Source organism: Aotus nancymaae, unplaced genomic scaffold, assembly GCF_030222135.1.
Source record: "Aotus nancymaae isolate 86718 unplaced genomic scaffold, 86718_ANA_hifiasm-v0.15.2.pri h1tg000095l, whole genome shotgun sequence".
NCBI classification, from domain to species: domain Eukaryota; kingdom Metazoa; phylum Chordata; class Mammalia; order Primates; family Aotidae; genus Aotus; species Aotus nancymaae.
In genome coordinates this window covers 2,945,223-3,017,311 of record NW_026988510.1, presented here as the reverse complement: position 1 = coordinate 3,017,311, position 72,089 = coordinate 2,945,223, and the positions used below count along the sequence as shown (strand labels likewise).

General features: G+C 48.4%; 1 protein-coding gene across 1 annotated transcript; it reads left to right on the top strand.

Annotated features, from left to right (window-relative positions):
• Window positions 1–32,720: 32,720 nt before the first annotated feature.
• On the top strand, window positions 32,721–33,225 carry LOC105726573 (eukaryotic translation initiation factor 1-like). The gene has a single exon (XM_064369934.1). The coding sequence runs from the start codon at window positions 32,789–32,791 to the stop codon at window positions 33,125–33,127; it is 339 nt and encodes a 112-aa protein (XP_064226004.1). The 5' UTR covers window positions 32,721–32,788; the 3' UTR covers window positions 33,128–33,225.
• The last annotated feature ends 38,864 nt before the right edge of the window (window positions 33,226–72,089 follow it).

Sequence of the window (72,089 nt, the reverse complement as noted above, 5' to 3'; positions counted from 1 at the left end):
GCCTAACATTGGAGGCTGCGTCCCTAACTCCTCATGAAAGTAGGCAAGCAACAGCCCCCTCTTTTTTATCTTTTTTCTTTTTTATTTTTTTCCAGCACTTTATGCTCAAAAAGCTATGTTGCAGAGAGCTGGAATAGGGCCTTCCAGCGAGCATGCAGCTTCCTGGGCAGAGAAAGCAGACTGGTACCTTGGAGAGGCTGAAACAGGGCATCTGTGATCTTAGCTCAGGCCAGGCTGTTGCCAGGGTGGAATTTCTTTGAAGTCTTCTGTTTTATCCTAAAAACTTACGGAGATTTTACATCTTACTCCAAAGAACATCCATGTTTGTTTGAATATTGGAAATGTTTTGGATTACTTGGCGTCTAGGAAAAATCAAAGTTTAGCGTGTTTATGTTGCGGCTCCCACTTCCCATTCCATGTACCCTTGGGGCTGTGAGCTCCCAATTTAAGATGTGCAGGATTACCTGGTCTCCTTACTTCCTTCCATCTCTGGGTGCCCACGACTTTTTTAAGAAATTAAACCAAATGGTCCATTCTTGTATGTAGGCAATACATGAGCCTATGTGGAGTCTTTTTTGTTTGTTTGTTTCTATGCTTGTTATGGGGCTTTCCCCACCTCTTAACCATTCTAACTTGGGATAACTCACTAGTTGGAAGCCTTAGACAGCAGATCCTCCAATCACTCCCTTTTCACAGCCAGTAACTTCCATTGTGCTGGAAATAACCTATGGCTCTGATTAAAACTTCCCAGAAATACCCCTAAATGTGTCCCTAGAAAATCCTTCCTCCTGGAAAAGGCATGGTTCTTACTGAAACTACTTCTGAAAAACCAATATTTAGACAGACATCCCAAATATGGTTATAATGTCTAATCTTCTTTAGAGACAGGCACTATATTACCACTAATTATGGTGGTAAATTTTATACTTATTCTAAAATGTTTAATATAAATAAATATTTTAATTAATAAATATAAATACGCTTAGATTCATTATAGATTTGTTCTATATAATGATTATATAAAATTAATATATAAAAAATGTTTTACATAAATAAATAAAATATAAAATTATATAGATATATAATATATGATCGCTATGGGAGCTTTATGATAAATTTAATTGTATTTACTTATGATAATTTATAATAAACAAATTTAATTATATTTATATACTGTTTAAAAAATGAACAAATATAAATTATATTTTAAATTATTTTAAAGATTATCAACAACAAGAATGCCACTCAGGATCTTCAGCCTAAAGGGTCCAGGAGGTCTGAGATGTACACAGAGGCTCCCAGGCAGCACGCAGTGGTTTGAGTCCCAGGAGGAGGGTTCTGAAAACTGTAGTGGACCCGAACATCCCCCAGAGACAATGGACACTTCTGAGGCAGGTAGTAGCCTCAGTTGCCGACTGCATTTTCTAAAGAGGGCCACCACAACATATCCCAGGCTGCATGCTCTTTTTAGGATGTGACCTTGATGCTCCCCTAGTCAAGTTCCTTTGAACTTCCAGGTTCAAAGGAAGTTTATGACTGTCTCAACCAGTAAGGTACAGCAGAAATGACTGCCCAGACTAGACCATGGAAATGCCACCAGTGTCCACTCCATATGCTTAGAACTCTGCCTCCATGCTGGGAGGAAGCCCAAACAGCCATGAGGCAGACCATGTGCAGAGGTTCCAGACGAGAAAGCCTAATGAAGGTTCCAGTTAACAAGCAGCCTCCATGCCAGACATGTGAGTAAACACACTTGCAGCAAATTCCAGAACCCCACCATCAAGTCCCCTCTAAGCTTGGAGGCCCCTCAGCTAACACCACACAGGGCAGAGATGAGCTGTGCCCACAGATCCCTGCCCAAAGTACAGCTCACGAGCAGGAAATGAATGAATGTAGTTGTTCCCATCCCCTAAGTCTGAGTGGTTTGTGACTCAGTGGTGGATGACAAAGTCACAGGGTCCCCAGCAGCCCTGGGAGCCCAGAGGGTGTGAGTCCCAGCCAAGCCTGCCAGGCTTGCTGCGTGATCTCAGGCTGCCTGGCCCCATGAGCCCCTAGATCACCATTGGTTAGACAGCCAGGATGCAAACTTCCATGCACCTTACAGAGTTGTCATGAAGGTCGAATAAGGCGCCATGGGGATGTTTCATTTCACTAGCATCACTACTGTCACTAGCTGACTAGATAGCATGTGGGGCAAAACCCATCAAAAGCCAACTAAATCATGCCCCAAACCCAGCCCTGGGACCTTCCCAACAAGCCACATCAGCTAGTTCTGGCTGGTTCCCAACAAGCCAGACCCGTCAGACCCATGTGGGGATAGACCATTCCTTCCTTGCATAAGCACAGGCAATGGCTGGAGAGGGCACAAGAAAAATGTACCTCTCCAGGGGTAAGACCCCAACCTCCTTGAGAAAGACGCTCACTAGGCAGATTGAGCTCACCAGGACCCACTGAGAGAGCAGCAGCTTCTCACATTCACGCCACACATTCACACAACTCACACAACACATTCACATATGCAGCACACACCACATACACAACACAAACACACACGTGCAACACACAACACATACACAAGACATACCCCCCACATGCACAACACACACATACAGGACACACACCACATACACAACACACTCCTGTATATAACATACACACACCACACTCACCACATACACAACACACGCAATGCACTCATGCAACATGCAACACACACACAACACACATCCACATACAACACACATGTCACACACACAACACATACTCATGCAACACACATGTCACACGACACACATGCAGTGCACACACTCATGCAACACATACCACATACATAGTACATACATGCACACCACACACTCACACATGCAGCACACACACATGCAATGCACACACCACACAACTCACACCACACACACATGCACACCATACACCACATGCACACCACACACCACATCACACACACATGCAACACACAACACATATACATACTGAACAAACAATATACCACACATACATACCACACACTGGCACATATGACACAAGACATACCACACACACATTATATACACTTGCACACATGACACAATATACATAACATACTGCATCTACAACACACATTCACACACATAACATACACACAACACACTCCACATAGTCACATACACAACATGCACACCACACTCACACCCCCATGGCACCCACGCAGTGCTGAGCATGTGCAGTTGAATTTGTGGACGCTGAGGTCCCATGCATCTGAGTGGCATCGGTAAGTGCAGCCCGTGATCAGCAAAGCCACCCGTGCTGAGGCAAGGCACCTCATGGCTGTGTGTGCCACGTGGTGCCTGCAAAAACTTTCGTGAGTCTCACTGTCTCGTCTGGCCCAGGATCCCGCAGGGCTGCTAATGACATACAACATAAGCACTGATTTAACGTTCTAAAAGCTAACAGATTCTGAATTCTGAAATGGATCTGGCCCCCAGGGTCTCTGATAAGGTACTCAGACAAGGTGCCTGTGGGACAGAGCGTCCCAGTTTTGGACAACTGAAAACACTAAGGCCAGCTAACATTCATCAGGGCCAAGCTCTGGTTTCACGTGATTATCTCACTGCTCCCCATGCACCCCAAGGCCAGCAAGCCGTGTGGTGTAGTATGGAGAAGCCGAGCAGCCTCCACCTGTGCCCCACTGGCTGCCGGCTTAGGGTCAGCAGGGCAATGGCCTCGAGGGGGCCAAATGCACCTCTAGCCTTGGCACAATCGTGTTCCCCAGGGCCAGTGCACCCTCCCTCCCTGCAGCCGGCATCAGGCTCTGCATTAAACACCAGATTAGAGCTGTTTGTCACAGGATTTACAGGGATTTTCCCCAATGGCGAGAGATCCTGCCTTTCCCCGGGACATTTAATACAGCTGTCAGGGGCTCCCTCCAGTCATATGTGCACAGCTGGGGCTTAGGTGGGCTTCAGAGAAGACGGGAGCAGGGAAGGCTCGAAACCTACTTGGAATAAGCCAACTGCCCCTCTGCCAAGGAGGAGGAGTGGGCCCCCCACCCAGACATATCTCCTGCACTTTGAAACCCTGGGGTCCTCAGCTACTTTGCCGCTGAAGCACCGTGCCCTGTGTAGACACTACCAAGAGCTCAGAGTGCAGGTCTCCATCACATGCATCTGGTTTGAATCCCAGCCTGATTCCCGACTCTGAGACTTGGAACCAGGCAGGAAAACTTTCCGAGCCTCAGTTTTCTCATCTATGAGATGGGATGTTGACCATCGGATGCATGTCCTGGAACTCAGCCACCAAGACACTTTGCATAAGAAAGCTCATAGCTCCTTTATCCAAAGCGACCAGAAATGGAAACAGCCCACATGTGCATCAACCACGGGGTGCACAGTGAGCTGGGACACGTTCATAGAATGGAATTCTGCCCAAGAAAGTAAAAGAGCAAGCCCCTGCCACCTCAGCCACATAGAAGGACCACCCAGACGTCGCAAGTGAAAGAAGCCTACACGAAATGTATCATGCTGTAAGAGTCCATGGATATAAAGCTGAAGATGAAAGTTAGCTGTGGGAGGCCATTGGCTGAGAGGGAGGACCAGGGAGGCCCAAGGGCACTGGGAGTGGGCTGAGTGGCCATGTGGGCATAGTCACACCGGGACACACATGTGGGATAATTCACTGAGCCGCACTTAACATGAGTGCTGAGCTACTCCTCAAGGAAAAAGATAGTGCTGGCAGGTCGTGAGGACTCAGAAGATGGGCGCTTCAAACGTGCCTCTCCTGGCCCTCGTAGGTGGCCCTCTGTGCTGGCCTGTCAGTCTTTAACCAGCAAACAGACAAGCGCCTGTGAAGGCCCTAGTGATTTCATGCCCCTAGGGACTTGTCGCTTTTCTCTTAAGTCTGTTTTTTTTCTGTTTGATTCCGTTGTGCCTCTCTGGTTTCATTATTTTTTTTTCTTTTGGGAGAAAAAGAAAAGTTGGGGGGTAGGAGGGCAGTGCAGAGAGGAGAGCGGGAGAATTGGGCTGGGGCCAAAGTAACCAGCCGCTTTCCAAGACAAGCCTGTCAGCATCACTCCCTGGAATTTCCTCTGCGTGTGCTCGTAAGCTCAATTTTTCCATAAAGTCCCACGTTCCGGCAGAGGACCCAGCAGCCTCCCCAAAGGCTGCTCCGTCGTGGTCAAGGGCTGGCTAAGTGGCTGCCTCCCGTTGCAAGACCCCTGAAAGAACCAAGAAATGGCCCTGAGACACGGTGGACTGTGGCTTTAATTTGTCCTGGGAATGGGTAGATCCCAGTTCAGCTCAGAGTGAGACCTGGAACCTTCCCTCCCTTCAGGCGAAAACACCTCCCCATGGATTCTTTAAACACCACTGTGTTTATCTAGAAGGCCGGCAGGCAGAGGCTCTGCTGAGGCTGACGTTTTGAATGAACTTGCTTCTCACCTCCCAAGCAGGGGGCTCTCTGTCCCTTCTCCGGAGGTGGGCTTGGCCAGGGGAAGGCAAGAGTCTGGGGGGACCCTGGCCTTGCTGCACAGGCGGCCCCAGCCCTAGCTCACTGGCCATCTGGGGAGGGGCACAGCCATCAGGATGCAGCCAGCTGGGGCCGGGCTCGCTAGGATGTGGGTGGAAGTCCTGGGCCTCCTCTGCTCCAGCCTGGCTGCTGCAGCCTAACCTGGAAATGCCCCGTCACAGCACGGTCTGAGCAGGGCATCCAGGCCCTTTCCTGTCACTCCATTACTGCTGAGTGGTGACCGCAGTCAGACCTCCAGACCTCCAGACCACCAGGTCAGGCAGGTCCCCCACCCCATCACACCCGCATCTCCACCACTGGGCAGCCGTGAGGGCTCCACCTGGCCAGCTGAGCATTCACAGCTGAATCCTAGCATTCCCTACAGAAGACCGGGGGCAGCATGCGTTCTTCACCCAAATGGAAGCTCCCCACAGCCCTCCCAGCCTCTGCTTCTCAAGGGCTCCTAGAAACCCCTTCCTTCCTGTTCTGGGGCTGTAGGGCAGGAGGTTGCACGGATCAACTCTTACCGCTCAACTCTGGGTGCACTGCCCTCGTTGGACCATGTAAGACCCTTCCCCAGGGAGGATTCACAAAGGCTCACCTCTCCCTGGCCCTGCTCCCAGCCCTGACGGGCAGCATCTTATGCCTCACAAGTCTCCACAGACATAAAGGTGTTCTGATGCTGTGTTGTGTCTATGGATTTCTTAAAACATCTTATTGAGGATAATATGCACACCAAAAAGTGCTGGACTCAAAAGAGTTGTCACCAACTGAACACAGCCAGAAAATCAGCACCTGGATTGGAAGACTAACTCTTACCCACTTCCGAGAACCCCAGTGGGGCCCCTTCCAGGCCTTGCTTCACCAAAGAGAGAGCTTTTCATCATTTCTTACCCATTTTCCCACTAAGCATCTTGTGGTCCTGCTGGGGGCTCTGTGCATATCAGCCTGTAGTTTCCAATCTAGGTGAAGATGCATCTTGTTCCATAACGTCCTTCCCTGTTCACCCCTCCCCTGGGGGATCACACACACCAGCATACCCATACCACCATCACATCCTTATCCATGCCCCCTTACAAACCTGGTGAGGACGTCTTAAAATGTATACAAGGAAGGTGTGCACCTATAGTCCCAGGTACTTGGGAGACAGAGGCAGGAGAATCACTTGAGCCTGGGAGTTCGAGGCTCTAGGTCGCTATCATCTTGCCTGTGAATAGCCACTGCACACCAGCCTGGGAAACACAGAGGGACCCCGTCTCTTTAAAAATATATATGTAAATATGTACAGGGAAGCAATATTGCTGCTGGGTGTATTAGCTTCCTATTGGTGCTGCAACAAATCACTGACTTAGTGGCTTAAACAACACAAATTTAGCACCACCACATTTATTCTGAAGGTCAGAATTCCAAAATGAGATTTCTCACTGGGCAAAAATCAGGGGGTCAGCAGGTCTGGCTCCTTCCAGAGGCCCCAGGAGAGAAGCTGTTCTCTTGCATTCTCTAGCTCCCGGAGGCCACCTGAGTGTCTTGGCTTGTGGCCCCATCATTCCAACCTCTGTTTCTATTCTCACCTCTCCTCTCATGCAAACTTTCCTGCCCAGTTCTCATAAGGACCCCTCTGATGACACTGGGACCATCCTGATGATCCAGGACACTCTCCCCAACTCAAACTCCTTAACTTAATCACATCTGCAAAATCACATTTGCCACGTGGAATAATGTGTTCATAGGTTCTGGGCATTAGTGGGTGTCTCAGGTAGAGCTGGGAACACTATAGTGCCAATCACATTAGCTGTATATTGGCCTTATCAGAACCAGCTAGAGATTCAAAAGGTTTGCTCCAGTTCATACTCCAGCCAGCGGAGCATCAAAGGTCCTGTTTCCCACATCTCCACCTTCCTTCCGTTCAGTCAAAGTGCCTTCCCTCCATATCTAAGACCTGGGCCTCCTCCTTCCTGACTCCAACTTGGAGGACAGCCCCCTTTGAGACAAGGGGGCCTCCAAAGGCACATCTCTTACTTATTTTTTTCTTTTTTTGGGCAGGGAAGGGAGTCAGGGATTCTGAGTTCAGAATCTTGCGCGTGTTTTTTGTTTGCCTTGTAACCTTGGGTAAGTCACTTGCCCTGCTGAGACTCGGGTTCATCTCTTAATGACTCTCAAAGGCACATCTCTTAAAACATTATAAAGCAGAACACCCAGTGCTGGTGCAGGTGTAATGCAAAGGGCAGCCTCGCACCTAACCCATGGGAACAGAAAGCAAATTGGCAACAAGTTCCCAGAGCCTTGACGCTACTCGGATTTTCAATTCTGTAATTTGTTCTGGCCGACTCTCCTAAACACATCACAGGGGAGGTGCTGGATAAATAGTCCTTCAGCTGAATTGAGCAGGACCTGGAGGCAGCACATGGAGTGGAATAAAGGGAGAGTCAGAGGTGAGCTCTGGGTATGACTCACATGCCCTTAGGGAAAATATCAGCCTGTGAGAGCCCACAGGAAAGCAAGCAAGTCCAGGGCTGAGGAGGGGCATTCCTTCCTGTGTGGTATGTGGCCACCCTGTCCTCCCCATTCATCCCCATCGGAGCCCATGCCCCCCAACTCCCCTCTTCCTGCCTTGTGTAAGGGTCACTGCTGTCACTTTCTAGCAGAGCAAATCATAAACACTGCCAGATTGAGAAGGAAAGGGAGAGAGGAAACAGAGTCAGAGAGTGGGGCAGAGCACAAAGGAAAGAGAACCAGCCCATGGCAATTTAAAAGAAAAAGACCTGTGCTGAAGGCAGGGAGCTGAGGCCTTCCAAGAGCTAGGTGGGCAGTGCCATCCAAGTGGTATGTCTCCAGCCAGGGTGGGACCCATGTGAGCCTCAGTTCTCACTTCTCCCCACCCTTTAACCCTCTGCTTTTTCGAGAGGTTGACCACATGCCCTGAGCAGCTTCAAGACTGGTGGCTTATGCCTGTAATCCCAGCACTTTGGGAGGCCAAGGCGGGCAGATCACATGAGACCAGGAGTTTAAGACTAGCCTGGCCAACATGTTGAAATCTCATCTCTACTAAAAATACAAAAAATAGTCAGGCATGGTGGTGGGCACCTGTAATCCCAGCTACTCAGGAGGCTGAGGCATGAGAATCACTTGAACCCTGGAGGCAGAAGTTGCAGTAAGCTGACATTGTGCCACTGCACTCCAGCCTGGGCAACAGAGTGAGACTACATCTCAAAAGAAAAAAAATGAAAAAGACTTGCACCTATGGATGTCAGGCCTCCAAGTCCAAGCCTGGCCATTTATAGCCTTGGTGACCCTCCGGATGGTCCCCAAAAGCCAGGAAGTCTGAAGTAAACACAAGTAACTGGGTGACCACAGAAAGAAGTAAAACAACTTGTTCCTGCCTCAACTAATTGCTCTCCCCCTGCAACCATTGTTCCTGCTCAGCCTTGCAGAATTTCCCCCCAGACATCGGGTTTCTCAGGACCCCCACCCCCGTACCTATGTAATTTACCACACCCTCCCCTCTGCTTGCAACCGATAACCCCCACCCTTATGATCATGCCTGTTTGTAATAGATGACCCCTACCCTTGTGACCATATATCCCATGACGCCCTTTCCCTCCCAAGATAGATTACTGACCCCTACCCTAGTGACCATGCATCCGTGACCCCCTTCCCTTCCCTAAAATAGATTACCGCCTTTAACTGACCACTTGCCCCAACCTATAAAACCAACTCCTATCCCACCGCCCTCTGCTGATTCTCTTTTTGGACTCAGCCCACCCGCACCCAGGTGAATAAACAGCCATGTTGCTCACACAAAGCCTACCTGATGATCTCTTTACTCACCTAACAACAGAGTCACCCTGTATAGTTCAGTGGCCAGGCCTGGCAACACTGATCAAGGCAGCATACAGATTCTCCTCTATGTACACTGGGGTCACATCCCGACACACTCATCATACATAAAAATATCGTAAGTTGGTCTAGAATATTTTCAATTTCTGATGGGTTCATCCAGACATAATCCTATTGTGAGTCCAGGAGCGTGCTGAGTGCCTGTTGCCCCACACTACATTGTGGGTCGGTGACTGCCTGTGTCTTGAGGTTGCATGACATTGGGCCCCCAGAATCTGCTTTAGAGACATTCAGATTGTTCATAAAGACAGGAGCCTGGCAAAAAATGCCTACCTGGAGCTCCCCCATGCCCTGGGGGCAGCCCATCATCATTATTGTTAAATGCTAATACTTACGACCAGTAACGAATAGTCCGAGTCTACCCTGAACTTCATTGTAGTAAAGCCACTCCTCCTTCAAAAGGTGAGGAAGTTTGGAACCAACTCCCTGTAGCCAAGCAGGGGTGGCCCCATCAACCCCTAAGGGTCCCCTTCTAAGCAGGTGGAGATGCGGGCACTGTCCTCTTGGCCTCCCTCCCCAAATACTTCTCAAAAAGATGAGCAGTTGCTATGAAATCTTTCTCTCTCTCTCTCTCTCTCTCTGTCTCTCATTCTCTCTCTCTGTGTATCTCTCTCTCTCACTCTCTCTCCATCTCTGTTGAAAACACCCACCTGGAGCTTCCAAGCCTGGCCAACACCATAGAAGGTCTATATTAGAAGCACCCGTGGTGAGAGGCTAGCTCGTGGTATACCAGGCTCCAAGGGTGAAAGGTCTACACTGAGAGCATTCATGGTGACAGGCTAGCTTACAGCATCCCAGGCACTGAGGGCTCTACACATTTACCCTGCGAGTTAGGGAGCTGAGTGTACCCAGTTCACAGATGAAGAAATTGAGGCACAAAGGACCCAGGGATGAGACGTGGCAAACGCAAGCTCCATTGGAGGTCAGGCTGCAGAGTCAGCACTGTGCTTGGAGCCAGAGCTCCATGCAGAGAGAGGAGGTGAGAAGACAGTGAAGCAGGAGATGGAGAAGCAGGTGAGCAAACAAATCATACGGAAATTGTGAGAACGTGTGAATTCGGGAGAAAATAGCACAGATCATCCCCTCACACTCACTTGGCATGATCATCTGGGAGGTTATGAAGGGTCGTCTTCAACATGCAGCCCTGCAGGTCCTGCCTGAGTGAGCCAGGTAGGGGTTGGGTAACTCCTGGGGGGAGCCAGCCAAGCAGTCAGGGCTAGGATCTACTGGACTAAACTCCCTCCACATTTCTCCCCTCTCCAGCATTCTAGCTCCTGGGGAGATGGTGCCCTTGCTATCGCTTCAAGGCAATGCAAGCATGGCTTCCTGTGCCCACTTTTATATTCTACACAGGAAGCCGAGACGCAGAGGGAAGAGTCACAAGGCCAAGGTCACATCATGGGTCACCAGTGAAGCCAGGAACAGGTGCAGGCTCCTGCCTTGCTCTCTTTCCTCTGACCTCCAGCTCCAGCCTGACCCACCTGGGTTTTTCCCCCCTGCCATGCATAGACAGCAGCCTCCTTGATGGACACAGCTGTCAAGACAGATGAACAGGTAAGAGGGAAAAGGCTCCATGCTGGGAGCTGCTTGTGTCCCCCTGGGTCAATCCAGCCTGGCAAGGGGCCTTGTCACTAAAGCCGTGTCAGTCTGCAGCAGCCCCAGCAGCTGGCAACCTTTCTTGGACACCTTTCCAGGAAGACTTGCCAGCGGTGCCCATGCAGGGCCCACCTGGGACACGCTGGCCCCATCCGGCAATCTGTTTCTAATTCCCTGACTCGGGGTGGTTTCTCCTCCTCCCTCGCTGCCGCGGGCTTCACATGCCTCAAGGATTACACGCTGAGTGAACTCTGTCCATGAAGCCGAGGCAGCGGGGAGCGAGGACAACGCGTTCCATTGTTCCCCACCCGAATTCCCAACACTCTGATTGGCAAGAAAATGTCTCTGAGAGATGGATGGTAAGAAAACATTCCTGGGCCGAGGCCTCCCATCAGGCTGATCAGCCACCAACACTGGGAGCCACTGGGCAGATTCTGTCTGTTACCAAAGCTCCCTTCTCCCTCCTTGGTCCCAGCTCCCAGGGGAATTAACCTCAAAATTAGGGGTGAGCCTCAGGGGACCGTTTACCCCGACTTCCAGGGCAGGCTACACTGCGAATATTCCCTCCCCCTCATCATGAATCAGTACAATTGCTGCCGTGACCGTTTATGGAGCATGTCCTATGTGACAAGCATGGTGCCAACCTCTCCACACTATAATCACGACAATGGAGAACACACAAGAGTCCCTGGCAATGCACCAGGCCCTGTGGCATGTGCCTTCCATCTCACTTAATCCTAATGACACAACTTTGACGGGGTACTGTGGTTGGTCCCATTCTTTTCAGATGGGAAGACAGAGGCTCACAGGAGGGAAGGGAGCCCGGAGCTCACTGCAGTTAGCTAGTAACAGAGGCAGAATCTGAACCTGCATCTGTCAGACTCCAGAGCCCCCACTCCCAGCCACTTGCAGAAACTAAAAGGTCCTCCCCATTCCACAGTGGAGATGCCCCTGTGTGTCACCTACTCACCTCCATCCCTAGTTTCAGCCAAGAACAGATCGACAGGAAGTGAAGTGCTTGTCCTGGGCTAAAGCGGGGGGGGGGCCTTGGCTACAATGGGCAGGGGGCCAGGGCATCCACTGTGTAATGTGACCCTGGCCACCTGCTCTGACCGCCAGGTGTCCAGGCTGGAGCAAGGTTCACCTAGGGCTGAGTCCTGGGGATGTCAAAACAAAGGACCACAACCAGAGGTCACAATGACAGAAAGTTATTTTCTCATAGTTCCAGGGGCCCAGTCCAAAATCACGGTGTGGGCAGTATCGTGCTGCCTCTAGGGGAGGATTTTTCCTGCCTCTCCTGGCTCCTGGAGGCTGCCCAAATCCTGGGTTTGCTGCTGCACTGCTCCTACCCTCTGCCTCCTCATCATCCAGCTTCCCTGTGTGTGTCTGTGTGCCTGAATTCCCTTTCCCTATAAGGACACAATCATCAGACTCAGGTCCACTCTAATCCGGTAGGACCTCACCACATCTGAAAGGACATAAGGTCTTTCACATAAGACATAAGACCTCTTTCCACATAAGGTCATGGTCTTAGGCTCTGCATGGACATGAGTTTGGGGGGACATGATTTGCCCCAGCACATCCACCAGCCATCTGTCCTTCGACTCAGCCAACCTTCACAGACAGCCCACTCTGTGCTGGGGTGTGTTTCAGATGCTGGTGATACAGCCTGTTGGGAAGGGTTTCAGAAGCCCAAAGAAGGAAGAGAGCACTTGTGTCTGGGGATGGTCGGGGACAGCGCATGGTGAAGGTGACAACTGGACCAGGCCATGGAGAGGGAGCAGGAATGTGCCGCATGGGTGGGTGAGGGCGGGGGGCAGCCGGCCCCTCCAGAGTCAACAGCACAAGGATATGTGTTGGGTTCACGTGTCTTCCCTTCAACAGCTGATTTTTCAAAAAGCCCCTTCTCTTGTCACTGTCTATACCACCTGGCTGGCTAGTGACAAGCTCGGCAGGAAGTTCACAAGTGCACTGGACCTCCTCTCCCCCTGACCACAGGCCCTCAGTGCGTGCCCCTGCCCCACAAGGAGTCATCCCCTCCAGGGGTGGAAGAGGAAAGGAAGCCGGGAAGGAGCCCACGTCAGCTCCAAGTTGCTCCTGAGCTTCTCTACCATTGTCCAAGCCACAAACATTGCTTCCCCGCCTGCCCTGTCCATGCACTGTGCAGACAAGCACTTCCCAACATCCACCAGCAACTCCTAGGCCATGAGTTCCACCCTCTGGCTCCCTGGACCCCAAGGGATGCCATGGAAATCCTTGTGAAACCTCAGCTGGTTGCCCTTCATCTATTCTTATGTGAACAAAACCACTTAGGTTTGAATGTCTCCAGGCACCTATGAGACTTGTCAGGCTCTCAGAGGCAGAGAATAATAGAAGCTTTAATAAACACCAGCCTCCCTCCAAGAAACCACCTTCTCTCTATTCTCTAGGACACAGGCTGTGAATCTTGCCTCCCCAGGACTTGGTTAGAGGGAAAGACAGACTCTTGCGAATTGTTGGAAAGCTATGAGTGAATGGGGAACAGAGAGGAGACCCTTCCTCAGAAACGAGGTCCCCACTACATGCTGGTTCATGATGTCCCCATGAGTTGAGTGCTGGGACAATGGTTGAGTGTCTGCTATGCACTCTCCTAAGCCTTAACATGTATACACACATTATCACAGCACCCCTTTAACAGAGGGATTCTTTTTTTTTTTTCTTTGAGACGGAGTTTCGCTCTTGTTACCCAGGCTGGAGTGAAGAGAGGGATTCTTATTATTCTACTCTACAGAGAAGAACAGTGATGCCCAAAGAAGTTCAGTAAGTTGCCCACAGTTACACAGTCTAGGAAGTCACAGACCTGGGCTTCAAACCCAGAAGGCTGGCCTGATCCCTCACTTCATGTCTGCTGCTTCTCTCTACGTCCACCAACTGCCAGGCTAGAGGCCTGATGGTGGCAGGGGATGGAGAGCAGTTTAAATTCAGGCAACGAGAAGAAAAACAGGGTGTAGGAGGAATCTGGCTTTCTGTGGTTTCTTTTACTTACAGAAGCACAAAAGCTTGTGTCAAGAGCATTCACCCCAGACGTAGGGACCATTCCTCTCCTAGTCCACTGAAAACAATGTCAACCATTATTGCTTTAGTTGAATTCCAGCTGGCTCAAGAACACATAGGACAGGAAGGTGCACGAACCTGACCCAAGAAACCTCCCTGTGAAAGCCCTGCCCTAGGTTCCACTGTAGCCATTCCCAAGGCTCAGCTCCTCCCAGATTCTCTAACAGGCACCCATCTGCTGGTGGCCCATAAGGAAAAGACAGCCCAGTGCAGGAAGAGGGCACTATGGTACCACTCTGGGGGCCAGCCATGTTGTGTTGTTCTAGAACATTCTGGGATACAGACACTGACTCATGGGTGAGCAACTGCTCTGGGTCTCCTGCAGTGGCCAGTACTGTGCTGAATCTGCATGCTTCAAGAATACATTGATGAGCTGGATCAGTGACATCACAGACCATACAGTGTACCTGGGAATGAACGCCGGGTCACACTGGACGCTTCCCTTTCTGCAAAGGGTGAGGATAAGCCATTGGCATGAGGGTGATCCATGGAGGAGTTGGGGGCTGGGGGAGAGTGGAACTGAACTTAGTGAAGGAAATGGGATTTCAAGTCAGGGAAGGGACAAGGGGGAATATGTGTCAGTCTGGGGGAAGAGCAAAGCCAAAAATAAAAATGTTAAAAGGTTAAAAGACCAAAGCTAGGTCAGGTACGGTGGCTCATGCCTGTAATCCCAGCACTTCGGGAGGCCAAGATGCATGGATCACCTGAAGTCAGGAGTTCGAGAGCAGCCTAGCTAACGTGGTAAAACCTTGTCTCTACTAAAAACACAAAAATTGGCCAGGTGTGGTGGCATGCACCTGTAGCTAGCTACTCGGGAGACTGAGGCAGGAGAATCACTTGAACCCTGGAGGCACAGGTTGCAGTGAGTCAACATCGAATCACTGCACATCAGCCTGGGTGACAGAGTGAGACTCCGTCTTAAAAAAAAAAAAAGACCAAAGAGAGAGGTTGGTATCTAAAAATATTCCTTCTTTCATTCTCAGCATTGAAAGCTCTTCTTTCATAAGAGCTCCAGAATAATGTTGTGCACTGCTCACTACGGGAACAGTCACTGATACCAGTGAGAACTCTCCTTTCCAGGATGCCAAGAGCTTGCTGTTCATTCTCCCCACTCTGTGTCCTTGTCAGACCTCACTCGCCAATCCCAGACCTCTAGAAAGTCTCTGCCAGTTGATGAGAGTTTGTGCCTGAAATAAAACCAATTTTCTATACCTGCTTGGCCCAGGAGATTTTTCCCCATCTTTATTTGCTCTTTGGTTATTTATAGTCATAACTTCCCATCCTTTGGGCCACCAAATAGTTCCATAGCCTCTGGAACAGCCTCCAGGCTGCCCTCCAGGCATTGGGGTAACACTTTCCATGGTCAGCTTGTTTTTTCTGAATTATGCAGTTGGAACCTTGGAAGCAAGTTGTCTTTGATGGTTTTCAACCTTGGGATTTTGGACCAAATGCTGCCTTCTCTGTGACCCATTTCTTTCCGTCAAAAGATGTGTGTAAGTCTTGCTGAAAAACTGCATCCAAGACTACTCTGTATTCAATCCAACCCCCAAAAAGTATGTGTTGCAAACTTAATCCCCAATGCAACCGTGTTGGGAGGTGGGGCCTAATGGGAGGTGTTTAGGTCATCAGGGCCCCACCCCCTTGAAAGGATGAATGACAATTACAAAAGGGCCTGAGGCTACGAGTCTGCTGCATCCCTCTCCCTGGCTCTTCTACACTTCTGTGAGATGACACTGCAAGAAGCTCCTCACCAGATCCAACCCCTCGATCTTGGACTTCCCAACCTCCAGAACCATGAGCCTAATAAATTTCTGTTCATTATAAATTTCCCAGCCTGTGGCATTCTGTTATAGCAGCATAAAATAAGACAAAGGCATCGCTGTATTGCCAGAACAGTGCTTCGGGCCAATGGCCATGACCAGCAGGCCCTTGGGCCAGACATGGAGCTGCCACGTCTCCTAAATGAGAAATTCCTGAAGTCTTCTCCATCAGAGTCATTTTGGTGCTATCTATCTCCAAAGCAGCATCCTTAAAATGGAAAAATGCTACCCAGGAAAGGGAACCTCTGAGTCTACTCATACCTGCCTGGTCAAAGCTTCTTTAGTTGGATGCAACATAAAACCCACTTGAGCTAGCTTAAAACAGAACAATTTTTTTTAAATAAACTAAGATTAATAAAGACAGAAAATTATTACAAGAAAAGACGCTGGGGCCTCAGCACACCCCGTGCAGCCACACAGGACACTGCCTCAGAGAGCCTTGGGCTTGGTTTAACACTCAGCCATTGCCATCTTGATAACTGGTTTAACACTCAGCCATTGCCATGCTTAATAACTTGATCTTTGACCAGCTCAACACTGCTGGGAACCTCAGGAGATGGTATAGAACACTTCTCACCATATCCCATCCAATAGGTGAGGAATTGGGGGTATTTATCCCCCAACTCCCATCCATGGCTACTGAGGACCCCCTAGCACCTCTGGTCTGCCCATATGTGGGCTGAGAGGAGCTATCAGGTGGGGATAGGAACTGCCAAGTGGGAGATTTTTGGTACTTACATAAAGTCAACAGCATGCACTGTGTCTTAGTCCATTCCTGCTCCTGTAAGTAACTATCTGAGACCGGGTAGTTTATAAAAAGCAGAACTTACCCTGCTCTGGAGGCTGGGATGTTCAAGATCAAGGCACTGGCAGGCTTCATGTCTGGTGACGGCCTGGACTCTGGTTCCATGGCAGCACCTTGTTGCTGTGCCCTTCAGAGGGGATGAGTACTTTGTCCTCACCTGACAGAGGAGACAGAAAGGCAAATGATCTGGCTACTTCTTCAGAGCTTGACATGAGGTACTGATCCCATTAATAAGGGAGAAGCCCTCAAAGCCTAATCACCTTCTAACGTCCCCACCTCCAAATACTATCAAATGGGGTCTTAGGTTTCAACACAGGAATCTGGGGAGATATAAACATTCAGTCCATCACACACTGAGCATGAGAGTGTCCAGGGCACAGGCAGGCAGTGGCAACCTCAGGCACAGTAAATCGCAGAAAGTAGGGAGTGGATAACTAGGTGACCCTTACCTAGAATCCTACAAGTGAGAATGCCACACCCTGCTGCCACCTTCCAGTTCTAGGCAGGGTTTGATGCTGATGCAGTTAAGAATCTTAGAAACTCAGGGTTGCACCCTCCCACTCCACAGATGTGTAAACACACAGAATATAGCATCTCAGTTATGCCACACTCGGTCTCAAAATTCAGAATGAAATGCAAACTCACCCCCATGTCCAAGCACAAGGCCAGGTGCTCTGTGATCTGGGCCCCTGACCCCTGACTTCTGACTGTGACTCCTGTCCATCTCCTCCAGGTCCCCTGTGCCCTGCACTCCAGCTGCAGGAGCCTCTTCTCACTCCAAGCCCATTCCGACCTTTGGGTCCATCTAGCACCTTTGCCCTCTGCCTGCAGCATCTCCTTGTCCCCTTTACATCTGGACCCTTGTCATCTTCAGAGGGCAGCTCAGATGTCACCTGCTCTAAGAACCCTTCACAGACCACACTAGCTCCCCTCACACTAATTTCCAGTGAGGCACCGTTTCCACGAAAGCACATGTCACAATCGATCATTCAGTTTTTATTTCCTTTCTAATCCCCTGTCTCTACACTAATTTCAAATCCCATGAGGGCAGGGGACTGTGTTTTGCTCACCACTGCATCCCCAGAGCCTAGCTCGGCTCCCTGAGGCTCAATGTTTGGCAAATGAATGAATGCATATCACTTGCTGAAGTTCTTTGTGTTCAAAGGGAACCTGCAGGAGGCACCACTAAAACAGAAGACATTTCAGGCATAATGGCTGTAACATGTGGCAGCTAGGCCCCAAAGACATCCACAAGTTTGGGGGTTTAATGACTCCCCAGGAATGGCCCCACCCGAATGCCTGGAACCTGTAAATATGTAACATTCTGTGGCAGAGGGAAATTCAGGCAGCAGATGGAATGGAGGCTGCTAATCAGCTGACCTTAAAATAGGGATAGTACCCTGGGTTATCCAGGTGCCTCAGATACAATCACAGTGTCCTTAACTATGGAAGAAGGAGGTGGAACAGAGAATCAGAGAATAAAGGAGGCAGAGGTCAGAAAGATACAATGTTGCTGGCTTTAAGATGAAGGAGGGGCCATAAGCCAAACAATGCAGGCAGGTTCTAGAAGCTGGAAAAGGCAAGGAAGGGATTCTCTCTTGGAGCCTCCAGAGGAGCCAGCCCTGCCCACACCTTGATTCTAGCCCAGTGAGATGTATGTCAGACTTCTAACTTCCAAAACTTGCATTGTTTTCAGCCAATAAATTTTCAGGACTTTGTTACAACAGCCATGGGAAGCGTACACTGTTAACAGGCTTTCTCTAAGCAGATACTCACTCACTTGATTCTTGCAGCAGCCCTGTGCAGGGGTACCAGTGCTATTCTTATTTTATGCATGAGGAAATTGAGGCACTGAAAGGGTAAGTTGCTGCCCAGTTTCCACCGCTAATAAGGGCAGAGCTGAGGCCATAGACCAGGCGGTGGGCTCTGGAGTCCATGCTGGTGCCAACCGTATGACGATGGCTGCCAGGGGTGTCTTCAGGGATTGAATGAGGTCATGGGGGGAACACTTAGCACAGCATGTGGCACGTGGCAAACCATGTGACCTGGAGGCTCGACTTTATCCTGCTTAAAGAGCCAAAGGCCTTCCTGTTCTGGAGTGATGCCGCATGGCTTCCCATTGCTGTCCTTGGCTCTGGGGACATTGGTAAGCAGATGACTTACTGGGTATTGCAGAAACGACATGGACTTGGGGCCGGTGACAGAGGCCTGGGTCAGAACTTCCACATTCCCCAGGACTGCAGGACCTTGCCAAGCCATGTGTGTGGGTGCCCTGCAGATCACCTGGAAAGCATTCCCTGTCTCTCATCACTCGGAATTGCCTGCAGCTGCACCATCTTGTTCCTCCTGCGGCCCTGATCCACCACCCCGTGAACTTCCAGAACCAACGTGGTTCCTGCTTGCCCCTGTCCAGCAAAGAAGGGGGAGTTGCCTTCTGAAAAGGAGGGAGCTTTGGTCTTCCTTGCCCTGCCCGGAGTTCAAGTGATACACAACATGTGTATGTTGAGATGGATTTTCCCCTCAAATGATCCCTCCAGGAGGGCAGGCTGAGCACTGTGAAAAGCAGCTGTGTACTCATCTAAGGGGAGGGCTGTTGGCCATGGAAAACAGCCCTGCCCGGCTCCCTGCGAGACACAGACAGCTCCACAGCCTCACTTCCTGCTGCCTCTCTCCCCGGGACCCTGGCGCCGGTTGCATTCGGCTCTGAAAAACGAGAAAGGATTTGGGTGAGAAGCAGGAGGCAGTTGAGCTCTGCAAAGGGGCTCTGGGTTGTTTTTTTTTTTAATTAAAAATTAAAAATAAATCATCAGTGACTACAGGCAAAAAAAGCATTTCTCTCAATCCAGGCGCTGTTAACCTTCTGGGGATCTCAGACCCTTCTGGAAGTCTTACAAAGCCAATAAGCCCTTTTCAGAATGTTTTCAGATGTATAAAATTTGTGGAATTAGAAAAGAAACAATTACATTGCAATACAGTTATCAAAATATTTTAAATTGTGATATAGTCAGATGTGTGCTTTTTTAGAAACATGAATCCCACAGAGAGTCTAATAATGTCCTTACCTCAAAGTAGCACTGAGCTCAAATTATAATTTGAAAAAGCAGCCATGGCTTATGTGACAAGAAAATATCTGTGATTTTGTTGGTGACAAAGTGACAGATTCTGTTAACGTGACTGGCCTGTTGCCTATGTCCATAGTGGAAGGAAAAGCTAAATTTCAGTTGGACCTTAGAGAAGATTAAGATGCAATAATTTTCCCTCCAGCTTCACCAGTCCCCTGTCCCATGGATATGGTGGAATTCAGGGATAATCAGAACACCCTTGACTGCCATTTGTCTTGCTCAGTTAACAAGAGAAATCCCTCAGCAATGAAGCTGGAATAATATTCAGGTGAGCACACGAAGTCTATGAGATTCTAAATTTGTATTTTTAAAAAGGCACCCTCAGAGAAGGGGAAAAGCCTAATATAAATTTGGTTGTTATTTCTAAGTATTTAGAGGGTTTTCTTTTTCCTTTTTTGTTCATCATCTATATGTCATTTTTATTATTAAACTCATAGAATGAAAAGGAGGCCTTCCATAGACAGTGATGACTATAAGCAGAAAGTTTCATTTTAACATTCTACAAGAGTACTGTTTGGATGATCTATAATGGATTCATATTACATTTTAAATTAAAAGCTAATACAGGCTGGATACAGTGGCTCACGCCTGTAATCCCAGCACTTTGGGAAGCTGAGGCCGGCAGAAAGCTTGGGCCCAGGAGTTAGAGACCAGCCTGGCCAACATGGTGAAACCCCATCTCTCCTAAAAATAGCAAAATTAGCCATGGTGGCATGCGCCTGTAGTCCCAGCTGCCTGGGAAGCTGAGATGGGAGAAATGCTTAACCCCGGGAGACTGAGGCTGCAGTGAGCCAAGATAGCGCTACTGCATTCTAGCCTGGGTGACAGAGCCAGACTCTGTCTCAAAAAAAAAAAAGCTAATACATAATCATTGCATTGTATACTTTAAGTGAGTGAATTGTATGGTCCATAAGTTATATCTCAATAAAGCAGTTAGAAATGTTTAATTAATTAATTAACAAGATTTGGACACTCAAGTTGGACACGTGATTACCTTGGACAACTTGTTAATTAATTAAAAGCTAATCAGTCAAACTGTAAAAAAAATTATGAGTCACTTGGGACATGTAAACATTGTTTGCATATGGGATGATATTGAGTATCATTACATATTTGAGGTGTAATGATAATATTATGGTTATGTTAACAGGAAAGGTCTTGAGTGTACAAGGTTTCTGCGCTATTTCTAACAAAAGCATGTAAGTTATAATAAGCTAAACATAAAATGTTGCATTAAAAAAAGAGAGAGCTCCTCATGTTTTAGAGATACATACTGAAATAGCTAGAGGTGAAAAGATAGATCATGAATTTGTTTCAAAATAGTGCTGCTTGGGGTTGTCAGGTGGAATATAGATATAAGATCGGTGAGGGGATCTTTGTTAACATTGGGTGGTGGGTACACAGAACTTTGTTCTGCTTTTGTAAACACTTGAAATTTTCCATAATCAAACTTGTTTTTTTAAAGATTAGAGACAGTGGCTTATTATATTGCCCAGGCTGGTCTCAAACTCCAGGGCTCAAGCGATCTTTCTACCTCAGCCTCCCAAAGTGCTTGGATTACAGGTGTGAGCCACTGGACCCAGCCTAAACATTTTGAAATGCTCACCAGTTTGAAAAATTAATTGGACAAGCAGTTATAAGGAAAATTGCAGAAAGTAGTCAGGTTTCTACAGAAATTAAGTTTTGTGTTGTGAAAACTGAAGAATCACTGTATTTGCCACTGTTCTCCTTTTGTTTTATAAGTTGAGGGAGTTTTAATAAATAAACTTATCATCCTTGCTCCCCACCTAATACAAACCAACACCCAAGGGGAAGAAAGCCTGCCCAGTGTTTGACTATAAGGCAGCTTGGCTTTCAGGACGCCCCCGCTGTGGGGTGCAAAGGACTCTCCTGGAATTGAGACCCAGACTGGGGCCCCAGGCCTGCCTCAGCCACAATCAATCCTTTCCCCTCTCCAAGCCTCAGTTTCCCCACTATCGGACTGAGGAATTTTGCAGAAACCTCTAGGCTTCTTTCCAGCTTGTGCGCTTTGTGTTTATTGGAGTCGTGTTTACTTGGGTCCTAGCTGAGCAGGGCCAAGGGCCTGCAGGCCGCCCTCTATCACGCAGGCTCTGACACATCCCAGGGAAGTCACAAGCCCCAGATGCTTCCAAAACGACGGCGCTCCACTCCCCACTGCAGGCCTAGCCTGCGAGGCCAGGCAGAGGTTTCCGTGTGAGTGCCTCTCAGGCTGCCCAGGGCCGGCCTGAGGGTGTTTACAGGGACCCCACGGGTGAAGGGAGAGGGTGTGAACAGCAGCGAGCCCTCTCAGGCCTGGCCAGTGGGCGTCCCCATCCTTTGGGACTCACTCTGCCCCGCCTGCCCACATCCCCAGAACCCTAGCTCATCTGCTCCTGGATCTGTGCCAGCTGTTCCCAGGAAGTGACCTCGGAGGCTGCAGACTCATAGGACCTGGCAGTAGCCAAGAACAACAAGGGCTTCATGGGGGCCACTGGCAGACAGTGAGGCACAGGCGAGGCATGGGCCTTGTGGGGTGCGCTTGACCCTCTTACATGGGCCAAATTCACACCGAAGCCCTGCAGGCTCTGAGATGGCATGGCTCAACTTCTCACTACATTCAGGAATCTGGGCTCATTCTGCCTCTTTGGGCTCTGGACATCCTGGCTCCAAACCGCCATTGCATCCTGACCTGGAAACCTCCCCCAGAACCACCCTCCTTAGGAACGGGCATTCTGCAGCATGGTTCCACAGAAACACGACCTACAGGATATCTGCAGGCAATACACTACCAAGGCTCTATGGTCAAATGAGTTTGGGAAATACTGGGTAAAACAAAATGGGCCATGTCTTCCTGCAGGCCTTCTCAGAGCGTTTACTGTGCCAGCGTGTGTTGTGAATTTCAACTACTGAGAGGGGCATATGGGATATAGCATTGCCTCTGCTGATCTGACCCCAGAACTTGATAAATTGGCATCTCATGGGTTGATGGTCTGTGTACTTCAGGAAATACAACTTCAGATAATAATCCTCTCCACTGGTGGCAGCACAATCAGAGGCTGTGGGGAGGTTTCAGTGCCATTCTGTCCTTTCATTTGGAGTTTGCTGGGGTTTTTTAAATCAATCCCATTCACCCTGGCGCTGTATTTTGGCAACTGACCTTTTCAGCCTAAATGCAGGACTTATATTGTCTGTACTAATCTGCTTGGATTCCTGTTCCAGTGACTCTAACAGTTGTGGCTGGGGCCACACTTGTTCTTCAGAGTGAGTGTTTTCTGGCCTCCAAACGTTCACCCACTTGAGAAAGTTACAGAGCCCCCATGTATGCAAGACCTGGGCAGGGACTTGTCAGGTCAATAGGGGATGTACGGAGGACATCCCACCCACCGAAACAGGCGGGTCCCTCTCACTCTGCTCACGCCTTGTGACTATCCCAGTCTATGAGACCTCAGCAGTAACTTCAGAAATTACCAGAAGATATTTCACTAAAGCAAGGATTTTGATCCCACAAGTCTAAGATCAGGACCAGCAAACAGAAAGGCAGGAATGAGGAGCTACTCACATTCTCAGCTCCAGTCACGGGCAGGGGTGAGGAGCTACTCACATTCTCAGCTCCAGTCACGGGCAGGGGTGAGGAGCTACTCACATTCTCAGCTCCAGTCATGGGCAGGGGTGAGGAGTTGCTGGCATTCTCAGTTCCAGTCATGGTACCCTCCCAGTGTTGAGATATAGCGGTGACAACCTGACCCCAAAGCCATTCTGTCTGTCTGAGGTGGGACAGTGACTCCCAGGGCAGCCTCCTCAGGCCCCTGGAGAACTCCACCCTACCCTGCCACTTGCTTACTGTGCCGATGACTCATTGCCATGTAACAAATTACACCACAGCAACGGCTGCGGCAGCAAGGGTTTTAGGAGAGCTCATGAATTCATGAGTCATCAGCTTGGGCAGCACCCAGAGGGTGATGCTTCCTTCTGCAGGACCTCAAGGGATTTGCAGCAAAAGGTTGGTCTGGCCCACAGAAGGTCTGACCTTTGCCCTCGGCTCCTGGGGTGTCACCTCTAGGCCCTTGGAGAGTCCTGCCTGATGTATCTTTGTTTATCTGGGGCCTTGGCCACCACAGACAGTCTATGCTAATAATGAGATTCATGGTGGGAGCTTTGGACCAAGTGGTATGAGCTTGACTTGCAGAAGGGCTGAAGGCTTATGTCAGTCACATAACCAACCCCCAGCAAAGACTCTGGACAGTGAGGCTGGGGCAGCATCCCTGGTTGGCAATGCTCTGTGTGTCCCATCACATGCTGTTGTCACAAGGAGTTAACACTGTCCACGACTCCACGGAGAGGGACAGCTGGAAGCTCCATGCTGGCAACCCTCCTGGACCCCACCCCATACGTCTGTCTCCTTGACTGATTTATTTTTATTTTATTTTTTGAGCCAAGTTCTTACTCTATCTCCCAGACTGGAATACAGTGATGCAATCATAGCTTACTGCAGCCTTGACCTCCCAGGCTCAAGCAATCTCCCACCTCAGCCTCCCAAGTAGCATGCCACTCCACCTGGCTAATTTTTTTTATTTTTTTTGTAAAGTCAGGCTCTCACTATGTTGCCCAGGCTGATCTCAAGCAATCCTCCTACCTCAGCCTTCCAAAGTGCTAGGATTACAGGCATAGCCACTACACCCAGCACTCTTGGCCAATCTAAATCTCATTCTGTAATAAATTGTAACCATTGAGTATGGCCATGATTGGCTATGATTGCTGTGAGTCCTTCTAGCAAATTATCAAACCTAAGGGTAGACTTGGGGACCTGAAAACTTTGTAGTTGGTATCAGAAGTGAGTGTGGTCTGGGAGACTTCCCTAACTTTGCAATGGAAGTCACAGTGGTATTCAGCTGGTGGGTACCTAGGCCTGAAGGTCCAAGATGGCTTTGTTAACATGTCTGGAGTCTGGACAGGTTAGCTGGAAGGCTGGGCTCATCTGGGATTTCAGCCAGAACACCTATGTGTGGCTCCTTTGGAAGACACTATCAGACTAATTGGACTTCTTACACAGAAGCTGACTCCACCCTGAAGAGGTGGCCAAAGATGAGCCTTCCCAGAGGCAGAAGTGGAAGGGGCCCGTCTCTTGAGGCCTGGCTTAGAAACTGGATGGCATCACTTTGCCACATTCTGTTGGCCCAGCGGTCATGGAGTCCATCCAGACCCGAGGGGAGGAGTGGGAAGAACTCGTAACCCTCTTTTCCCTGCCACACTCACTCCTCTTGTCCTGGGGTTTGCCGAGTCCTCTCATTTCCCACCTGGGCTTTCTCCCCACTTTGACTGACATGGACCTGGAACAGCCCCACCATCCATGGTCCTGTGCCAGGCCCCAAGCCTTAGATGATGGGAAGAGACATGTTCACCTGGACTCTGTGAATGTGACCTTATCTGGAAAAAGAGTCTTTGGCAGATGTAATTGTTAAGGATTTTGAGATAAGACCATGCTTTATTATCCAGAGAGACCTGAAACTCGATTACCAGTCTCCTTTTAGGAGACAGGAGAGCAGAGACAGATAGCTGCAGAGGAGAAGTGGCAGGAAGACAAAGCCAAGAGGAAAGTGATGCATCTCCAAGCCAGGGAAGTCCTAGGATGGCCAGCAACACCAGAGGCTAAAGAGACAACAGGTTCTCCTTCTGAGCTCACAAGAAGGCACCAACCATGACAACACCTGGATTTTAGGTTTCTGGCCTCCAGAACCTGGAGAGAAGTGCCTGTTTAAACCCACCGTGCATTCGGTCATTTGTTATCATTTGTTACGGCAGCCCCAGGGCACTTACATACCCTCTGCAGCACTCTTAGCTCTACCCTGTGAAGCCATCCACCAGGAGCCTGGGATTCCTTCCTGAGTCTTTGAATCACCTTCCATGCCTAATAAAGGCTCTGCCCAGGGCCTCTTGCCCTTATCCAATGGTGTTACACTGCGGGGATATGCTATGAAGAGCCAACATGTTGAAAACTCCACTCCCTGTCAGGATTTGAGTTCTAAGTCCTTATCTCTTGCTAAGGAATGAACCCTAAGCCCATGAGAGGGTGGGAGGAGACAGAGATCTTGGAGACCAGTGTTGCTGCATGAGCAGAGACCAAGGCCTATGGCAAACGTTCTCTAGAAGAAGCAGGTGTAAAACTGGACAAAATTGTTACAAACAACCATGTCAGGGTTCTGGAAATTGACCAAAGGCAGGCAACAAACTGAGAAGTCTATGCTTGAAAAACAGCTTCAGCTTTGGGTAAGAACATTGGAAACTGCTGCCTTCTTACCCGAGCCTCTCCCATCTCCCCACCCTTCCTGATCAGCAGGAAATACAGCTTTGCCAGCATGGAGTTGGCTTTGAAAACCAGCACCTGGGCCACCAGACGGAGTAGACTCGGAGGTTGGGGGATAAAAATCCAGGGCTTGCTCAGCTAACAGGGGTGATCTGAAAACAGGTAGAGAATACCCACAGCTTTGGTGGCCAGAGGCTGAGGTCTCAGCTGGGTTGAGCAGCAAGCAGCCAGGGGTTCATGAGAGAGGCATAGAGGTCGATATGAGATCACCCTTGGTCCTAGGTTGTCTAGAAAACTGCTTCTGCCCATGGAAAACCAGCAAGCCCACTGGGAAGTGAAATCAAGGAAGATATGAAAATTGGGGAGCTTTAAACACACTCCCCGACTGTAGGAATCCATTCTCTCTCTGCTATAAAGAACTGCCCAAGCCTGGCTAATTTAGAAAGGAAAGAGGTCTAATTGGCTCACAATTCAGCATGGCTAAGAAGGCCTCAGGAAACTTACAATCATGGTGGAAGGTGAGGGGAAGGAAAGGACCTTCTTCACAAGGCAGCAGGAAAGAGAAGGAACCCCATGACTCGATTACCTCCACCTGATCTTTCCCTTGACACGTGGGGATTATGGGGATTACCATTCAAGATGAGATTCTGGGTGGGGACACAGCCAAATATATCAGCAACCTATGGAAGATCTACTGCAGATAATGGAAGCCTTCAGGTTCAAGGTATTTGACTACAACATCTAACCAAGTCATTGACTGAACACTAAGCTATGCAGAGACAAAGGAAAAGACCAGGAAACCAGGCTAAAAAATAAAAAATAAGAATCGAGCAAGACTGGGCAGAGACATCGGTGGCTACACATTACAGGGGGAGATGAACTTTGCAATTTGAGTCCAGGAACGTTACTTAAGAAGGAAAAACAAAAAAACTCTCAAAAATATGATTCACAAGCCAGGCACAGTGACTCACATCTGTAATCCCAGCACTTTGGCAGGCCCAGGTAGACAGATCACTTGAGGTCAGGAGTTCAAGAACAGCCTGGCCCACATGGTGAAATACTGTCTCTACTAAAAATACAAAAAATTAGCTGGGCATGGTGGTACACACCTGTAGTTCCAGCTACTCAAAGGCTGAGACAGGAGAATTGCTTGAACCCAAGAGGCAGAGGGTGCAATGAGCTGAGATCATGCCACTATACTCCAGCCTGGGCAACAGAGCAAAACTCCATCTAAAAATAAAAATATATATATGATTCAAAACCCAGTTTTGCTGTAACATATTACTTTAAGTGCTCAGCACTATGGAAAGGCCCCTGTGGCAAGGAACTGAAGCCTCTTGCCCACAGCCATGTGTGAGAGCCACCTTGGAAGCGGATCTGCCAGCCCCAGTTGAGCCTTCAGATGAGACTGCAGCCCAACTGCCATCTTGTATTACAGCCTCATGAGAGGCCACAGCCACCCAGCTGAGCTGCTTCTGACCTCCCAACCCTCAGAAACTGTGTAAGATAGTAAATGTTTATTGCTGTCTTAAGCAGCTAAATTTAAGGAAAAAAAATTGTTTTACAGCAGCAGATAACTATACATGCAGCTTCTTCAATGGTGGGGGAGGGAGCAGGAAGGCCTCTGTTTTTCCTTTGGTGCAGGAGCTATGGAATCGCTGTAGAAAATTTAAATTAGTTCTAAAAACACGAGTTTGGCTCCTGGGCCCACAGAAGCAGTTTGTAAGTAAATATAATATTCTAAACATTAAAAAAAAAAGTTACCCATTCTCAACACATTTGCTCCTATGAGGTTTCTTCCTTTCTAAATAGAACAATGAAGTCAGGATCCCTGAATTTCCCTTCCTGTGGATGGGAACAGTGGGCTCTGGGTGTAAAGTGAGCTCAGCATTTATTCTTGTTGTTCATCAGTGAAATGAGCATAGTCCAGCCCTGAGAGGATTCCATGCTTGGGTGGCAACAAGAAAACCAAATAAAGCTGCACACGTTCCAGGAGGGGCTGCCATTGAAAACATGGTGTTAATTGGCTCCCCTGAGGGATCTTCCCAGGGGTGAACAGGGAAGAAGGGCGAGAGAATGCGGGCTCCACAAGGCAAACACTGAGAACATTCATCACCATGAGGAGCCGAGAGCGATACAGGCAGGGCGGTGGATGGATTAAGCTCATGGCTGGGCAAGGAGGGGCCAGTGCCAGCAAGACTGGTGTGAGCACCACGGGAGGCCACCAGCACGGCGCCATGCTCCAGAGGAGAACGTCAAGCCCAGAGCTCCATGGCCCACACTCCATCTCCCGTCTGACTATGAAACCCAAGGGACATTTGTCCCAGATATCAGAGGGCAGTCTTACCACAGGGACATGGAGATGAGCACCACCCTGGGTCTGATCTGTGGCAGTCATGAGGGTCACCATTGTTACCATCACCGTCATCAGCCACACACCCACTGCAATCCTACAAGGCAGCTACTATTATTGTCCCCTTTTAACTAATGAGGATACAGAGAGTCAGAGATGGTGATTCCCTTGCCTAAGGTCACATAGCTTATGATTATTCAAAACAGTCTCCAAGCCCAGATCTGTTTGACTCCAAACCCCATGTCTGAGCTACTATCATATACCTTGCATAACATTAGTGAATAATATGCCAGTAATCATTCCTTTTGTGATATTTCAATAGTACCACTGTCCAAAATTCTGAGGCAAAGTTCTTAGTTGTTGGGTATCATGTTACAGTCCATTTAAAAGTCTCTAGGATAATAGAAAGTACTGGAGACTTCACGGCTGCAAAGAAGAGACTACAGAGGAGAGTTCTGTTTTCTTTCTTTCATTCTTCTCTGTTGTTGTTAACATTAACTAATTCCACTTACAGGGAACAGTTTTATTTGAAAGCGAAAGGAGCAGATAGAGACCACAGCTTGTTGAGGATACTGTTTTTATGGTTCCTCTCTAAAGTTGTAGTTCATTCCGTGGTTCTTACTTGATGTCTTTCATTTTAAGTAGATTTTTTTGAATAGGTAAGACTTTTACATGACTCAAAATGGAAAAGGAACCAGACCATCCAGTAGAAATCCCTGCCTACCATTTCCCTGTCACCCACCTAGCCCCTCTGTGTCTCCTTCCAGAGATGTTTTTGCTAAATTCCTTTTCACCAGATTGTAGAGGTCATCTACTCTGCCACACGCTGATTTGTTCACATCACAACATACCTTAAATGAGTAAAGTGCACAATGCTGCTGCCAGCACACAGTAGGTGATACAGGTTGGATGGGTGTCTCCTCCAAATCTCATGTTGAAATGTGAACCCCAATGTTGGAAGTGAAGGCTGGTGGGAGGTGTTGGATCACGAGGGCAAGATCCATCATGAATGTTCCCTTGGTGATGAATGGGTTCTCACTCAGTGAGTTCACATGAGATCTGGTTGTTTAAAAGAGTCTGGGGCTGGGCGTGGTGGCTCATGCCTGTAATCTCAGTACTTTGGGAGGCCGAGGTGGGAAGATCACTTGAGGTCAGGAGTTGGAGACCAGCCTGGCCAACATGGTAAAACCCCATCTCTACTAAAAATACAAAAAAATTAGCCAGGCGTGGTGGCACATGCCTGTAATCCCAGCTACTTGGGAGGCCAAGGCAGGAGAATCGTTTGAACCGAGGAGGTGGAGGTTGCAGTGAGCCAAGTTCATGCCACTGCACTCCAGCCTAGGCAAGAGAGCAAGACTCTGTCTCAAAAAAAATAATAATAAAATAAAAGAATCTGGCCGGGCGCGGTGGCTCAAGCCTGTAATCCCAGCACTTTGGGAGGCCGAGGTGGGTGGATCACGAGGTCAAGAGATCGAGACCATCCTGGTCAACATTGTGAAACCCCGTCTCTACTAATACAAAAAAATTAGCTGGGCATGGTGGCACGTGCCTGTAATCCCAGCTACTCAGGAAGCTGAGGCAGGAGAATTGCCTGAACCCAGGAGGCGGAGGTTGCGGTGAGCTGAGGTCGCGCCATTGCACTCCAGCCTGGGTAACGAGAGCGAAACTCCATCTCAAAAAAAAAAAAAAAAAAAGAATCTGAGGCTTCCTTCCTTCTCCCTCTTGCTCCCACTCTCAACATGTAATATGCTGGCTCCCTGCTCACCTTCCACTGTGATTGAAATCTTCCTGAGGCCTCTCCAGAAGCTGAACAGATGCCAGCAGCACCCTTCCTGTACGGCCTGCAGAACTGTGAGCTCTTTTCTTTGTAAATTACCCTCTTTTCTTTATAAATTACCCAGCTTTTCTTTACAGATTTCTAGGGGGAAAGTGCCAAGCCGTGTGTGCAGCGGGTGGAGCAGCTTTGTTTCTTCAGCTCCCACTCCTTGGCTCATTATTCTCTCTTTTGGACCCTCAGTGACCTCGTTCCTCTGCACACATTCCCTGTGGCTGCCATCACAAACCACTGACTCTGTGCCTTAACACAACACACTTGTCCTCCCACCCTTCTAGAGACTGGAAGTCCAAAATGAGCTTCACTGGGCTAAAATCAAGGTGGTGTGGGCAGGGCTGGCTCCTTCTAGAGGCTCCAGGGAGAATCCCTTTCCACATCTCTGGGATTCTAGCACCCATCACACTCCTTGGCTTGTGGCCACATCACTCCAAGTCCCTGCTCAGAGGCACGTGGCCTCTTCTCTTCCATTTGGAATCTCCCCCTCCCTCCTTCTGATAAGAATGCTTGTAGCTTCATTTAGGGTCCACCTAGAAAAATCTCCTCACCCCAAGATCCCTAGCACCTCGCCAAGTCCCTCTTGTACTCGAAGACAGCATGCACAGCTGTGGGGGCTGAGACCTCTCTGGGGGGGGCCTCTCGCAATCTCCTTTGCCCCCAGCTTCAGCAAGCTCTTCCGGAGAAAGGAGCTCATCATCAAGTCACTCTCTTCGGGCTTAAAATAAAAACCCCAGGCTAGGATCTGTGCTGTCATTAAGAGGCTCCAACTTTTGTTCCCTAGAGAAGACTTTAGTTTGATCAAGGTGCAGTGTGGCTGTTGTACAGTGGTGGGGAGACTGTGCCTCTCTCAGCCACACCAGGGAGGTGACTGCCTGTCATCAACCCTTGGGAAGCTGTTCTAGAACAGACTCTGTCTCTAGAAGGAAAGCCTCTGGACAATGTGAAACCCAGGCCTTCCAAAACCCTATGCATTCTCTGGGCCACTCCGAGGGCTCTCCCAGCACAACCCTCGCCTTCTAAAGGCGAGAAACTGAGCCTCAGAAGATCTGACCCCTTTGCCCTCCTGGATCTCCCCAAGGAGCCTTGGGGGTGGAAGGCAGAGGGAACAAAAGAGGAGAGGTCTCCATGGCCTGGTGGAGCCTGAGGCCCTGAAGATAAGGGGGACCAGGCACCACTTTCTAGGAGGAAGTCCGGGTTATTTAGGGCTCTCCACGGCCCTCACACAGTCCTTATCCTGCTCCACCCAGTGGGAAGGCACTGCTCTCACCTAGCAGGCGCTACGAGGACAGAGGCTGAGTGGGGAGGATGAGGTACCCCCAGACCCCACTGGGGATGTCTGTTCCTCATCAATGCAACATGGAGGGATCAGACCCCAGGAGGAACCAACCCTGGAGTGAACCACAGAGACCTCTGTGATCAGGGCCACCACAGAGGATGGCAGGGCCTGACCTAGCACCTGGGGACCCTGCACAGGGAGCTGTCTCTCCCAGACTCCAAGGTCCCGGTCTCTGGGGGGACCAGGGGTCAGGAGGCCACCTCTGGAAGCCTGCCTCAGTTTACCTTTCCAATCTGTGTCCTTTATTGGGAATCCAGCAGCAATTGTTCAGGCACTTCAAGCCAAATTCTACTTGAACCTGAATTCTATCTGAATTCAAATGCTACTTGAGCTGCAAGGTTGAGGCCTAGAACTGCCCTGCCTGGGGAGAGGCAGAGTGGGGCTGGCCCTGCCGGAATCATATTCTTGCAACTGACTGACAGGTTTGGACAGTCATTTGGGAATTTACCTCCAACCCTCCACTTTGCCTTGGGTTTGTAGACAGGGGTAGCCATCAAGAATGTAACTTGGCATAGACCCTGGAGCTGGGCAGAGCACAATGGAAGCTTCTGGTGCCATGGCTGCCCTCCCGATCCATGGCACAGAACACATTTCTTCTCAGAGGTTGCTCCTGGGCTCATCCTCAGGTGGCAACGCTCACAGCACTACAACCACGGCTCTCCACTCATGCCAGGGAAAATGTGAAAGATGTTACACGATACAGCAGTTTTCCAAGTGGGAAAATCAACCAACTGCCTTAGAAAACAGTTGTACCTCTGAGCTTCAAGTTCTGAATTCCCATCTTGGAAAGTCAAGCAAGACTCGATTCATGAAGTTTTGGGCTCCCAAGTACCCAGTCCCTCGAGATGTTTAAAGTGTTGTCACCATGTCCTCAGCTTCCTGAGATGCTATTTGCCAGCACCACTGGGCAGGATACGCAATTAACAGAAGAGCATGAGCAGCGACTCCAGGAATGGACTCCCATGTGTCTTTGCTTGAAATACAAGCAAGAGGCCCAGTCACTGAGCCGCCACCGAGGACGCAGCAGCCTCCCCCTTGAGCCCCCTCGCTTCCCGACGTTCCGTCCCCCCTGCCCGCCTTCTCCCGCCGCCACCGCCTTCCACAGGCCGTTTCCACTGAGGAAAAGGAATCGTATCGTATGTCCACTATCCAGAACCTCCACTCTTTCGACCCCTTTGCTGATGCAAGTAAGGGTGATGACCTGCTTCCTGCTGGCACTGAGGATTATATCCATATAAGAATTCAACAGAGAAACGGCAGGAAGACCCTTACTACTGTCCAAGGGATCGCTGATGATTACGATAAAAAGAAACTAGTGAAGGCGTTTAAGAAGTTTGCCTGCAATGGTACTGTAATTGAGCATCCAGAATATGGAGAAGTAATTCAGCTACAGGGTGACCAACGCAAGAACATATGCCAGTTCCTCGTAGAGATTGGACTGGCTAAGGACGATCAGCTGAAGGTTCATGGGTTTTAAGTGTCTGTGGCTCACTGAAGCTTAAGTGAGGATTTCCTTGCAATGAGTAGAATTGCTCTTCTGTCCCTCGTCACAAGTTTAAAAACCTCACAGCTTGTATAATGTATCCGTTTGGGGTCCGCTTTTAACTTGGACTAGTGTAATTCCTTCATGCAATAAACTGAAAAGAGTCATGCTGTTTAGTCTTCAAGTCCCTCATTTAAACAGAGGTCAAGCAGTGGGTGCCTGGCAGTGTCAAGCTTGAAACCAAGCAGTAACATCATGTTTCAGCCAAGCCCAGAGCCCTAAGATCACAGACAACCATGGCCAGAAGCATTCTCCGCTCTCCCTATGCAGAGTTCCCTGCCCTAAGAGAATGTTACCACCTGAACAGTCCTCAGTGAATCTGAGAGGAGAGGATGGGGTAAGGCAGCACCAGCAGCTGTACCACTAGAAGGGAGCCTTTGGTGGTAGAAGATCCCCTGGTGTCTCCAGCCTGACCTGGTCAGAGCTCAGAGAGGCCCCCTTCCCTCTAGTGAGATGGTAGGACATCTGGCTTGCCACAAAGATCTGTTTGACTAGACGTATCCTAGCTAAGGGATGTCCAAACATCAGAATGTGAGGTCAACCTTCTATCAGAGTTAAACTTTTGACAAGGGAACAAATCTGAAACTGATGAGTCATGTAGCTAGCTGTAGAGCTTGCACCTTAACAGCAGCGGTTGCCTAATGCCATGTGAAGTAACAAACTGGTTTTTGGTTTTTTTCCCTTTCAGTTTTAATGTTATGTGTAATGTATTTAAACCCTTATTTAAATAAAACTTGTTTTCAGAAAGAAAAAAGGAAATACAAGCAAGAAAAATGAATAAATATCTACAAAATGCAATTCAGGAAACCCAGGGAGAGTATCGCCAAGTTTTATGAGAGAAAGTGACTCTTCTCAGGCTTATATTTCACCAAGAATAGAGCTTAAATTTAATCAAAATAGGAATTAAGATTCAATTTATGGCAGGCACGGAGGCTCATGCCAGTAATCCCAGTGCTTTGGGAGGATGAGGTAGGAGAATCACTTGAGCTCCAGAGTTCCAGACCACCCTGGCCAACATAGACTCCATCTCTGCCAAAAATTTTAAAAAATTAGCCGGGTTTGGTGGTATATGCCTGTAGTTTCAGCTACTTGGGAGGCTGAGGTGGGAGGATCACTTGAGCCCAGGAGTTCAAGACTGCAGTGAGCTGTAATTACTACTCCAGCCTGCATGACGGAGGGAGACCATGTCTCTGAAAAAATATATATATATATATATGTCTAGGGCTTAGGTAATGAGACATCTTGAGACTGGGAAGAAAATGCTTCTCTGGGTCCTTATATTAGAGAAACAAGAATATTCAGAAATGTTTGGCACACAGGAATGCTCAGAAAAAAAATAAAAATAAAACAAACAGTGGGCTATTCAGAAACACCAAAATAAAAATAAAAATAAAGCAAAAAGCAGGCTGTTCAGAAAGACAAAATTCTTGGCAAGTATAATCAGTTTCTCATAAAATGGAATATTATTCAGCCTTAAAAAGAAAGGAGCCCCTGATGGTGAATGAACATTGAGGACACTGTGCTCTTTAAAATAAGCCAAAAGGGCAAAAGGCCTGTACTCCTAGTGCTTTGAGAGGATGAGGCAGGAGAATCCTTGAGCCTTGGAGTTCCAGACCACCCTGGCCAACATAGTAAGACTCCATCTCTGCCAGACCAACCCAAAAGCCCATCAATGATAGACTGGATAAAGAAAATGTGGCACATGTACACCATGGAATACTATGTAGCCATAGAAAAGAACCAGTTCATGTCCTTTGCAGGGACATGGATGAAGCTAGAAACCATCATCCTCAGCAAACTAACACAGGAACAGAAAACCAAACACTGCAAGTTCTCACTCATAAGTGGGAGTTGAACAATCAGAATACATGGACACATGGAGGATAACATCACACACCTGGGCCTGTCAGGGGTTGCGGGGCCAAGGGGAGGGAGAGCATTAGGACAAATGCCTAATATATGCGGGGTTTAAAACCTAGATGATGGGTTGATAGGTGCAGCAAACCACCATGGCACATGTATACCTATGTAACAAACCTGCACGTTCAGCACATGTATCCCAGAACTTAAAGTAAAAATTTTTAAAAAGTTTTAATTAATAATAACTTAGCCAGGTATGTTGGTGCACACCTGTAGTCCCAGCTATAGATAAGTTCTAGTTATATGAAGGACCCAGAATCATTAAAATCATAAAAACAGAAAGAAGCATGGTAGGTGCCCCGGATGGGAGGAAGGATGGAAAATGAGGAGTTAATTTAAGGGTGAAGAGTTACTGTCTGGGAAGATGAGGAAGCTGTAGAGATGGATAGTGGTGATGTCTGCACAGCAATGAATATGCTTAATGCCTTTGAACTAAACACATAAAAATGGTTACAATGAGGCCAGGTGTGGTGGCTCACACCTGTAATCCTAGCACTTTGGGAGACCAACGCAGGTGGATCACCTGAGGTCGGAAGTTCAAGACCAGCCTGACCAACATGGAGAAACCCTGTCACTACTAAAAATACAAAATTAGCTAGGCATGGTGGCATATGCCTATAATCCCTGCTACTTGGGAGGCTGAGGCAGGAGAATTGCTTGAACCTGGGAGGTGGAGGTTGCAATGAGCCAAGATCGTGCCATTGTACTCCAGCCAGGGCAACAGGAATAAAACTCCATCTCAAAAAAAAAAGAAAAAAAAAAGGTTATAATGGTAAATTGTATGTTAAGCATATATTACCACAATGTTTTTAAAAAGACTGCCTTGGGCAGAAGAACTTCCAGGACCTCTCCTCAAGTGCACCAGAAACCAACCAGGGCCAGGAACTGGCAGGCAGTGAGCCCAGACATGCAGCATGGCAGGCAGAGACTGCTTCTGAAACCAGACACCTGGGCTCACAGCTCATCTCTGCCACCAACCAGCCGGGCAACCTCAGGCAGTTTCCTTGGTTCCTCTGAGTCTCGGATCACTGTGTAAAAAACCCAAACCACAGTGAGCTATCACCTCACCCCAGTTAGAAAGACTACTATCAAAAAGACAAAAGATCACAGACATTGGCAAGGATGTGGGGATAGGGGAAGGCTCGTACACCATTGATGGGAATGCAGATTAGTACAACCATGACAGAGTACAGCATGGGGACTCCTCAAAGCCTCCACATGGAGCTGCCATAGGATCCAGCAATTCCACTGCTGGGTATATGCCCAAAGCAAGTGAAATCAGCATACGGAAGAGATATCTGCACTCACGTGTTTATTCTAGCTCTATTCACAATAGCTGAGATCTGGAATCAACCCACGCGTCCATCAACAAATGAATGGATAAAGAAAATCTGGCTATTTACACAACAGAATACTATTCAGCCATAAAAGAGAATCCAACCTAGGTCAGGCATGGTGGCTCAAGTCTGTAATCCAACACTTTGGGAAGCTGAGGTAGGCAGATGACTTGAAGCCAGGAGTTCAAGAGGCCAGCCTGGCCAACATGGTGAAACTCCATCTCTACAAAAAACACAAAAATTAGCTGGGCATAGTGGTGCAGGCCTGTAATCCAGGTGCTGAGGAGGCTGAACCAGTAGAATTGCTGGAACCTGGGAGGCAGAGGTTGCAGTGAGCCGAGATCCAGCCATTGCACTCTAGCCTGGGTGACAGAGTGAGAATTCATCTCAAAAAAAAAAGCAATCCTGTCATTTGTGGCAACATAGATCAACCTGGAGGATACAGGCACATAAATATACACACTTTGTAATGCATGACATCACTCATATGCAGAATCTAAAAAGCAGATGTCACAGAAGTGAAGAGTAGAAGAGTGGCTGGGGAGGGGAGAGGTCCCTGGGATGGAGACAGTGTAGTTTACAGGTACAGGATCAGTTAGACAGGAAGAATCACAGATAAAAATACTATTTGGTATGTTTCAAAATAGTTAGAAGACAGAATTTTAAGTGTTCTTACCACAAAGAAACGATGAATGTTTGAGATGATGGCAGTGCTAAATACCATGATAGGATCATTATACAATGTATCTATTTATCAAAACATCTCATTGTTCCCCATAAATATGTACAATTATTATGTGTCAACATAAAAACACAGGAAAAGCTATAGTAACCAAAATAGCATGGCCCTAGCAAAAAAACAGACACATAGACCAATGGAACCGACTAGAGAACTCAGAAACAAATCCACACACCTACAGTGAACTCACTTTTGTTAAAGGTGCCAAAAACATACACTGGGGGAAGGATAGTCTCTTCAATAAATGGTTCTAGGAAAACTGGATATGCATGCGCAGAAGAGTGAAACTAGACCCCCGGCTCTCACCATATACAAACATCAAAGCAAAATGGATTAAACACTTAAATTGAAGACCTCAAACTATGAAACTACTAAAAGAAAACATTGGGGAAAATCTCCAGGACATTGGTCTGGGAAGAAATTCGAGCCACACCCCACAAGCACAAATAACCAAGGCAAAAATGGACAAATGGGATCACATCAAGTTAAAACGCTTCTGCACAGCAAAGGATATAATCCACAAAGTGACGAGACAACCCACAGAATGGGAGGAAATATTTTCAAACTACTCATCTGACAAGGGATTAATAACCAGAATGCATGAGGAGCTCAATCAACTCTACAGGAAAAAAAAATCTAATCATCTGATCAAAAAATGGGCAAAAGATCTGAACAGACATTTCTCAAAAGGAAACATACAAATGGCAAACAGGTATCTGAAAAGGAGCTCAACACCACTGGTCATCAGAGAAGTGCCAATCAAAACTACAATGAGCTATCATCTCACCTCAGTTAAAGTGACTTTTATCCAAAAGACAGGCCATAATGAATGCTGGTGAGGATTTGGAGAAAAGGGAATACTGATACACTTTTGTGGGAATGTAAGTTAGGACCACTATGGAAACAGTTTGGAGGCTCCTCAAAAAACTAAAAATAGAGCTACCATATGACCCAGCCATCCCTCTGCTGGCTAGACACCCAGTAGATTGAAAAGACAGCTGCACTCTCAAGTTTACTGCAGCACTGTTCACAACAGCCAAGATGTGGAAGCAACCTAAGTGTCCACCAACAGGTGAATGGATAACGAAAATGTGGTCCATACACACAATGGAGTACTATTCAGCCACAAACAAGGATGTGATCCTGTCATTTGCAACAAAGAACTGGAGGTCATTATGTTAAGTGAAATAAGCCAGGCACAGAAAGACAAGCATCGCATGTTCTCACTTATTTTTGGTACCTAAAAATCAAAACAGTTGAACTCATGGACATACAGAGTAGAAGGATGGCTACCAGAGGCTGGGAAGGGGAGTGGGGGGCAGCTGAGTAAGAATTATTAATGGGTGCAAAAAAATAGTTAGAAAGACTGATTAAGACCTACTATTTAATAGTACATCAGGGTGACTATAGTCAGTAATAACCTAATTATACATTTTAAAATAACTAAGAGGCCAGGCGTGGTGGCTCACCTTTGTAATCCCAGCACTTTGGGAGGCTGAGGCAGGCAGATCACTTGAGGCCAGGAGTTTGAGACCAGCCTAGCCAACATGGCGAAATGCTGTCTCTACTAAAAATGCAAAAATTAGCTGGGTGTAGTGGTGTGTGCTTGTAATCCCAGCTGTTCGGGAGGCTGAGCCAAGGGGATCACTTGGACCTGGGAGGCGGAGGCTGCAGTGAGCTGAGATCGCACCATTGCACTCCAGCCTGGGTGAGAGAGAGAGACTCCATCTAAATAAATAATAACAATAAAACAAAAGAACTAAGAGTATAATTGAATTGTCTGTAACACAAAGGACAAATGCTTGAGAGGATGGACGCCCCGTTCTCCATGATGTGATATGATGCACTGCATGCTTGTACCAAAATATCTTACATACCCCACAAGTACATACTATGTACCCACAAAAAGTAAAACATTAAAAATAAAAACAAAAACAGAAAAAAAAAAAAAGGATAAAACTACCCACTTCATAGGATAAATTGTTCCCTACAGATTTATAAGTTGTTGTCACACAGAGAAGGAGGAGATAGGAGCCTTTTTTTTTTTTAGATGAGGGTCTTGCTGTTTTGCCCAGGCTGTGTTTGAACTTGGCAATCCTCCCCAGTCAGCCTCCCAGACAGCTGGGACTAGAGGTGCACACATTGCACAAACACCCCACTCCTGTCCCAGCTTATTCTTCTTAATGAACTCCTCTCCTTTCTTGACCTCAGGCTCACCATTGCTATATTTCTGTTTGCTTCTGTTCCTGGATGCCTGCCGATGTGAACTCAGAGCTTCTCTTTTGCTGAAGCAGCTAAAAGATCCACGTTTCCCTTGACTCCCAAGATTGGCAAACAAAGCCAGACTGGCCTTGGGAGCCGCTCAGAGCCAGTCATGAGCAGGAAGGACTCTTCCAGAAGCATTCTGCCGCCACCCTGGCTGCTGAGCACAGCAAGTCCCTTGGTGACACTGGGTCACTCTCATTCCTGCTCACCACAGACTCCAGGAACACACAGACCCGGGCGGCGGCAGAGGCCCTTCTGGAGTGCTGTCCCCACAGCCCCAAGGGCACTTGGCCTAGCTACCCAGCCAAATGCCCTCTCTGAGATTGGTCCTCGTGCCTGCGGGGAGCTCTTCCCTCTTTCTGGCTTGTCCTGAACCTTCTGCTGCTCAGGTGCTTGGAATTCAAAGGGAACAGAATTTGCCCCGTGGCCCAGATCACAGCGCAAAGTCCCTAGGGATTTGTCCAGCAGAGCTGCGACGAGGGGCCCAGAAGGTGGGGTTCTGGGAGGTTGAGCGATCTATGACACTGTCTTTCTTGCCTCTGAACCCACTCACTTACTTCCCCCTCTCTGAGGGAATAACAGCTCTCATTACTCTGAGGCTACCCTGGCATCTGGCCCCAGAGGCCCCATCCTGCTCCCCTCTCTAGGCTGAGCCTAATTGCAGGTTAGGTAAGTAACTGTCATGGGGGCCTGCCCCAAAGCCAGCCAGTCTCTTTGGCATCATATTGCCCTCAGCTAAATCAACCGCCCCAAAGGGAGGGAGTTTGGAGAAGAGTCTTTGAAGAAAGAGCTGATTGAAATCGCCAATATGTCCACGTGGCCATCAGCTGACAGACAGGCTGTCATCCGCATGGGGGAATATTATTCATCAATAAAGAGGAATACAGTGCTGACACACACCACAACATGGCCACACCTCGAAACCTCGTGCTGAGTGAAAGAAGCCAGACACAAAACGCTACCTATTGTCTGAGCCCATTTCTAGAAAACGTCCAGAACAGGCAAATCACAGAGACAGGAGTGGATTTGTGGTTGTCAGGGCCTGGGGGAGAGGGAAAGGGAAATAGAGGGGGGATGAAAACACAGTTTCTTTTTGAGGTGATGAAAATTTTCAAAAATTGACTGTGGTGACAGTTGCACAACTCTGAATATTTAAAAACCACTGAGTTGTACACTTTAAATGGGTATGTTATATGGTGTGTGAATTATTTCTCAATAAAGCTGAAAAGGAAGGAAGGGAAGGGAAGGAAAGAATTAAAGAAAAGAGAGAGAGAAAGGAAAAAGCTGAATCAAAACCCAACATCACCATTTCCTAGCTCTGTGACCTAGCCTCTCTGTGCCCTAGTTTTTTTCACCTTAAAAGAATGGTCATGGTCAGGCGCAGCGGCTCACGCCCGTAATCCCAGCACTTTAGGAGGCCAAGGCGGGTGTATCACCTGAGGCCAGAGACCAGCCTGGCCAACATGGCGAAAGCCATCTCTACTAAAAAATACAAAAATCAGCCGGGCATGGTGGCTGGCCCCTGTAATCCCAGGAAAGGGAAGCTGAGGCAAGATAATCGCTTGAACCTGGGAGGCGGAGGTTGCAGTGAGCTGAGATCACGCCACTGCGCTCCAGCTTGGACGACAGAGCACATCCTCTTAAGGCCATTCATGTGAACACCTAACACAGTGCCTAGGGGTCAATACACAATTCGCCTTTCTTCACACCACAAGCAGAGAGCAGCGAGGGAGATGAGTGCTGGGACAGGCAGATGGAGATGGACAGATCACGATTATTACTGATAAAGCTAACTGGGGGACACACCTCTAGGTCAGCTGGTTTATGAGTAGCTAACACTTCTCCCCAAATTACACAGACCTCCCCACAGTCAGACAGAGCAGCAAAACCACAGCCTCCTCTGTGGGGTCTGCCCCATACGACCTGTGGCTCGGAGGATTGGGAAAGCCTGCCTCCTGCAACACCAGCTCCACAGATGGAGCCAACTGCCGGGAAGAACTTTCCAAGGCAGAGAGAATAGGAATGTTGCCCCAGTGTGGTGACTTCCACCTCGAAACACAAGGAGTGGGAACCTATTCTCACCCCAAAAACAGCTGATCATCAGGTTTATGATTATTACAAATGATGAAGAATGTAGTCAGTGCCTGGCAGGCAGTAGGCGTGTGGAAGCTTTTTATGAATGTGTTAACACAGTCACACATTTAAATATGTGTGTGCATTAGGGGGAAAAAGTGGGAGCATGGCCACCGAAATATGAGCAGCGCGTGAGAACTGGGAATGGTGAAATTCCGGAAGGTCTGTGTTTCCTTTTTGCACTACTCTGTGTTTTTCAGTTTTTCCTAATGAACATTTTTTTTGTTATTTTTAAGAAACATTTCCTTGTGCGTTTTGAAGATTTGAAAATACTCCTTACCCTCAAAATGATTTTAAAAAATATATTTAGGAATAAGATGTTTTACAGAGAAAACCATTAGAAAACAGACTCACATGTGGTTTAGACAAAGTGCACTACGGAAGCTCAGAGAAAGCAGGTCCTGGGGCAGGGTGACTTCTCAGAGCAGGGCAGTTGGGCCTGGTCACCCAAGCACCACACCTCAAGGGCTCTGTCTTGGTCACACAACTTTCATGCCCACACCTTCCAGGGCATGTAATGACTCTCAAAGCCTTGCTTCCAACATCTTTGACTGTGATGACATATTCTGACTTCCAATAGCACTTTTCCATTGGATCCAAGCATCTGAAGTGGAGGTTTCCAGCCCTTTTGAGATTTCTGTTGGTCTTCTTGTGTGGTTATAGGATTTCTTCTACAATGTCGGTCGTCAAGCTTACTGCTCAATACTGGACATGATGGCAACTATTGCATGGGCTGGAAGCCTGAAAACTACATTTCCCAGAACCTCTTGCCATTCAGATGGTTCGAGATTACACTTCGTCAGTGACAGCCTCCCATACAATATTTGGAAAGTGGGAGAAAGGTCAAAGCCTGGCTGGGCATGGTGGCTCACACCTATAATTCCAGCACTTTGGGAGGCCAAGGCAGGAGGATAGCTTAAGCCTAGGATTGGAGGCCAGCCTGGGGCAACATAGTGAGACCTCTCTGAAAAAAAAAAAGAAAGAAAGGAAAGGAAAAGAAAAGAAAAGAACTGAAGCCATTGCTCCCTAGCACCACACCGGCAGGTGGACTTGTGAGCTTTGGTAGCAGCTGCCTGGGGGTCCCACCAGCCGCCCACCTCAGTGTTGCAGACAGCTGGTAACATCCGCAGCAGTTCCTGTGGTTCCTGCAACTGCCTGGTTGGTCAAACTTTCATGTTACTCCTGAGCACTAGTGACAACTTTCCCTGGTCCTTACTCCTGTAGCTCGTCAGCAGTCTTGAAAGCCCCTGATGCCCTGTAATAAATCCCCTCTTCTTCCTCATGATCCAAGAACTTTTCTGTTGGATTCATGGATAACAGAAGCTCCCACTGACCAAGCACCTCCACCTTCCAGCACAGTGCTAAACATTTCACTGGCATTTTATCACAATATGAGATAGCTATGACCATTGTCACTTCTGATTTTGCTGTGTCCAAGTTCAGGGGAAAAATAAGAGGCACATTTGGATTTAAATGTAGATATATCTTCTTTCCAGGCCAGCACCCTTAACACTTTATTGAAGTGCTCCCCTTTCTACTGGTGAGACCTCTGCCAGAGTTCTCTGTGCACCCCAGCTTTTACATCTATAACACAGAGAGCATGGATGCCCCTAGAAGACTCCCTGGAGACACATCATTAGATGCAAGGTAGGGTCCCAGAAGACCTGGAGAAAGATTATTCATCCTTCATTTGTTTTGTTTTGAGACAGAGTCTCACTCTGTTGCCCAGGCTGGAGTGCAGTGCTACAATCATGGCTCCCTGCAACCTCAACCCCCCCAGGCTGAGGTGACACTCCATTTCCATCTCCTGAGTAGCTGGGACCACAGACGTATCCCACCACCACGCTGGTTAATTTTTGCTTTTTTTGTAGAGATGGGGTTTTGCCATGTAGCCCAAGCTGGTCTTGAATTCCTGAGTTCAAGTGATTCACCCAGCACAGCCTCCCAAAAAGTGCTGGGATTACAGGTGTGAGCCACTGTGCCTGGTCTCTTCACTTGTTTAATCGCCACCTCCTTCCTTCTCTCCTGATCTAAAGAAAAGTCAGTTGACTAACTGCAATGTCCAGTCTCACTGGGTGTTCAGATAAACTCAGAGGGCAGACATTGTCTATTGACATAGACACATTTCCAAGGAAGCTTAAGAATACCAGAATAGGGAGTTCCTGGCTGATTTTTAAGACTCTAATTCCAAGTGGGCCATTTTTGGGGTCCCTTGGGACTCTAATGCCATCTCTAGAAGGAGAAAGCACTTGTAGATTTCAAGAGGATGTTGGTGACTTTTGCAGTTTGAAGTGCAGCAGAACATGTGTTTGGAATCCAGTTCGGAGGAGAAACCGAAGGCTCATGAACGCACCGCAGCGTCTGCTTGTCCTCTTCTCCGATTCAACCTTCTCCACTTCGGGAAGGAAGCAACTGATTGGAGAAATGGGACTAAAGTCATTTGGGGTTTAGGATTATTATTTTTGAATTTGGTGGAAAATGTGTATATATTTATTTTGGGTCCATTAGAGCTTTGAAACCTTAATGTCTAAATTGCCAAGATTACACAAATTCCCTTTCAAAATCATTGTCACTTAAAGTCTGTCCCGTGACTTGAAACTGTCTCTCCACTCTGTAAACTGATATCAACACTTCGCCCTTGACACTTTTCTTGGCTAATCTAGGCAGATGTGCCTGTTATGTTCCTCTGACGTTGGAGACGCCCGGGGAGACCTGCTTCCCTTTCACCATGAGAGCTTCTGCCCGCCGTGTGTCACAGTCTGAAAGTCTGAAGGCCCACTCCGGATCCCCTCTTCATGGAAATGCCTCGGGAAATGCTGGAACCACATGATTTACTATGCTAAACGTTTCCCCTCAGTAAAAAAATAAGTAAATAAATTGTGGTACAGTAAGGTTTGGAGCGCCAAACAGGTGGTTTTGAGCAGGGAGGATTCACATCCCAGGGCCAGCTGAGGAGGGTGCCAAGTGGCCCTGGTTTCAAATGTCTCCAGAGTTTTCCAAAGTGAGAACAGAGCAAAGTGTTGAACATTCCCTGAAGAGTCCAGAAGACTGGCTGATCACGTCCTAACTGGAAGCTCCCTAAACCAACAATAGCCTGCACATGGGGTGCCCAGAGCCATAAACAGTCCACGTAGGGCCATGCCAGCAAGGATTGGGATGCGTATGTAGGCTTTGGGCCCCCAGCTGCACCCCACATCAGCTGGAGCAGCTCCACAGCTGTCTGTTTAGTTTGTCTACTGGATTCTTCACTGGGTTTAGTTGGAGAAAGTTATCTGGACAAAGAAAAAGTTTAAAACCTTGTATCTTCTCCAACATTCTCTCTCTCTCTCTTTTTTTTTTTTTTTTTTTGTTGCTGTTCTTGTTGTTGAGATGGAGTCTCGCTCTGTTGCTGGGCTGGAGGGCAATGGTGCAGTCTTGGCTCACTGCAACCTCCGCCTCCTGGGTTCAAGCGATTCTCCTGCCTCAGCCTCCCACCATCATACCTGGCTAATTTTTGTATTTTTAGTAGAGACGGGGTTTCACTATGTTGGTCAGGCTGGTCTTGAACTCCTGACCTCAAGCAATCCACCCGCCTCAGCCTCCCAAAGTGCTGGGATTACAGGCGTGAGCCACTGCACCCGCCTCATTCTCATTTTTGAGATGAATAAAATGAGATTTAGAGAGGAGAAATGACTTGCCTTAGGTCAAAGCATGACTCACCTTACATCAAAGCATTAAACTCACAGGTCCTCAGGCCTGGAATGAAAATATTCCTTGTTCTATGTTATGATATCTATAGCAGACCCAGCAGGTTGGTCACCAGGTTTTTCCCTTTTCTCCTGAACACACAGACAACTTTCCAGCTGTGATTAGGTGTGGTCACATGACCAGATTCTACCACATAAGAGTACTCTCTGTTAGCTCTTCCCTTGTCTGTTGGTTAGATTAGTGGATGCAGTGAAAAATGAGGAGACTACAGGAAGCCGAGTCCCTGAATGACCGTGTGGAGCAGACACCCAGGACAGCCACCTGACTGAGAATCAAGAACACTGGAAGGCAGCAAGAGCGAGAAATAAACTAATGAATTAAGCCATTGCAATGTTGGTTGTTTATTACAGTAGCTGGCCTGCCATGGCTAATTCAATACTGTTTAGGAAAAACAGCCACTATATTATGTGTTTCATTTTGGCTCTCTGCTCACCCAGAATCCATCTCTCTTTTGTTGACCACTCTTTTATTTTCCTCCTGCCTCATTAGTGACTCCTATGGTCAGTCAGCGTTCTCTTTCCTCCATAAGCCTGGGAGTAGGCACAAGATCCGAACTAAACCAATCAGGCTTTGTCCTGGGACTCTGGATCCTGAGCAGAGTGAATGAAGAAGAGAACTGGTTGCTGATGATTCATCTCATTAATGGATCCTGCTCCCTGGTTCCCAAGTCATAAGAGCGTTCCAGTTCCAGTGTTTCCCAGGACCTGATTGTTAAACTTTTGTTCTATGTTTCCACCTTATTCCTCCAAGTAACTTCCCTTTGTTCACTCCTCACTTTTCTCCCTTAAGTTGGCCAAGCGCATTTCTATTCCTTACACACATACACACACACACAAATACATTAACAAAGATGAAATAATATCAGAACTGTCGACCATGGGGTGGCGTCATATCATACTTAAGAGTGTCAGCAAATATCACCTTATTTAAACCTTATAATCCACTCTACCAAGTAAATAACATCTCAAAGTGGTTAAGGATGTCACGTGCCCAAGACCACACACCTATTAGGTGGGCAGCTGGGGTCAGATTTAGAAGGTCTGGGTTCGACTCCAGCATTCTGTCTTCTATAATGGTTGCCTTTACAGGATATGAATTATTTTCTTACTAAAACATAATGCATGCATATTATTTCTTTAAAGAAGACCATGTTTCCCTTATCACCAAAACCACTTTTAATACTTACCTGAGGCCAGGTGTGGTAGCTCACACCTGTAATCCCAGCACTTTGGGAGGCCAAGGCAGGTGGATTACTTGAGGTCAGAAGTTTTGAGTTCAGCCTGGCCGACACGGTGAAACCCTGTCTCCATTTTTTAAAAAATACCAAAATTATCTAGGCATGATGGCACACACCTGTAACGCCATCTATTCAGGAGGCTGAGGCACAAGAATCCCTTGAACCCAGGAGGCAGGGGTTTCAGTGAGCCGAGATCACGCCTTTGCACTCCAACCTGGGTGACAGAGTGAGACTTTGCCTCAAAAAAGAAGAAAGAAGAAAGAAAGAGAGAAAGGAAGGAAGGAAGGAAAGAAGGAAGGAAGGAAAGAAGGAAATAAAAAAGGAAAGAAGGAAAGAAAGAATGAAAGAAGGAAACCTTACCTCAGTATTATTGCAGAATTTGTCTATGTATATACTAGCATCAAGATACTTTTTTTAAAAAATCCAGATAAATGGGCCTATTCTAATGCAGTCTTCCTTCTGCCTCATTCTTTCAAACCTTGTATCTTAGAGATCACGCTGCCTATGCCCACAGAGACCCTTGATTTCTAACAGCTACCTATTCCCGCATTATAGATACGTGCCCCGATTCATTCATCATCTACTAATAGACATTTCCGTTGTTTTCATCAGTTTCAGCATCTCGATGTTCAATTCATTTCATATATTCATTCATTAAATTTTAAATGAAATATATCCCTTTGAATATTTCAAATTAAATAATCACTGCAATATGCCTGTGCCTTCGAGTGCATTTGCAAGTTCATTAGCATGGTGGGTTCCTAGAAGTGAAACTGCTGGATGAAGAGGTACATGAATTTTAAATTTTGAAACATGTTATCAACCTGTTCCCCTACAAGCCTATCCCAGTTCATACTTTACACAAACACATCTGGAGGAAGTTTTAAGCTGCATCAACATGGGAGATGGCATCATGGGCAATTGCTGGTTCAGGGTTGATGGCTTCAACAGCCTGGGCACGGGATCCCTGCTGTTTGCCCACAAAATGCCAAGATTGCAGCATTTGACCTTTTGGACAATGGCCAAAAGGGATTTTCCCTGAATCAATAAAACACATGAACCCAAGTAAACAAGGGCCCCTCACCCATCAGGAGAGGGAGGGTTTGGTGCATCCCTGACCAGGTTCCTCATGGTGGAGAGGTCTCAGCTGAACACACAGCAGCTTCAGAGAGCTTTGTTGGTTTGGATTACCAGAAAAATGACATGAGACTGTAAATAGGCCGTGTGGCTATATGAGCAGGCCATGTGATGCTTTTACTGCCTTCACAAGCAATAAATGTCAACATCAATTTAATTATTTGCTGCTTCCCTGCCTGCCATCTTCCCACAGAGGAAGGGCTGTCACAGAGTGTCCTCACCTGAGCTGCAGCCCTCTGAGGGCCCTAAGTGTGTGCAAGAGGTGCTATCCTCAGACAGAGAGTCTGAATGCTGAACTTCCAGCCAGAGAAAGAGGTAGGGGTAACTCGCTGTTCCCTTGGTTACCAACACCCCGCCTCTGCCACCACGAACCTGCCTCAGAATTCACTGCACATTACGCTACAGTGCAGCTTGGTAGACCCAGCACATACAGCTGCTTTCTTGTTTTCATTTTATGATGATTACTGGGCAATGACCATCTTTGACCTCCCTGAGCCCCGTATTCCCCATCTGTCAAAGGACCTGGAGCACAGGGATCAGCAGGGAAGCCAGGAGCTAGAAGTGCCCTGGGTTCAAGGGCAGCTGTCACATGACTCTCAGTGGCCTCAAACTCGAAGTCTAGAAAACAGTCTGCAAGTTCCTCAGCAAGCTGTCCTTTGATGGTGATCTGATCTCATCTCCTGCTACAGCCACGCCCCCAAGACGTTCTCAGCCACAGTGGCCTCCTTGTAGACCACGGGATTTTCCAGGTCTGTTCCTACCCCCAAGGCCTTTGCACTGTCTCTTCACCCCACTGGGACTCTTACCCCAGGTTTCCACATGGCACCCTGTTTAACTTCTTTAAATATTTTTCTCAAATTGCCACCTTCTCCAAGAGGTCTTTCAGCCAACCATCCTATTTAAAGTTGTAAGGCCACCCTCACTTCCCAACCTCCACCGCATACTCTTTCTCTCTTTCATGCATTCTTTTGGCTCCATGTCACCAGAAGACAAACATCACATTTACTTTTCAAAGATTATTATCTAGCTACCTATGCCCTAGAATTTAACCTCCATGGAGGGAGGATTTATTTCTATAGTCCTGTTTTATTTTGGTTTTCATCTTCTCTACTGTATCCCCAGAGCCTAGAGCAGTGCCTGGCACACAGAATCGGTGCCAGGGAACTGTTAGAAGGTAAGAGAACCAAAACAATGTGATGTGGCTGAGATACTGTGATGCATTCATCGACTCTGGTCCCCTTCCTGGACACACAGGAAAATGGCATTTCTCAGCCTCCTTTGTAGCTAGCTGGGTGCCATAAGACTGAACTCTGACCAGTGGGTGCTGGTGGAAGTGTCTGAGGTCTCTCGCAGGCCCAGTGGAGGAAACATCCTGCAGGATCCCCCAAGTCTCCTTTCACTTTGTCACTGACTATGGAGGCTGCATGGTGGGGGGTGGGGGGGGCCATAGATGAAAACTGCCTAGATCCCTGAGTCTCAGCGTGGAGGCAGCAACCCCGGAGAGCCACTCGCCTGACCTGGCTTTTGTACAAGACAGAAAATGAACCTTTATGGTATGATGCTGTTGAGATTTCAGGACATATTGTTACTTTAGCAAAGCCTAACCCATCCCAATTAACATAGATGGAAAAATACTGGACCACAAATCAGGAAGCCCCAGTGATAAACACAGTCAGTGCCTCTGCAACATAATGTATTTGTTTCTTAAAATCACTACACTGTATGCAAGACTGCACACCAAAGTCACAACGCTTATGGAGAAAATGGGATTAGGAGAACAGCACTCAGAAACTTTAACAGTGACAAGTCACGCTACCAATGATGGGAATCTAATTAAAATGGTACCAATGGTTATACAATACATAAAGACCTAAACAGATACAATGTTTTACCTTGAAAAAGACAAAGTTTGCTGGGGAAGGAGCTCGGGAAGGGTTACAGTTTTTAAGTTATTGAGAGTGGCAGAAGGAAAGTTGTATGAAATAGAAAGCTGTAACTCCAATGAAGATAGATGTGGCCCTAACACTTGAGGTGTGCTGGGTGGCCAGTAGGTATGTGTGTGCATGTGTGTGTGTGCATTTTCATGCATGTGTGTGTGCAAGTGTGCCTATGTGCATGTGTGTGCCTACACATGTGTGCATGTTTATGTATGTGTTTGTGTGTGCACATGCATGTGTGCACACGTGCATGCATGTATGTTGTGTGCGCATATATGTGCGTGCATGCATGTCCATGTGTGCATGTACACATGTTTGCGTGTCTGGATGCACATGTGCATGTGTGTGTGTGTGTCTGTGTGCTCCTATGTGGCCTGGCCCAGCTAAGTGCAGTCATCTGTGTCCACCCAGTGTTTCTCCCCAACAAAATCATGTATAAGCCAAGCTGAAATCCACATGATGTTCAAATTATTCCCAAAAATATCTATCATTTTGGAACAAATTCATGTTTTTAGACAAACATCCTGGCAGAACTGACTGTGGTAGGGAGATTGTGGAATTCCTAAACTCTAAAACTCGGAGAGGGCCCAGAATCACATTTGTAACCAGCACCAGGAACTGCACAGCTGATGGTCTGTGAAGCCTCCTCAGGGAAGATGGCACTGGAGAACACGGGGACCACATCTGTCCCCATCACTGCCTTAGCTTTGCACCTGGCCAGCGAGAGCACCCAACAAGTAGCCATGGAATGGAGGAAAAGAAGGATGTGTTTACTTTGATTCAGACCATGTTTGCTGAATGAATGGAATGGGTGGATCCCATAACATGGCATTGTCTACCATCTTACGCATGAGGACAGTGAGGCTTAGGAATTTAGAATAGATCTCAATCCTAGGCCTGCCTGGTTCCAAGAGCTGGGTTTTGAACACCTACATGGCAGAGCCACTCTGAATTCTGAGCAAATTCCGTATCAACCTACAGACCTCTGGACCAGGGACTTCATCCTTCTAACCTCAGCCTCCTCACAGAAAGTCATGCCAGCACTAGATCTGGGGTCAGCACTGCACCCTCTGGCCAAATCCAGCCACTGCCTGCTGTGGTGAATTTCACTGGAACTCAGTCACCCCTGTTCATTTACATATCCACCATTGTTGCTTTCATGTTCCCAGGGCAGTCAAGTAGTGATGCAGACACCAGGACAGATACCAGCAAAGCCTGTGACATTCACTCCCTGGCCCTTTACAGGAAGTTTGTGCCAGGCCGGGCTTGGTAGCTCATGCCTGTAATCCCAGCACTTTAGGAGTCCAAGGCGGGAGGATCATCTGAGGTCAGGAGTTCAAGACCAGGCTGGCCAACATTGTGAAACCCCATCTCTACAAAAATACAGAAATTAGCCGGCCATGATGGTGGGTGCTGGTAATCTCAGCTACTTGGGAGGCTGAGATGCGAGAATTGCTTGAACCCGGGAGGTGGAGGTTGCAGTGAGCCGAGATTGTGCCAGTATACTCCAGCCTGGGCTGTAGTCTCAAAAAACTCCATCTCAAAAAACAAAACAAAATAAAAACAAAATAAACAAACAAACAAAAACAGATTTTCCTAACCCGTGCACTACATGGCCTCTAGGATCTCCTGGGAGTGCCATTTTCCACACCTTCACCTGCTCAAGTAGTGAGTATCAAACCCCTAGTTCTGACCCCCTCCTGTGTGAGCAGGGAGGGAGGTGCGGGCACACACCCACATGCACACACAAACACACACTCACACACTGAGGTCAGACATTATCTGAGTGAACCTGAGGGTGCATTCAGCTCTTCCCACTGCCCCAGGCACTGTGCCCATATCTGGGGGCAGCCATCCTCCCAGCCCACCCTCTAGGGCCCCCTTGTCAGCCCACACCCTCCATGAGCTGAGAAGTGCAGGAGTGAAACCCTCCCTTTCCCCTTCCTCTTGGGACGCCACGATAGCCTGTCTGTCTGGGCCGCTGTGGGCTGGAGGGAAGGTCACAGGTGTGACCTACTGAGTCAAGTGCAGCCTGCCCAGACTAAACATCCTTAATTAAGCTCCACAAAGGTTAAATGGCAATTAGACTGCCCGAGGAGGGCCGTGTTCAACAGAGAGTGGCCCTTTACCCCCAGGACCATAGAGAATGCCACTCAAGAAAGGAGCCCCTTTGCCCCAAGGAGGGGTGCTGAGAACCGCCCACTCCCAGAGGAAACGTGGGTTTGCCATGGTGGGTCCCACACACAGCTTCCTAGTAAAGGGTCAAGTCCCCGGTATGTGAAGTGTCGCCAGCACTAATCCTCTTACTGGCATCCCCTCAGGATCCTGTCGGCTTTTCCTTCAGAATAGATGCTGAAGCCAGGCACTCCACGTGGCCCCTAACACCGTCTCTCCCCTGCCAGGGCAGCAGCCTGGTCCCCCACACTCAAGGGGGTCCCTTATGCTGTAGAGCAGCCACCGCTCTCCATGCTCAGCACCCTGAAGCAATCCATCTCCCAGGGCCACAGCACAGTCACAAAGCCCTCGGGCCGGCCCCATCCCTAGCCTCCACCACGGCCTCATTGCTGGCCCAGCCCCGCCTACCTCCTGGCCTTTGCAGTCCAGCCTCCTCTGCCAGGGCTGCTCTTCCCTGAGACAACAGTGTGGATCCATCTCTCACGTGCTCCAGGTCACAAACCATCATCCCAGAGCTTTCCTGGACCCACTTCCCTAAACCATGGCACCTACCCCACCGCCCTCTTCAGCCTGGCCCTTCTTAAACGTCCTATTTCCTATTTAAGCTAAGGGAAAAAAAATGAAATTCCAAGCTGGGGAAGACTTTTAAACATTGAAAGAGCATGAAATTTCAAATAAAGTCAAGTCCGTTACAAAAATAATAAGCTCTTGATCCTGCTGCTGTGAGTATGATCTTTTGGGAGCACGCTTATGGAGGAATGGGTGGATGCCAGCAGGATTCTTCCGGCCTGTGTTCCTCCCAAGGCAGAGGTGAGATGAGACCTTGGAAGTGGCTGGGGAGGCAGGCGGCCCCAGCAAGCACAAGGGAGGAGCAAGAAGACTGAGGCAGAGAAAACAGGCCAGCCTGTGGGATGCATTAAATACAGGCCCAGGGGGCACACACGACATCAGACCCACCGGGGGTCTCTGAGGGGTGTATGGAACATCCTCCTGAATCACCCACTGCCTTCCCCAGAAACCTACAGAGCTGCAGGGACCTGGGCAGCCCAGGGATGCAGGATGGGCACCTGCAGCATCCAGCCCCGGGTAGGACATTTCCATGGTGAGTTCTCCAACTTCTTATTAATCATTCTCAAAGACACATTTTGTTTGCAGGAGCAGGTGATTCTCTTTCTCTCTCTCTCTCTCATTCTCTCTCTCTCTCATTCTCTCTCTCTCTCTTTCTCTTGCTCTGTTGCCCAGGTTGGAGTACACTGGCATGATCTCAGCTCACTGCAACTTCTGCTTCCCGGGTTCAAGTGATTCTCCTACTTCAGGCTCCTGAATAGCTGAGATTACAGGCATGCACCACCAGGCCCAGATAATTTTTGTATTTTAGTAATGGGGTTTCGCCATGTTGGCCAGCCTGGTCTCAAACTCCTGGGCTCAAGTGATCTGCCTGCCTTGGCCTCCCAAAATGCTGGGATTGCAGGTGTGAGCTATCTGCCTGGCCAGAAACATGTGATTTTAAAAACTTTTAACCAACTCTTACACCATTTTATTTTATTTATTTATATTTATTTTGAGACAGGATCTCACTCTGTGACCCAGGCTAGAGTTCAGTGGTGCAGTCATGGCCCACTGCAGCCTTGACCTACCAGGCTTAAGCCATCCTCCCACCTCAGCCTCCAGAGTAACTACACATATGCACCACCATGCCTCGTTACTTTTTGTATTTTTTGCAGAGATGAGGTCTCAGCATGTTGCCCAGGCTTGTCTTGAACTTCTGGGCTTAAGCAATCTACCTGCCTTGGCTTCCCAAAGCGCCTATAATCTCAGTTACTTGGGAAGCTGAGGCAGAAGAATTGCTTGAACCCATGAGGCGGAGATATCAGTCAGCCAAGATCGCACCACTTCATTCCAGCCTGGGAGACAGAGTGAGATTCGGCCTCAAAAATAAATAAATAAATAATCACCTGCTTCTGCTGGGATTACAGGCATGAGCCACCACGCCCAGCCAAATATTTTTAAATTTATAAAAATTGAGAGTTTTAAAGACACTCACTGTGCCTCATCTTCCATCACTGACAAAAGTGATGTTAAAGGGTCTTGGGCTGATACAAACAGACTTCAAATTCAATTGAGTTTTTCTAGATCAGATATTTCCAAATAAAGACGTGGTCTTTTCTAGAAATGGCATATAGATAGAATCATTGCATAGGTACCCTTTCGCACCTGGCTTTTTCCACTTCGCACGCTTCTGAGACTAAGCTGTGTTGTCAAATGCGTTGGTAATTCGTTCTTTCTCATTATTGAACTGACTTCCGTTGTACACTGAAAACAGGTGACTTTTAGGGCGTGTACATCACACCTCAATAAAGCTGTTTAGAAATCAGTGAGGATAAAGCTCTTCTTTGCATGCAAGCATCCCCGATCCAGGCAGCCTGCAGTGAGCTGAGTGTCCTCAAAGACCACCATGACCTCCCGAGAGCAGGAGAGCCCAACGCCTGTGAAGACAAGCATTCAGGGGACTCCCACTCAGCCAGCTTGAGTGCAGTGTCAGACACCAGGCTGCTGGCAGCCGAGGCAGGCCTGGGCTTCAGGTTTCCCACTGCCTCCTCCGATTGAGGGGGCAACACTTGGCACTGCCATGGAAAGACCAGGCACCATAGCACAAGACACGGCCACCCCGGCCTGGGGAAGACCAGGTTCCTGGGGCCTGCAGGTCCCACAGGGTCTGCTCAGTCACACACACCCGCCTTCACCTTCCACGTTTCACTGCTCTCCGGTCCTGCTCCAGGATCTCGCCCAGCTCTGCTCACCACAGGGCCCCTGCCCATGCCATCTCTCTGCCTGCTGCCCTTCGCTGACTTCTTTCGCCAATCCGACCACCACAGCCACCTGCTGGGGAAGGTCCTGCCTCACCTGCAGGTTGGGTCAGCCGTGCTCACAACTCTCAGCAGGGTCATGGAAGTTCCCTGCAGGATGGTGTCCAACATCTGCCCACTGGATGGAAAGCCCTCGAGGGTAAAGAACAGGCCTGGGCTGCTCACTGCAGTGCCCTCGGCTTAGCGGGGCTAAGCGATCTGGCCCAGATCTGACCATTAAGAGCCGCATTCTGAGCTACAAAATTATATTGCCAAGTGAGGAAATCAGGGATGAGACTGCCCATCTCCATCACACCTGACCCTCCGCTGTCCTCAGTGGTCCCCTCTGGGCAGTGAGAGGACAGGGCTTCACTTCACACTGGGCCTGCCTGCGTTTTCCCACCAGGAGCAGGGACAGCGTGTTCAGAGTAAGGATGGATCACAAAATAAGGAGGAAACTGCGCACAGATCCTCCCCCCATGGCTGCAGCAGCCCTCAGGGCCCCTTAGGGGTTCAAGGCTCCCATGTGGGGAACACCCAGCTCGATGCCCTCAAAGACCCTGGCCCCTCCAACAGCTGGCGACCTTTTACCCTGCTGACCAGAAGGAAGACCACCAGGGAAGCGGAGGGGCGCCAGCAAGGGTCAGGCCCCAGGAGGGTGATGGCATTTCCAGGAGGGGGCTTCTGGGGGGTCTCAGGCAGGAAGGGAGGGAGCGACAGGCAGGAAGGGCTGGAAGACTGGACAGAGGAGAGCGAGGGGATGAGGGGCATGGGGGGGCACAGCTGTAGGGAGGTCACGGGAGGAGGCTGGGTCAGAAGGGGCCGTCCACACAGCCTGAAGGTCCCCGCAGCTTCCTTCTGCTCCCGTGTCCTTTATTTGAGGCAAGAAACAGAAGAGGGAGAAACCAAGCAAAGCAAAGAGAGCCACGAAGATGACAGAGATAGAGAAGGAAAGAGAGAGATGCAGGCACAGGACAGGGACAGAGACAGGGAGGTAGAGCCAGAGGTGAAAACACACAGAGGCTGAGAGGAGTCCCTCGGAGCTAGGAGGAGCTCCGGGGCCACCTGCCCTTAGAGCCACTGAGGCCATCGCAGAAACCTTCAGATGGACCCTACACTCAGAGACCCCGGAAATGTCCAGAAGGAGCAACGGTCGGGGCCAGAGTTATTAGAAACAGCAAAATCAAACCAGGCAGCCCCTCTGCTCTCCCTCCTGCCTCCTCCCTCTCCCACTTTCCCTTTGTATCTCTCTCCCTCTCCCTCCTTCTCCCTTCCTTTCTCTCTCCCTCCCTCCCTCTCTCTCCTTCTCTCCCCCTTTCCCTCCTTCTCTCCCCGCTCCCTCTCTCTCCCCCTCTGTCTCCCTCTCTCTCCTTCTTTCTTCCTCTCTTGTGAATCTCTCCCTTTCCCCCTTACTCTCTCCCCCTCCTTTCTCTCTCCCTTTGTCTCCCCTTCTCTCTCTCCCTCTCTCCCCATCTCCCCCCACTCTCCCTCTGTCTCTGTGCACCTCTCTCTTTCCCTCCTTCTCCCTCTCCCTCCCCACCCCCATCCCTGCCCCCCTTTCCCCCATTGGTCTCCTGGGTGAAGAAGGGGGCTGACAGATGCTGCTTCAGGTGAGAGGGATCTGAAGGCAGAAGTAGGGTACCCACGGCAGGTTCCATGGCAAAGGCTTCTGCTCGTTAGGGCGCCCTGGGCCTCACAGCACAGCACTAATTACGGTTTCGTGTGTCATGCTATTTTGATTCATGTTTCCTGTCTGGAAAACAGACTGGAGTGTTGGGCCCTGGGCCAGGACACAGGCCGGGAGGGCAGGGGCAGGAACCTGCCCGGTCACTGACCAGAGCCCACTGCAGGAAATAGGAACTTTCCAGGGAGGCAGATCTACAGCCCCTGGCCCACCCCCCTACACAGCCAGAACGCACACAGGGAGGGGGACGCTGCTGACCTCTGACTTGGAGCTGAGTTCAAATCCTGCCTTGCTCAGCTACCCCTTCCAGCTGTGCAGCCTCAGCCCCTCATCCTCCCTGCCAGCCTCACTGGTCTCATCTGTAAATGGGAAGGCATAGCATTGTTGGGTCCCTAAGGCAGCCTGGCATGTGCGTGATTTGTTTTGTTGTCACCCATATTCCAGTTGTCACTTCAGAGCAGGCGTGAGGCTGGAGAGCAGGAGGAGGAGGTGCGGCAGGTGTGCAGCATTGAGTCCTCGGGCAGAGTCAATGGGTCCATCCATGTGCAGGGCTCAGAAGAGCGCCTGTCACGAACATGTGCCACCAATGTGAGCTCCTGCCATCATCGTCACACCCCTCACCTCCATCACCATCAGAGGCCTGTGAAGCTCTGCTCTACCCCCACAGAGAGTTTCCAGGGCCTCCAGGGCTGACATCACATGTGTGCCGTGGACACCCACAGCAGGGGTCCTGGAAGTCTCCCCACCAATATGAGTCCTTTCACAGAGAGTCCCCAAGATTGCGGCACAGCAGCGAGAAGACAGCCCCACCCCTCCCTTCCCAGAGAAGCCAAGAGTGTCTGAGCTGGGATAAGCTCTCAGAAAATATGTGTGGGGGGCCACAGGCATCTTCCTCTGATCAGTAACAGACAAGCCCCGAGCTCCTTCACATGCCAGACAGGTTCAGGGGGCAAAGACAGGCAGCCCCTGCCCCCAAGGGCTCACCGTCTACCTAAGGGTGGCACACCAACAGCCCAAGGTCAGATTGGGTGTATTACTCATGGCCAAGGAATGGGACAAAGGCTGCACCCCCGCCAGAGACCAGGAAGAAGGAAAATATGCCAAGAGGCTATGCTCGCAGCTGGGAAGCAGGGCACTAAATCAGTGCTGGCAATGATTTGAAGAAGAATCACGTGTGTGTTGTTAAGTGAACCAAGCAAGATGCAAGGCCATATATACATATATGGACATGCACATGTGCATACATGTGCATACATAAACATGTGTACATATTCATATATGTACACACAAACCTGTATGCATATATACAAACATGCATGTAAATGTGCTTGTGTGCATGCACACATACGAGTATACACATACACATGCACACATATGTGTATGCACATGCAGTACGTCCATATATGCATGCATATAGACATATACATATACACACATATATGCACACGCAGATGCAGATATCCACATATAGACATATATATGTGTATTCATACAGGTAATCATAGATAAATATAACAATGCCATTCTCTGTGTAAGAAAGGGAAGAAAAGAATCTGCTTTTATGAAACAGCCCAAGTGTCCGTCAACAGATGAATGGATAATCAAAACATGACAGATTCAGACAACACAATATTATTCACCATAACAAGGAAGGAAGAGGCCAGGTGCAGTGGCTCACACCTGTAATCCCAGCACTTTGGGAGGTCGAGGCAGGCACATCACCTGAGGTAGGAGTTCCAGGGCAGCCTGGCCAACATGGTGAAACCCCGTCTCTACTAAAAATACAAAAATTAGGCGGGTGTGGTGGCTTCTTGGGAGGCTGAGGCAGGAGAATTGCTTGAACCCAGGAGGCAGAGGTTGCACTGAGCTGAGATCACGGCTCTGCATTCCAGCTTGGGTGACAAGAGAGAAACTCCATCTCAAAAAAAAAAAAAAGGGAAGGAAGAGCTGACACACATTACAACCTGGAGGAGCCATGAAAACATGAGGCGGAGTGGAAGAAGGCAGTCACAAAGGCCACGCGGTGCATGCTTCTATTCCTACGAAATATCCATCAAAGGCAAATCCAGAGAAAGAAGCAGCAGCTCTGTGTTTGCAGTGGGCTGGGGATTCGCTGTCAATAGGCAGAGGGGAATCTTACTTGGTCAGGGGTGGGGGTGGTGAAGATGTTCTCAAGCTGGTTTGGGGATGATGGTTGCACCACTTGGTAAAATTACTAAAAATCCTTGCGTTGCACACCTGAAGTGAGTAAACTTTATGATGAGTAAAAAATCCTGCATTGAGTTGTTCTTAAAGTGACTCTGCTTCCTCCCACATGTGCTGCGTGGGTTCAGGAAGGGCCCCAGAGAAACTGCTCCCACTGAGGCTGCTGCCCTGTGGAGGGGCAGGGTTGGGGGGACCTACGGGAACCGGAGTGGAGCTTCTCAGCAGCCCATCCCCGCTTGACTTTCAAACTATGGAACATTTGCCCACTCAGATGCACCAATTTTAGGTACAAGAAAATGTCCATCTGAGGGGGGTCACATTCTGCACCTGACCATCCCAGAACCCAGGGCAGAGTGGCACTTACCCAGGGCTAACCCAGGAGTGGACTCCAGGTCTCCTGACCCCAGTCCTAAGCCCTTCCAGTGCACATTATGGTGAGACCAAGTGGTAGAACAATGGGAACTGGATGGTGCGTGGAGCAGAGATCCAAAGCAAAATCCAGCAACTTGCCCTACAATTTACAGTTTCAGGTGCCTCTGAAGGGAGCCCAGGGCTTTCTGGTAGAGGTGGAAGGCGTCAGGTAACTCCTGACTCAGGCCTCTTGCCCCATGCTCTGCTCCCAGCACAGAAGTGGCTGCAGACCCTTTACTCATCTGCCCCTCTGGAAGAGCCAGAGACAAACTGGGAGGCCCATGGGATGCCCTTCTGCCCTAGTTCACCAGTGCCTCCCAGTCTGAACAAAACCTCAGCCCTAGAAGCTCTCAGCCCCTTTAATTAGACTCCCATTGTTCTGCCCAGGAAGACCTCAGACTTAATTGTATAATGTGTTAACTTCTTTGGCTATTCTGGAGCAAATACTATGGCCATATTTCACCAGGAAAAAAAAAAAAAAAAGCCTTACAGTGCAAGTGTGGGAGTCAGACAAAAAGAAATGGATTCTTCTTTTATTATTAGCATAAACTTCAGATACTATAAAAGTCACCCCTTGAAAACTGCAATTCAGTGATTTCTAGTCTATTTACAAAATTTTGCGACCATCAGAACGATCAGATTCCAGAACATTTCCCTCTCCCCAAAAGAAACCCCATACCCATTAGCAGCCACTCCCTATTCCTCTCCTCCCAGCCCCTGCTTTCTGCTGTCTTTGTGGATTTGCCTATTTTGGACAATTCATAGACATGGACTCATGCAGTATATGGCTGATAGTATTTGGACATTTGTCCCCACCCATATCTCATGTTGAATTATAATCCCCAGTATTGGAGGTGGGACCTGGTAGGAGGTAACCAGATCATGGGGATGAATTTCTCATGAATGGTTTAGCACCATCCCCTCAGTGCAGGTCTCAAGAGAGTGGGTGAGTTCTCATGAGATCTGGCCATTTAAAAGTGTAGCACATGGCTCTCTTGCTCCTGCTCCAGACATGGGACGTGCCTGCTTCCCCTTCACCTTCCAACATGATCGTAAGTTTCCTGAGGCCTCCCCAGAAGCCAAGCAGGTGCCAGCACTACACTTCCTGTACAGCCTCAAGAACTGTGAGCCAAGTAAACCTCTTTTCTTTATAAATTACCCAGTCTCAGGTATTTCTTTATAGCAATGCAAGAGTAGTCTAATACAGGGGTCTTTCGTGACTGGCTTCTTCCACTGAGCCTGATGTTGTCAAGGTTCTCTGATGTCGTAGCACTTCATTCCTTTGCATGTCTGAATATTAGTTCATTGTGTGGATATGCCACATTTTCTTTATCCACACATCAGTTGCTGGAGTGGTGGGCTTCAGCTGAGCCTTGGGGTGGGGGTGGAAGGCTCTAGGAAGGAGGCACCAGGTAAAACCCCAAGATGGGCACAGGCACGGCCCCCAGATCACGGGAGACTATATAAGGGAGGGCTCTCAGACCGTCAGCACTGAGCGCCCTCTGCCAGCTGTACCACCTGGTGTCCATCCATGATGACAGCTGCTTGGCCATGACACCTGCCCGACAGAGCACTGAGCACAGGGCAGATCCAGGTAAACTCGCCTCAGGTAAGAGGTAGAGCCAAAGTGTCCACTTGCAGGGACACTCAGAGCGCTCACGAGCTTTTTTTCTCAATTACCTACAACAATGTTCTGGGTAGTAGAAATCCAACCCAAAGATCAGCCCAGTGCAGAAAGGTAACCCTTGTAAATGACCTTTCATGCATTCATTTACTCAAATCTTTATTGTCATGTGCGAAATGTTGAAGATGCACCAGTGGGCAAGAGACAGCAGCCCCTACCACTGCAGGGCTTATAGTCTGATGGAGGAGCCAGATGTTAGACACATAAAACTCATGCTGCAAACCACAACGGGAGCTGGTAAAGAAGTGAGCAGGGGCTGGGCACGGTGGCTCATGCCTTTGGGAGGCTGAGGAGGGTGGATCATGATATCAGGAGTTCGAGACTAGCCTGACCAACATGGTGAAACCCCGTTTCTACAAAAACTGTAAAAATTAGCTGGGCATGGTGGCCCGCACCTGTAATCCCAGCTACTCAGGAGGCTGAGGCAGGAAAATTGCTTGAACACTGGAGGCGGAGGTTGCAGTGAGCCAAGATCATACCACTGCACTCCAGCCCAGGCAACAGAGTAAAACTCTGTCTCAAAAAAAAGAAGTGAGCAGGAGGTAAAGACAGAAAGAGGAAGGAGAGGACCTGCCTTGGACTAGGTGGTCATAAGGGGGTATTTAGGCCAAAACATGGGGGATGAAAATGGGTCGACCATGAAAAGGGCCAGGGGTGCTCCAGGCAAAAGGAACGAGTATGTGTGTGGAGGCGGAAAGAGGGGATTCTCAAATGGGAAAGAGTTGTGCTGAGACACTGATGGGCAAGGCAGGAGAGGCGCAAATGAAGTGGGGATACTGGTAGGGCTTGCGAGAGGAAGCCTTGGAAATTCTTCTGGGCGGGGTGTTACGTGTTCTGGCGTCGTAAACCGCTCACTCAGCTTCTCTGCGTAGATCACTTTAGAAGACAGGACTGGAGGCCAGTGTGGAGCCTTGGCAAGCCCCGGCAGGAAATGAGGGTGGCCAGCAAGGGACCCTCTGGGACCACCAAAGCTACAGTGTCAGAGGAGACACAGCAACAGGCCCAAGACTGACTGTGGAACTCAGAAAGTCGGGGTTTGCTGCTGAGAGGATGCTGAGGAGAAGGAAGAATGAAGGAAGACACTGTGATGACTGCTGACTGAGAGTGTGACACAGTTCTTTTGTGTCACCAAGAACCCTGGCACTGAAGCTCCAGTTGCCCCAGGAGATGCTGAGAGCCACCATCCCTGCAGGGAGCAAAAGAGGCCAGGCTGGGGAAGACATGGGAGCCCGCACCACAGGCCACGTGCGCCAGGCAGGGAATGACCTGGTGGCACTGAGCCTCATTCCAGGAACCTGGTCCCTGCCAGGCAAACACAGTTCCTGACCCCAGTAGCCAGAAGACACCACCACTCTGAGGGCCACTGGACCCACTACTCACTGGCTGCTCGGAGGATTCTGTTCCCAGAGCAGACACAAGGAAATAAGAAAGCAAATTCCCAGCCCAGGACAGAGGGGCACAGATTTCAGAAAGTCAGCTGCTAGGAAATATTGCTTTTTATTTTCACAAAACCCTGGGAGGTGAGTAATGAAAGCCAGAGGCGCCATCGTGGGGCATTTTACCATGGAGTTCTGAAGGGGGAGGGGCCGTGGGTGCAGGGAAGGTGGGGAGAGGGGTCCAGGGTCCCCGGAGTTGAATAATTCCCTTTCTAAAATGTTAATCTCTTTATGTTGATTACTATTCATAAAATGAAATGACATATCTTTCAAAAATATAACAAACTGGGTGTAGTGTAGTGGATCCCACCTGTAATCCCAGCACTTTGTGGGGCTGGGGTGGGTAGATCAACTGAGCCCAGGAGTTTGAGCCTGGGCAACATGGTAAAACCCTGTCTCTATAAATAATAATAATAATATTAACTAGGTGTAGTGGTGTGCACCTGTAGTCCCAGCTATTCAGGAAGCTGCGGTAGAAGGACTGTTTGACCCTCAGAGGTTAATGCTGCAATGAGCCATAACTGCACCACTGCAGTCCAGTCTAGGGGACAGACCGAGACCCTGTCTCAAAATGTGTGTGTGTGTGTGTGTGTGTGTATGTGTGTGTATTAAAAATCTGAGCCAATGCTGGGAATAAAACCTTAAATAATAAAGGCTGGAGAGTAATGCAACTTGGATAATAATGTTAATATTAAATAATGATGTAAAGCATTATATTTGTTAATAACATACATAGTGAGCTGCCCACATGCAAAAGGCCTGGCTGGGTGCACTGTTTATCCCCACGGCTCCAACAGGGGGCTGGCCTAAAAATGCCATCCACACACTGTTGGCTACATTCGTCTATCCATCCATTCGTTCATTCAACAATCCCATGAAGCCACACGGACAAATTCACGGGTAAATATAGCAGTGATATACGTAATTGCTGGACCAGCCTGAACAAGCCGTTGGATTTAAGGAATCTGCAGAGTGCAATGACTAGATGAGTTTTGGAATTGGGCAGACCTGGATTCAAACCCCATCAAATGCTCACTGTGCAACCTGGAACCAGCTGCCTGATCTCCCCTGGCTCCGGTTAATGGGTTCATAAAAACCTACCCCACAAGGAGGCTCCCATTGTTAAAGCAGCCGGAGTTACAGAAAGCAGCTGGCACAGTCCCTGGCGTGCTGTAAGACCAACCGTGGCCACTATTGTTGCTATAAAATAAGGATATTTTTGCTTTAAAAACAGCAAAAGCAAATTGACAAAAATGTTAACAAAATTTAGCCCTCTGTGTTGGAATCACGTGATTTTTATTTTCTTAAAGATAATCTTCTGAATTGCCCACATTTTCTACTATAAACATGTAATTTTTACGGAATGAGAAGGAGCGAGTTGAAAGTTTTTATAGATGGAAGTCCATTGCATCTGACAGTCCTGACCTCCGCTGCTTGGCCGGAAAGCACACAGCAAAGGACCACAGGAGTCAGCGCTGGCTCCTCCTAGGCCCCGGGGAAAGCAGCTCACAATGCTGCCAACACCCAAAGTGAGGACTCTTTCTTTCCATGACTCCTCAAATCCCGCCCTACTGCAGCTTGAAGGTCAAGACTGAAATCCCACCTAGAGAGAAAGCGGCTGTGGTTGGCACCTCGCAACCCACCTAGGAGGGACGGTAGACCTGGAGGCCACAGAGCTGAGGCCCACCGTCCTGACCAGCCAGGAGGCGTGGGCACCCACCTCTAACCACGGAGCTCCCTCCATGTTGACAATGTCCCCAGTGCTCAGGGACACCCAGGGCAACCCCCCAGGAGGGCCAGGGTCGAGGACACTGAGTGATGACGCAAGGGCAGATGCTCAGAGAGCCGTTTCCGTGTGTTTTATGAGCCTTGCACTCCCTCCTCCCCTCTAAGCCAGTGCAAAGATCCTTATTTAAACTATAAATTGAATTAAAACTCACATTTAATATGCAGTTATGGTGTGGTTAATGGTTTTATGGGCCAGGCTGTTGCCTTCCTATTGCTTACAATGTTGTCCTTTACGTTTGCCAAAACCAGGCTGCTCGAATGACCGAGCGGATGCCAAGTTATTAACAATTATTACCTTTTACAGTCATTTTTGGCCCTGGCATGCTTTTTTGGTGGTCTCATAATTTCAAAACAGAGACCTTTGAAATCTTACTCCGAGACCAAACGGGCCTGCAGATGGCACTTCCTCTCTCCCAGCTGAGTCCGGCCCATTTCCCATTGTGAGCTGTTTATCCGCCCACGCACCCCCAGCAGGAGCTCCAGCCTGTGCCGCAGGCCAGGCCGGCTTCCGGGAGGAAGGAGCCCTCCTAGAGACAGGGGCCCCTTCTCTGGGGCACCCAGGACAGCATGAGCCACACCGATCGTGGGAATGGATAACCTCAGGGGACTGGCCTTCCCAAGGTCACCTAGGCCTAGAGCCTAGGGCACACCATGGTGCTGTCACAAAACCACAGCCCTGTCAGCCTACACCAGCCATGACCCACTCGGAGCGTTCCTCATGCACATCTGGTCATGATTTTTGGCCACATTATTATACCCCATGCATGTGTGATTCGGACACAGAGTAGGGTTCACACGTGTGTGCATGTGTGTATGTGTGTGTACATGTGTGCATGTGTAGACAGATGACAGAGAGAGCCAATCATATGACCTCTCAGTTCTCAAAGCAACTTTTATGAAATATGTCTTCCTTAATGGATTCTGCTTGCTTTAAATATATATAAAGATGTATGTTATACATATGTATACATATACTACTTTTAGATATATATTTATACTATGTAAATATTTGTAATGTATTACATAAATAAATTATATGTACACAAAATTCAAAGTACAAGGGGTTTCTGCAGAGTGACACCAACTGGGTATTAATTTCTTAGGGTTCCTCAGAAGAATCGCCTCTATTTGGATTTCTTTCCATAGTGCAGTTGCCACTCTGCAATGCAATTTGTTTTCTTTGGTTCCAGACTGGCCACTTCATGAGCTGAAGCTGTAGGCCCTTGGGACAAAGCTGGAAGCTACTGCTGAGCTGTAACACAACAGTGGGAATGTAGGCTTTGGAGCTGTGTTTGAAAAGTAGATCTGTGGATGGCTTTAACTGTGTGCTTTTAAGGATTAGTGAGACCTTTTCATCTGCATTAGCCCAGCACCTGAATAGCTGTGCTGAGAAAAGTCAGCTTTGTTTTATAGAAGATAGCCTAAAAGAAGGGGCCGTGGCCAATTAAAATGGACACAAAGTCTTCGCTCCTCCTCTGTTTGAGAGGCAGAGTCTAATTCTTCTCCTCTTGAATCTAGGCTACCCTTGCAACTTGGGTCGGTCAATGAACTGTGGCAGCAATGAGCTGGGACATCCAAGGACCAATCTGAAGCAGGCTTCCACCTTCAGTGTTTTCTGTGGACACAATGTAGGAACCTTGAGCTGATATGTAAGAAGTTCGCCCACTCTGAGACCACCCTGCAGAGGCCACCTGTAGGTGACGGTAGCTGATCCAGTCTTACAATTCTCTTTGCCAAGGTGCCAGACATGAGAGTAAAGCAGCCTTGGACCCCTCAGAATAACCCATCTGCCAGCTGAATATCACCAAGTGACTTCCATTCATGTGACACAGAGCAGAAGAATCACCCAGCTTAGCCCTGTCCAATTTCTGACCCACAAAATCAAGATACAGAACAAAACGTTTACTCCAAATTCCTGGCACTGTGTTACCTTGCATTGGAAATTCTCGGTGTGGGTGATACTACTGCATAGAGGGTGTTTTGGAAACTAAGGGCATTTTTGGTTGAAACATTTCTGGAGTGTTACTGGCATTTACAGGAAGAGGTGCAGCAAAGGCCACTTGTTATCCTGCAATGGGCAAGACAGCCTCATTCAACCAAGAATTTGCCCCACACCCTGTGCAACTTTTGACATTCATAGAAATGAATGTTCATTGAGTAATTATCTAAGCCTGGGACATGGCTCTTTTTTACATACAGATGCAAAGCATTTTTAAATAACTTTAACATACTCTGAATTTTTCAAATACGTAACTACCACATAAATCAAAGGAAGACTACAACTTGCTTGGCTCATAACCTCACTAAAAATTGTTCAGAAAATTACAATGAAAGTTGGCAAGTCCTCATGGTATTTGAGTCACATACATGCACTCAGAAAATCCACTTCTGAGGCTACCACCCTCTTGGCAGGTCTGTGAGTCCATATGCAAATATATTTATTTAATCCCTATCTCAAAACCTTAAATATCAAAAGATGGGCCTCACAGTATACCAACGAGTAGTATCTTCTTTAAAGTCCTAATTCACTCACGATAGGCAGAAGCACTTGACTGCTTGGTTAAGACTTCTAGCATAGGTGACCTGGAGCCCTTACATATTGAAATACGTATTTTAAATACATAAGATCCTTTTGTTTCTTTTTTATATGAGTTGCAGCATTGTTTTTGAAATTCCATCCACAGGTACATGATGTTATATGGATTCCATTTCAGAATAAAAAGGAATTGTTATAAAATAGTCACCTTAGAAAGGACCCTTGGTGTTTGACAAGGTTGAAAGCCATTGTGCTACATGGACTTGGGTCCCTGGTGCCATCCATCCAGGGAAGGGTGGAAGTTTCTTGAAAGAATCATAAGGCCCTGTAGACACTGTAATCCTGCATGCACAGGGTAAAATCAATTGACAAAATATGTCTTTGACTTGCCCATAGCACACCTCGATTGTCATCCTTGCTACCTAATTGCTGGGTGACCCAGAGCAAATCAGGCCCCTCTCTGAGCTCTGGCTTTCTCGTCTGTACTAAGAACACTTTTCAGGGGATTCAAAATCCCTAACAAAAAGCAAACATGCTGTTTCCTTGAGGAACCCCCGGAAGAGGGTATTTTGACCCCTGTTGATGATAGCCCCTTTCATACAAAAGCCAGGGTGAGAAAAGCTCTGGGCACTGAGGGGGAAAACAGAAAGCTTCCATCTTCATCCTTAGACTCAAAAAGCACCATTTCCCATTCCATGTTAAAAGACGGAAAAAAAAAATCCCACAGCACATGAATGCCTCAGAAGATGCATTGCAAGGCCGTTTCTGGAGAGAAAAAGTGGGGAGAAAATCAGCCTTTTCAGCCTGTGAATAAAAAGTGTCCTTTAGCAGGCGATAATTATATACAGGAAGGCAATTAAAATTTTAATAATTTAATTACCTTCCTGCAAACCCATCAAGGGAAAATATGGAGTGAAAACATTGTTGAGGGCCAGGAGCCGCGTTGAGGGGATCAAAGGCTGTGAGACAGCTCGGCTCTGAGGCAGTTGACACATTAATTTTTACGGGCTGACCACTGTTATTAATAGAAGAAACTAGATGGAAGTATTTTTCCATGGTGGGGGGGACCACATCGTCATTTGATGCCTGATGTTACAGCAAACACAGTTTTGGCTTCTCCCTGGAAATGAATCTTGTTTTCTTTGACCTTCACTTGGCTTGAGGCAGGGCCAACTTGCAAGACTGAGCCTCACAGAGTAGGCTCCCCGCTCAGGGCTGCCGTTTCAGAACATCAACAAGAAACCCGGACAGGAGATCAAAGGGAGCCTGGCTGGAAACCGCGGGACAAGGCAGGCATGGCCAGGCCCTGGAAGGCAAGAGCACCTTGAGGCTGCCAGCCCACTGATGGGGCCGGCCCAGGACCCCCAGCCTCAGCCACCCTCTCACCCCATCGGGACTATGCCTAACCAAGGCATTTACATCACATCCATCCATTACTGTGTCATTTTTTTTTTTTTTTGAGACAAAGTTTCACTCATCACCCAGGCTGGAGTACAGTGGCACGATCTCGCTCACTGCAACCTCTGCCTCCTGGTTCAAGCGATTGTCCTGCCTCAGCCTCCCAAGTAGCTGGGATTACAGGCACCCACCACCACACCCGGCTAATTTTTTCTTTCTTTCTTCTTTCTTTCTTTCTCTCTCTCTCTCTTTCTTTCTTTCTTGTAGAGAGGGGTTTCATCGTGCTGGGAAGGCTGGTCTCGAACTCCTGACCGCAGGTGATCCACCTGCCTCGAACTCCCAAAGCGCTGGGATTACAGGTGTGAGCCATTGCACCCAGCCTAGCATTGTTGTTTAATGCAAAATGCACATAACATAAAATTTACCATTTAACCACAGTAAAGTCCACGATTCATCGGTATTAAGTACAGTCACAGTGTTGCACAGCCACCTCTATCTAGTTCCAGAGCTTTTCATCACCATGAAAGGAAGCCTCATCTCCATGAGCAGTCACTCCCAACACCTCTTCCCCAGCCCCTGGCAACCACTCATCCACTTTCTGTCTGTAGGACCTCCCTCTTCTGGGCATTTCACATCTTTCATATCAGTGGGATTGTATCATGCGTGGCCATTTGTGACTGATTTATTTCACTCATTACTTTTTAAACTGATATAAGTGCATATATATATATATATATATATATATATATATATATACAGAAAGAGCGAGAGAGAGAGAGAATGTGTGTGTCAGGGTCTCACTCTTACCCAGGCTGGAGTGCAGTGGCACAATCAAGGCTCACTGCAGCCTCAACCTCTCATGCTCAACCAATCCTCCCACTTCAGCCTCCCAAGTATGTGGGACCACAGGCAGGTGCCACCATGCTCAGCTCATTTTTAAAATTTTTTGTAGAGAGGGGGTTTCACTAGTAAATGTTGCCCAGGCTAGTCTTGAACTCCTGGGCTCAAGTGATCCTCCTGCCTTGGTCTTCTAGCCTGAATGCCACTGGGTCCAGCCTAATTGCATCTTAAAAGAAAACTTTACTGTTAGCATCAATAATAGAAGCCATCTATCACTTACCATAAATAGAAATTAACTATAAAAAATTAATACACTGAAAACAAGTTCTCATCACCTGTTGCTCAGTTCAGGGAACACTTGTTGAGCTCTTCCCATGCCCCAGTCACTGAGTTCATCATTGCCATGGGAAGCTGGGACTCAGTCCTGCTGGGAGCTTCTGAGGAACTTTTTGAGCTGTACCTGAGCTGTCCTCTAAAGCAACCATCCCCAGTCTTTTTGGCATCAGGGGTTGGTTTCATGGAGGACAACTTCTCTATGGATGGTTAGGGAAGATGGTTTCAGGATGAAACTGTTCCACCTTAGATCACCTCTTTAAGGAGCACATAACCTAGATCCTTACATATGCAGTTCACAATAGGTTTGCACTCCTATGAGAATCTAACGCCATGCTTATCTGACAGGAGGAGCTCAGGCAGTAATTTTAGCTTACCTGCTGCTCACCTCCTGCTGTGCGGCCTCATTTGTAACAGCTCTTGGACCAGTTTTGTCCTCAGCCTGGGGAATTGGGGACCCCTGCTCTAAAGGACAGGAGGCAGGGATGGACTTCCATCCCCTAATGGGTCTAGGGATACCTCCTGGGGAATTCACCTTCTCCGCCCTTCTGGCTGTAGCTTGGAGATTCCTGAGGCCTGCAGGGTCCTGGGAAGGGAAGCAGTTGGCATAAACAGGAACTGTCCACCAAAATCAGAAGTAGGCTGGCAGGAAGTAGCAGAAAGCACTCACAGGGTCGGCAACATGGAAATCATTTTATGTCAGTTTGTAAATTTCTGATTCATTCGATTTTACAGCTACATAATATATCATTGTGTGACAAAACCAAAAACAACTTAATATATTTTTTATTGATAGATCATTGGGGTGCTTCTATGTTTTTGCTATCACAAAAATATTGAAATAGTTATAGTCATTCCATCTGCGTATGAGAATAAACTTAACATAAATCTCTAGATCTGAAATTGCTGGGATAAAGGAGATGTGACTATACATCTGAACAGATATTTCCAAAGTACTTTCTTTAGAGATGGTTTCAGCTTATCCTCTCACCAACAATTTATGAAAATGCCCATTTCTGTATCACAAGCATATTGAGTTATTCAATCTTGGCCAATCCGATAGGTGAGAAATGCATATACCTCCTTGTTGCTTTAATTTGCAATTGAGCTTTGCATTTAATTTGCATATTCCAATCTCGATTTTGCAGATGAGAAAATAGACTCAGAGAGGTTAAGGAACTTGCCCAAGGTTGCAGCCAGCAAGTGCAAAGCCAGGATTTGACCCCAGATCTACCTGCCTCTGTGCCCTGGGCTTGTTCCTCTCCTTTCCTGCTGTATTTTGCAGCACGTGATATATCCTGTCACTTGTGGATGTGGCTCACCCCACAAATGGAGTGGAACCTCCTAGCTGGCAGGCTCTATCGCCGTTGGTGCCTGGTGGCTCAAGATGTAGAAAATGAACACCTCAAACACATTTCTGGCGACATTGCTGGATTGGATTTTTACACCTACAAAGCCACAGTGCAGCCTGAGATCAAGGAAGCCACAAAAGGAAAGAGAAACCCCTTGAGACAAAACAGCCAGAGTCACTGTCACAGAGAGACCTTCACGACCTCATGGCTTCTGTTGACTTCCGTGAACCCCTCTTTTCAGCAAGGTGGACACAGCTAGGCTGAAAGATGATTCATGTCAGTGCCTCAGGGGCATCTCCAGGATGGGGAATAGCTGGAGATGAGGAGAGTCTGCCAGGATAGAAAGACCTGGGAAAAACCACACACTTGAGGTGGGTGCGTTTCATATCCCGCAGGTTTTGGCAACTGAGACTGCATTTTTTCAGGGTGTTGGGTATTTAATGTTTGGCAAATGCTATTAAAGTCCCCAATGAACAAAGGATTCAGAAGACATTCTGAGCAGACTTTCTATAGCCCTAGAATGACGGCGAGGGCAGAGGCAACCAGGTACGCACTGCTCACATGAGGGACTCAGAGCACATGCTTCCTCCACCAGATGCTTTGCAGCACCTTGCAAATATCAGCCTTGTAGTTCCAGTTTATCCATGAGAAAATGGGGTTTCAGAGTGGCAATGTGGCCTGCTTGAGGTTCTGTGGTTGAAATGGCAGATCCAGGGGAGGGGGTGCTCTAAGTGAATTCGGTGTTCAGCAAGTACTTCTCAAAGGCCCCTTTTTGCCGGTCATGTTGCTAGGACCAAGGCTGCAGCCCTGAGCGAGACAAGCTGATGGGGACCACAAGTGGGTGGGGCTGGTCATTCCATTTGTCCCTCTCAGTGCTTTCTTTCAGGGGCCTCCCCAGCAACTTCCCAGCACCCCTTTCCAGGGCTGGAGGGTCCACTAGGGCTTGCTCTTCCAGGGCACTGGCCGGGTCCTGAACCCCATTCATGCTAGAGCATTGTTTTGACCCCTCTCCAGCTGCAGAGAGCATCTCACATGTCCTGGAATGCAGCTCCACACTCTGTGCTGGGCAGCAGGGGGCTTGGAGGCTGCCAAGACCTCCTCGGCAGTCCTGCTCCCTCACAGGCCCGGCCTCACAGAGCGAGGTCGCACCTGCAGCCATGGGGCCGGGCGCTGGGCCTGACAGCCTTCTGGGCTCAGCAGGTGCAGGGTGTGGGCCTGCAGCCTGGATTCCAAGAGTTTGGACACAGTGAGTCCTGAGCTTGGACACAGTGAGTCAGCCTCCACCCTGACCCCAGGCCTGCTGGGCAGGTCTACGCCCAGTTCGACCAGGCCTAGAAGGAGAGACCCCACAGCACCATGTCTGGGCCCCTACATGGTCTCGTGAGCAGGAATGGTCAGCTGAAGAAAAGTTTGAGCTGCAACCTAAGTGAGAAAGGTGGTGTTGAGGATGCACCTACCACAACCAGAGCTGTGACAGTCAGGAAGATGCTAAGGGGATACTAGAGCCATCTGTGATTGGGGGGAGAGTCCCATCCACTCTAAATCCCCTCCACTCCTCAGTGCTGGGTCTGGGCTAGGACAGGCATGGAAGGAGCCAATAAAGTGTGGCCACTAAGAGTTCAGGTGCTGGATCAGACAGACAGAGGCGCCAATCTGACCTGCCACCTCTCTGCCCAATGTTCTCAGCCAAGTCACCTCACTTAACCACAATCTCCTCACCTGTCAAGTGGAGAGAATGATCACGTTTGCCCATAGA

Coding starts and splice junctions, on each gene's coding strand:
- LOC105726573 (XM_064369934.1), top strand. CDS start 32,789: ATGTCCACTATCCAGAACCTCCACTCTTTCGACCCCTTTGCTGATGCA.